Consider the following 69,208-nt stretch of genomic DNA (forward strand, 5'->3'; position numbering starts at 1 on the left):
GCACCCGGCGGCCGGGATTCCCGGCACGAGCGCCCGGGCACCGGTCGGCGAAATCGCTGCCGAAATGACCTTAGCTAGGCGCGATTCGGCGACCTCCGGTGACCGACGTTGCAGCCGTCGATACTGCGGTTAGCTCATTTTTCTGCGCGGTGCCTGTGTAATTGATTGAATATGAGCAAGCCGTTGTGGTATGAGCTCGTGCTTTTGCTCTACTTTTACAATTGGCTTTGACAGGACGGACTGAGACCAGCTTCGAGCTGCAGCTTTTGTTCGCCTTGATCCAACAGGTGTTGAGCTTCTTGTCATGGCATGCATGACGGCTGCTCAGCTTTGTGGCCCAAGTACGGTTAATCCAAACCGGTAATCAAACAGAGGAACAGAGTGCGTGACTTGCTAACTAGCGCCGGAAGCAAGTGTCAAACGTTCTTCCGATGATATCACGTACCATTTGTTTGAAGTTTCTAAAACTTAAATGCTTTATGTAAGATATTGTAGGCTTGTGTGTTCACTCTTTATTATCTATTCGTTTTACTTTAAAGGTAGGAAAATCATATGAACCTGATACCTGGACACATACCTAATCACATAATGAAAGACAACCGACTGCACAGGGGAAATCGGGCAGGGTAGAACAAGCCGAGACAAAACATATAAACCACGGAAGACACATTCCAATCATAAGTAAATTTTGATCACAATAAGGGCACCAGTCACTCATCAACGACGGCAACTCATCACCCATCAATGACGCTATTAACCATCAGTTACTGACCGTGTGCACGACAACAAACACAGCATCAACTGAGAGTTCCTCGCCCCGACCCACCCGCGACTCCCGCAGCCCAGCTCACCTTTCTCAACGCGTCCTCCATGACGAGAAACCTCTTGATGGTGTCGTACGCCGACTCTGTGGAGGGCTGCTCGGCTCCGGACCCTGCCGACCGCCGCTGAGGCGCCAGCTGAAGATGGCCGGCCGTGGCCTGTCGTCGCGAAGAGGTGCCGTACAGAGGCACCTCTGCCATGCCGCCGCGAGTGCCGGCGCCCACACCGGCCGCCGCTCGGCTGCTCAGCGTCGTGGTCGGCCGGGTGGTGGTGGTGGTCGTGGTGGTGGTGGTGGTGGTAGTGGATGGGGCAGAGGTGGAGGACACAGCCCGCGCGGCCGGCTGCGGCGCCCGCAGACCGTCTATTTGCTGCAGAAGGGTGTCCTCTGTGACGGGAGCGGTGCGCTCCTCAGCGGCGGGCGCCGGTCGCTTGTCGACGCTCTGCCACGCGTCTCCGCCGCTCGGGTAGTCGGCATACTCGGCCGACTCGCCGTACTGCGGCTCGTAGCGGCTCGAATCGAGCAGGTCCGGGTACTGGAGCAGGAAGTTGACCAGGTCTGAGCCGTCAGTGTCCTGTTCGACGTACTGAGAGCCGCCGGCCGGCAGCGGGTTTACCTGACCCGGCTGGCCCGCATACGGGGCACCCGCCTCGTCCAGGTACTGAGTACCAGGCTGGCCCAGGTACTGGACACCAGGCTGACCCAGGTACTGGACACCAGGCTGGCCCTGGTACTGAGTACCAGGCTGGGTCAGGTACTGTGTATTAGGCTGGCCCATGTACTGAGCTGGCTGGCTCAGGTATTCAGAGGCGGGCTGGCCGAGGTACTGAGCCCCGGGCTGGCCATAGTACTCAGCGGCTGGCTGACCCATGTATTGGGTTCCAGGCTGGCCAAGATACTGGGCCGGCTGTCCCATATACTGAGCCGGTGGCTGTCCCAGGTACTGCAGCTCATTCTGAGGCTGCTGAGGCCAGCTCGGCTGGGCCTGGTAGGGAGCTGAGGACAGCGGCACGCCACCAGCACCCAGGTACGGACCGGCCAGCGGCTCTAGCGGCGGGCCGGCTGCCGGGGCCGACCGGCGCACCGGCCTGGGAACCGCCAGCGGTACCGCCGGCCCGGAGGTACCGCCGGACGGGGCGGGCGGGTCGGACGGGGCGGGGACAGAGGCGGGGGAGGCGTCATTCGTCATCGGACCGATGGTGGGCGCGGCTGGCAGCGGGCTGGCAATGCCGACACAGCAGGCGACGGCAGCCAGAAGCAGCGGTGCGCTCTTCATGGCTGTAAAGGTGACATGGCGATCTTTTAGATCCGGGTGGTTTTTTGGCCGGAGACATGGTCAACGTAAGACAGTTTGAAACGTGGATAAGAATTGGTGGAGCGAAATTTGACCAGCAGACATAATTTCGGTGCGGCCCCGCGTGAAACCGTTTTTGTGTGTGGCCCCGCGTGAAATCGTTTGTCGAACATAAAGACATCCGAAAGGGTTTGATTTTGTCCAGGTCATGGGTCAATAGTGTTAGCATGGAACGACGAACGGCGGTTGTCTTCATCTCCACTGCCAAAACAAAGGCGCATCACAAAACTTCCGGAGTAAAACAGCTCAGATCATCTCTAGGCTTTTTTATATTGCCTCACAAATTGTAATGCCTTTCTGGTGATTTTGCAACAAACGTTAGGTATATCTGTGATACGCATGAGGAATGACACGTGCGATCTCCGAATTGTATTCACTGTAAGAAGTCTGAACTGCCCATTCTGATCAGATTGTCAGCTTCTATCTAAGTCCTTCAATTTTTATCTCTATTGCATCGGTAGCTTTTAGATCGAGTTACTGCTTAAATTGTTTTATTGCATTAATTATACAAAAACTTCATAGGTATTGACTTCCCCGTGCATAGGTACAAACAGTGACGCTGGGCTCACCTGATCTGTTTGTGTTTGTTTGCGCTCTCTGTGTTATCTGAACTGGCGACACTTTGGGCCGACGGGAGCTGACGAGCTATTTTGGCTGGATCGGTGTGGTCGCAGAATAGCGTCCTCAGACCGGGGCAGGCCCCCCTTATAGCATCGGCGGCAGCCACCCTCCCACGCGTCTATGAATGAAGCCCGTGTGTAACCAATGGCGGCGGCGCTCTCAGGCAGGTCAACAGTAACGCGCGCGCTCATTGGTCGGCGCCCTATCGACCTGACCGGGCCGGTTGCTAAGAGACGGTCTGGCGGCCGTTGGTACTGCTGGGTTCAGGAGAGGCGGCCGGCCGTACGGACCGGGCCGAGCCCTGTGCCCCACCCCCGCCGCCCCCGCCCCCCACCCCCGCCCGCACCGGAAGCTGCTTTTCGTCCGCCGCTCGGCCGGCGATGGAATCTGAGTGTGCCGGCCGGCCGGGCCGGGGGGCGGCCGCCCGTTCAATATCCGAGTCGCTGCCGCGGGGGTGGCTGCGCCGCAGTGATAGACCTGCCGGAGATGAGCCCAGCTGATTGGAATCGGCCAGAACGAATGGGCCATACATTCTCGTCATTTTCCCATATAATGGACATCCAATATTCGTCTGGCTCGGTCCTCGTCGTGTCTCGGCTTCAGTGGGTGTATGTGTCTAAAACGAGAGGCTTCGGCTCAGCTGACTTGTCTAGGTAGAATTAGTTTGAGAGTACTTTGATGAGCTAGCTTATCGACATGGCCTGCTATTTATACAAAGACTGATCAAAGGAGAACACGCTGAAATACACAAAGAGACGCATGCTTGGGAAGGTTATTTTCCAGCGTGGAACACAATTTGACTAATGGACCTTTAAACGTTTAAACTGTAAATGCCTAGCATTAACTCTACTCTTTGGTTTCATTCATTCAGGTGACAAGGTAAGAACATTTTTCAAGCACTTTTATTAAATATGTACGTAGCTTACCAGAAAAAAAACTTTCCAATTCTGTTGTATTTTTATAACAAAGCTGATAAAATGAGAGCATGAAACGAGCTTTGCTGCTCCAAATGCTGTTTCCAATTGATTGGGTACATATCAGTTAAACAAGGCTTAATTATAATCAAATGACGAAGCACTCTGGTGAACAGCATTATATGTAATATATTTAATGGAATAACCTTCTGTTCAAAATTGTTAAAATTGCTAAAAGTTACAAAAAAAAGCACTTGAATATATTTCGGAGGCGTTCCTTCATCGGTTCAAGTGATAAACATTTATCAACCGAAATATATTCAAGTGTTTTTTGTAACTTTTGGCAAATTTAGAATTTTGAACAGAAGGTTATTCCATTAAAAGGCTTACTTATATTTAACCCTCGCCGGCCGAGGGGGGGGGCGGGTGCCGCCCCCCCATAGGGTTTTTTTCGCGATAGCTCCGAACACGCTGGCGATAGAGAGCTGAAACTTGGCATACCTGACCTTTGATCCAAGCCGGATCTTTTGACACCAACCGCATTTTTGGGTCAGGTCAGGTCACTGACCTATGACGTCATAAGTGAACCTCTGCACGGTCTTCAGATGTCGCAACTTCGCAACGCCCTCACTGCCAGAGGAGATGTCACAGGGAAATGAAACTTGCAGGATCTAGTATCCATTATGAGTCCCACAACTTGTATATCTCGGATTTTTCCTAAAGGTCATATGAGGTCAGGTCATTTTCGTGACCTCACCATTATAAGTCAATGGGGAAAAATTCAAACTGCTATTCTGGCGCCGGGAACGATCTCCAACTATCTCAAGCACACAGAATCGTGATTTGATGCACTCCTTGCAAGGTTAGATGCGTCACTTTTGCAATGTTGACCTTGCGTGACGTCATTTATGACGTCATCAAGGTCAAATTAGTTTTTCGTCAATAACTCTTGATCAAATTGAGCTAGCGAGTCGGGAAAGGCACCAATGGACTCAGGAAGGACTGCCGAATCGAATGATATGCGACATGACCTCTTTCGACCAACTTCGTGACCTGGGGGTGCTGACCTGACCTTGACCTGAGGTCAACACCCCAAGTTGACCTGACCCGGACAAAAAGTATATCATTCGACGCGCCTGAGCGAGGCGAACACGATGCTGCCAAAATCGCCGCTCTGCGGCCGTTTTTTGCGAAGTTATTCACCAAAAACTGAACCGTACCCTGGGGCACTTGACCTGACCTCAGAGGTCACCGGTTGACCTAGGACCTTAAAATCGGGTACCAATCTCTGCGTCTCGTAACGGCGCACACGCTCGTTTTTTCCGCGACGCGCTAGCTCCACCAGGGGCGAAACGGCGAGGGGGGGGTCGTACCTGCCCCCCCCCCCTCGGCCGGCGCGTATGTAGAAAACCAATAGGTCCGGCGAGGGTTAATCTATAACAGGTATTGCCTATTCCTTCTTCTTCGAATGTACAAACGGAAGTTAGGACTAGAATTTGCGTTTGGCCCTTAATCGAATTAGATTGCCGAGCATCGAGCATGCTAATTCTCACAAGTTCTCCCAGGTCGGCAGCTGTTGCAGGTGATCCCGAAGCTTAAAAGTCCCGTCAATGACAAAAAGTCGAACTATGGCTTTGGTCATTTATTTTCGGCAAAGATGGTCTCAAATTTGCTGAAAAGGTTGAAGTATGTAACTACCTACAGGTAAGTTTCCTATACAACATTTTGCATTACCCGGGTGTAAATAGAGCTCACACGGGAGCTGAAGTAATGAATGAATGCCGAACTCAGATATTTTTAGGTCGAACAAAATCATCATCATCATCATCATGTATTCGTATGGCATCCGTTAAAACACGGCTTTTCAGCACAAGAGTCATTCCATATATGCACTGTCCTTAAGGCTAATGATCTAAGAGCCTACTAAAATACTAAGAATAAGCTATTTATACTCATTTTCTAAGAGATGCTATTAAAATCCAAGTTACCTACAAGCGTATTTTAACCCGCGCGGGGCTGGGGGGGTAAATTTTACCCCCCCTCGCGAATTTTTCCGATATCTCAAAAACGGCGGCGCGCAGCGCCGCCAAACTTTCAGTACCTTTCCTTACATCAATTTGACACCTTCCCTGAAAATTTGAGCGAAATCCGTCGGAAAATTTTTGAGAAATTGACGTTTTAGTGACGTCATGTTTGCCATTTTCGCCTCAAAAACGGCAAAAGTTCAAACGCCGCTAACATCTTCATTTTTAAAGGAATCAAGACGTAACAAAAAAGGTTATACGTAATTTTACTTTGTCTATCAAATGGCCATCTCGGTTTTTTGAAAATTTTGGATTTTGGCCTAAATTTTTTCAAAAAACTGATTTTTTTTGGGAAAATCATTATAAAATCCAAAATTTTGAGTCTATCAAAAAAACCGGAATATATGTCAGAGAAGTGGTCTATGTGCACCTACATACCAAATTTTAGGAGAATCGGTTCAAAAATGTGGGAGTTATTCAAAATTTTATGACGTCACGACACACAAAATTTTTGAAAAATGACTTTTTTGGAAGTTCTAGACCTCGTACGGAAACAAAAAATAGAACCATTCGATTTGCCGTGAAAAACTGCATCAGATAGACACCTTTTTAGGCCTTAACAACCAACTTCAAAATTTGACCTCACTTGACCTGACCTTGACCTGACCTCGACCTGAAATTCATCCAGAGGTGGTCCATATCACTTATTGAGTGTGCCTATTGAATTCTATGAGTAAAATGACCCATAAAACATGTGTCGCACATGCCCTTTTCTATATTTTGTTTTTTTGGTGATCTGACCTTACCTGACCTGACCTTGACCTTGACCTCTGAATGATATTGTATGCAACTAATATTGTCTTGGTAGCCTAAGAACACGTTTTGGGCGATCAGTCTCAGTCCATGACTCCATCCTTCGGCAACTACGGTGCAAGGCCGATACTGTAGAAACTTGCAATTTGTACCCTTGACCTGACCTTGACCTTGACCTCAAACTTTAAATTAAGTACATGTTTTTAGTAGTTCGTGATGAGAGCTTTCGATTGGCGTTTGAATTTTCCAAATCGGACCATTAGTTCGGGAGATAACAGGGGGGGTAAAATTTACCCCCCCCCCCCAGCCCCGCGCGTTCGGCTGGGGACCCCAGCCCCGCGCGGGTTAAAATAAGCGGCGACTATTCTATCTGGGTATGACCAGCCCGACATTTCCGCATCCCCGCGCGGAACGCTACGACCGTGCTGGCGTGGCGAACCTCGTTCGGCGTCTCGTTCCAGCTCGCTGCTGCCCGAAACCCGAAAGAACGTCTGGCGAGCTCCGTGCGGACCCGCGGAAGTTGCAGCATTCCCGCCATTGATCCTCGCGTTTCCCTCTCGGTTACACAATCGCGACGCTGCAGCAGGTCTCGCAAGTGCGATGGTGCATGGACAGAGTTGAGGAGGCGGTGCACCATGGCGAGGTCACGTTCTGTGATGAGTCGCTCTACTCTCGGCCACTCAAGCTCAGTAAGGTGAGGCGTGATATGCTGATGACGTCGGCAGCATTTAACTATTCGTGCACCATGAGTAATTATTTTTTGAACGCGTTTTCGCTGTGTAGCGTTGCATGCTGCCCACACTGCAGTTCACATACATTCAAAATGTATGTGACTATGTATGTGAACTATATATAAGCCAATAGATAGCAAAGAGCTTTATTAACTGCATCCTGTAAATACGAGTGTCTATAAAATAAGAGTACCTGTGAATACGAGTGTCAATAAATACGGCGCCAGAGTGCTGCAAAGGCACTCGTTGTTCGTAGCAGCCACAGGCGAAGAGAAGCCCGTGCATTCTGCCGTAGCGCTGCAGCAGCAGCAGCAGCAGAAGCCAGTTAAGAGCCCGCCGTCTCCGTGGCACAGCAGCAGTAGCATACATATGCAGACGACACATCACACAACAGAAGCCACCGCGTCGCCTGCCGGGACCGTGCTGTTTGCTATAAGCCAGCAGCAAAAGCAGAAGCGAGACCACATATCAGCAGCAGCCGCGCCGTCTGCTAGACAGCAGAAATAGCAGAAGTGGCAGCAGCAGAAACAACAAAAGTAGACAACACACAGTCACCGCGCCGTCTGCTGCCGCTCCGAGCACCATCTGGCTGCCCGGCCGGCCGTGACGGGACGGTAACGTTCCTCGTCCGTACTCCGTGACGGAAACGTTACCGGTGGCCGGGCACCGTTAGCGGCGGGCGACGGCGGCGGCGGCGAGCCGGCGGCGGGCCTCTGCGCTCCGCAGTCCCGGCCCGCGCTCAGAGACGAGCGCCCGAGTCCACAGAGCGAGTCCAGCGCCCGAGTCCAGCCCCCGGAGACAGTCCGAGTCCAACGCCAGAGTCCAGAGCCCGGGACCAGAGTCGGGGAAGAGAGGTAGCTGAGTGCGCCCCTCTGTCAGCGGCCCGTACGTCGACTGGCTCCAGCCGCAGAGACACTACCGCAGGTGAGACAGCGTTTGCAAAAAGACAACGAAAATGGCAGGAGCAAGATTATTTTTGTAAGTTCTTTTTTGGAGGTTCTACGTACCTATTTTCCATTACCAATTTTCCTGGTTTAGGCATTACTAATAGCAAGTATGAACATCGATGCAAATAACCTGCAATATAGGTACAGTGGCAATGCGTTATTTTCGTACATTCCTCGACAATCCATTATTACATTTGCCAAGGTTGCCGACCTATCCTAGCTCGTACCCTCTTTGCTCAGTCTCGAGCGGCCACTTGCATTGAGTGCCGGGTTGCGTGGGCCCTCCGATAGTCGGCACGCCTGGGAGTTTTGTCTTCCGGGTGGTAGCGGCGGCGAGACGTCTACGTCTGCATGCGGGACATTGCCGCTGTCTCGCTGTCCATTTCGAGTGGTTCACAGACAACTGCAGCCATGACTAGAATGGGAGCAGCTTTTACGTAATACAGTATGATGGAAGCTGCTGCCTTCCTCATGACAACCAAAACGAATACGGCGTATCTATTCGCCTGCCTGGCTACCTGCCTACGTTAATGACGGTTTTCAGTATTGCAAAATAGCAAAGCCCAAAGACGAAAGAGCCTTATGTTAATATTCTCCAATCCGCAAAGTACCTAAATATACATACTTACAAACAAGAATGGGAATTGCATGCATATGCGAACTTGCTCATGCATATGTAGGCTGGCGTGCAACAACTTAATCACATTTTCGAATTGCAGTACCTACATCCTGAAAGAATAATACCTGCTCCACCAGGCGTGGGATGTTTTAGTTGGTAATCAACTCAACGCACACGAATATTATATCTCATGTATAATGGAGGTACTTGGATAGTACCGTATTCAACCTGCATCCATTCCGTTCCGCGTCATCACTTCTCTATCTCGGCCACATTTTCTGAAATACGGAGCCGGATGCTGCAGTAGCCGTATGATTTAATCACATGGGGCACAATACCGTATCGACTAGCTGTGTGGCAAGTATCGCCGTAATTATCTCGCCAGCGGGTGGGCCGTCTAACGAATGGGACTCCCTGTTGATGATCGCTCAGAGCAAGACACGGGGTGCTCCGGAACCGTCAGTGAGTCGGAAAGACCGCGGGAGGGCTGTGGCTAGGGGACACCCCCACGGCCCGACCGGAAACGCAGAAAGGTTCTCTTGGGGTATTGTATCATGGTTTCATGAAGAGGGCTGTGGTGCTGGTTAACATTGTGAACTGATGATGTAGCGCTGTAACTCACTTGCTTTCCTAAGCCCGGCTGTGTGAATGGTTCAACTCACTCAGTGAGTTGAGTGAAGGCACTCACGAGTGCCTTCACTCAGGTCTTCTCTCAGCTCGCCTGTGGGGCAGTGGGGGTTGGTTCCGTTCCGTGTCACTGAGCCCCTCCCAGCTCCTCCGTGCGAGCTCGTTGTCTCTGCGCGTCAGGAGCTGAGCCGCTGCACGGGGCGACAAGTGCGGCCTGCAAACGGTCACGGTCCACTGCTCTGCACACACGGTCACGGGCGGCTGGCCCGGTCAGGTAGCGGTACGGCCTACCGGCGTGTGTGCTCATCTCGGCTCACATCTGACCCCTTCCCCTGCTTACAGTTAAACAGTTGATCTCGGTTCCATCTGATCGATCCATGGCTTACATACAGTTAACCATTTTATCAGCTCACAACTGATCCGGTCCACAGCTCACATCTGATCCGGTCCACAGCTCACAAGTGATCCGGTCCACGGCTCATATCTGCCCCGTTCCTCTGCTTGACCAGTTTATCAGTTCATAGCTGACCGTTCCCTGGCTCATATCTGACCGTTCCCCGGCTCTGACCAAATCCCAGCCCAGATCTGACTCGTTCCTCACTGCGGTCGTCCGTAGGGGTTATGTCGCACTGTGCATGGGAACGTGAAAATGTCCTTTTGATGAAATTCGCACGCCGGTACTTTTTTTGTTCATTTATTTGCACAGAAAACAAGGTGGTTTATCTGACTAAATCAATTTTACTACACCTTTTTGCACTCAAAATAGGCATCTTTTCATTCAATTTCGGCGAATTGCATTCAATTTTAGCGATCTCTCATTTGCTTCAAATAGAGAGATCGCTAAAATTGAATGCAATTCGCCGAAATTGAATGAAAAGATGCCTATTTTGAGTGCAAAAAGGTGTATATTCATGGCCGGGAAAAATCGTATTTGAGCTGATATGTTTTGAACCAGACATGGTTTCCAATATCTTTCCCTTCATTATGAATGTTAGAAAAGTTGAACTTTCTACTATTCAGTCTAAGCTGCGTGAAGCGCCGCTCATCCTGCTCACGACAAACGCGTCGTTACACGCCACGCTACCTCTAAAAACCACCGTGCTCCAGCTACTCCAGAAGGCGTGAAAACGGGCACGGCAGCGGCAGTCGGCAGTCGGCACACCTGACCCGGGTGCACGGCACTGTGAGCAGGCGGGGCGCACCATGTGCAGCCAACCGTGACCACACAGCGCCTACACTGGGCCGCCGGGTCAGTGGGCCAGCCGGCGTGGCGCCGCCGCCGACAGTCGCGGCAGCCGGCACAGAGCGCGACGCCCCGTCTCGGCCGGGCGCGTGGTGCCGGGTCTCGGGAAAGGCGTCATGTCAAGTCTCGGGAGGGCGTGGAGTGGAATCGCTGCTGAATGTTGGCGGGAGCCGGGGGCAGGAGAGGTGACATGGTAGACTGGCTGGAATGATGCAGGCCGGCAGCTGGGTACGGTGACATGGAGATGGCACCTATGACTTCGATAAAAAAAACTTATGACACAGTGAAAACTAAAAACACCATTGACACTAAGCAGATATTACCGACGCCGACACGACGCTATTGAAGCTGAGCAGTGAACAGTGATCGCTGAAGCATGTCTGCCCGCTGGGCTGCACCGCGGCTACCGCTGAGTGCTGGTGCTCCGACCGGTCCGTTCGATGGACTGTGACGCTGACGTTTTTCCGCTCCACGCTGGGCGTGACACCGTTACTCGGCGCGGCCGGTACGCGTACCGTCACCACAGACCGTCGAGCTACGAGTCGAAACTGACTGAACTGGGCCGCAATGTGTCGAACTTTGCCGAACTGTGCCAAAACACGCTATCAGCCATCGAACACCAGTCGCCCGCCCCGAAAACCTCTCATAAAACCACAGCGCGTTGTTCATAGGGCCGTCTGTTCGGCCACAGGGGCCACCTGTTGTCCGCTATGAACTGCCGGCCGTCTGGATTGGCCACCTGTTGTGGCGGCCACCGTCCCGTAACGGGCACAGGCCGCAGCTGATCCGGTCCGTGTGTTATGTTTGTTTGGTGTGTGCCGTGTTTGGGTTCCGTGTTTGATGACCATGGTGTCTGTTCTGTCGCAGGTTATGAACATGCTGCTGCATCTACTGTTGGGAGCGGTGCTGATCGCGGGAGGCACGGCTGACTTCGAGGAACAGAGCCAGTCGTACCGACAGGAACCAAGAGGTAAGAAATCGTAAAGGACCGGGACAACAGGGTAAGAAGTCTTACCTGTAGAGTAGAGTCTGACTTTGAGGAGCGGAGCAAGCCCATTACCATGATTTGATTCATGGTTCAAGGCACAAGCTATGGTTTTGCGATAAAACTCATAAAAACGGCAATCAAACAATAAGAACTGAAAAACATTTCAGTGGGGAGCGGCCCGATATAATAAATCATGTAGACGGAAACCAAATCTGCAACAGCCCTATAAAAACAGGATCATGAAATGAGAAATCGGACATATCATGGAGCATAGATAACAGTGGAACAGTAGTTCCACTGTTATCTATGAATGGAGCCATGATTACAACCGTGAGTCGAAATAGCGGTCCCAACAGACCAGCAACCACAATCATAGCAACCATCACAATCCAATTCCTTCATCGCATCACGAATGCCTTTGTATTGAAAAACCTGCTCGCTGCTGGTCATTTATTTTCTTGATATGGCTAAAGTGATTGAAATTCTTCTTTGCTGGGCGGTGAGCCTTTATCTTCAAAAGGTTCCACATATACATAGGTCTAATGAAACATATTTCTTTCAACACTGCGAGCTCAGACATCGCACGTGAAGCACACGTGCTCTGCTCCCGGAAGGTGCCGTTTTCATACCGCGTGGCGCGGTGAGCGATCCGTCTGGGGCCGCCCACGCGCCGTGAGGTCATTGCCAATCCGCCGCTGCCGCTACCGATGGATAGCTGCTAGAGGAGGTTGCCGACAAAACATCAATCAAACCTTGGGCTGCCGTGGGCTTTTGAAAAGCTCACACACTGATAGGGAGAGTTCTGGAGTCCTAACAGGCGTGAGACAAAGATGAGCGCCTAGCGACATCCGAGTAGGTATGTGGTGAAACTGGTAATTGAATCAACTCTAAAAGATTGTTGGTGAATCATGAGGTTCTGACTTCTGATTTTTTTCGTTTATTTACCAGCTCTCAGCTCTGATGCACTCAATACAGGAACAGAATATATCTATACCATCATCACCATCAACGATTGATAAATCAATAATCAAACAGTCTGTTTGGCTTCAGGTGACACTTCATAGCCGTTGGTCACAAATGTATAATTGTATAGGCATGCTCGTTATTAAACAATAGTCGATCAATCAACTAACAACGTTCTTATATGTATCAAACATGACGCATATGTGTGTACTGCATACCAAATCGATACCTGCAACATGCAATTTCTAACAAGTTTGTCCCGTTTCAGGTTTTGTGGAATCACTCACTGAAATGTTCGGAAATCTCGGAAACTTTCAGAGTGCGATCAATGGTGGCCTGGAACAGGTAAATAGATATCTTTTTTATTTTAATATGGGAGCTTACTTTTAGCACCTATGCTTAATGCTTGCTGCTGAGCTCGGCTTCAACTGAAAGAAACATTGCTGCATATTTGTTGAAGACCCGTATTACTATCTCAATCTTAGTTTCGGTAAAAAACAGTGCGTTTAAATGCAGTGTGTTTTACAGGGTTGGCAGGAAAATACCATCAACTCCCACGCAGGACCCACTGCCTCTGTTGACCAAGAGCAGTCAGTCCCTCACCCTCATGAACAGCTCCTCATGCAGTATGAAGAAACCTTCATGAGCGTTGAGCAGTTTCGTCTCGTGCTGATCCAGTGCCCCTCCTCCGCCCCGGTACAGGTGAGCGGCGGTCTCAGCGAGGCGTCTCGGTTCGCCTCTTTGGTCGGCGGTGACCTGGCCGAGGGCCTGGGCCCAGCACGCGGCTGGGCCGGAGGTCAGCTCCGCCAGAGCAGCGGCCTCATCGAGGGACTCATGAGGATGCTCGGAGTGGACTCGGACAAATTGGGAGTTATGGCGCTGAACGCGCTCATCTACCTGGCTGAGTGGGTGAGTTTGACGAACGGGAGTTGGGGAGTGGGTGAGTTTGACGAACGGGAAATGGGGAGTGGGTCAGTTTGACGAACGGGAGTTGGGGAGTGAGGGAGCTATATGGGGAGATGATGACAATGGGGTGAGTTATGTGACTGAAGGAGGGTGTCTGGTGATGAAGATTTGTCTTCTTGAGCGCTTTCAAGGAATAAGATTCCCTGACTCAAAGTTAAATGACGTAGGTATTGCGCTTGCGAACCTTTATCGTTTCTCGCGTTTCACGTTTTCATTGCGTTTTGCATCACAGTGTTTCTTCTCATTCCATTTCTAAAATGTCATCGCATCCATCTTCCATTCAGATTCATTCATCCAAATCCCGCCTTATGTTCAGATCAAAGTCTCGCGCAGTGTTCGTTTCCGCCTCGCCTCACTTCCGGTAGGTATATCACATAACAGCCTTAGGCACCAATAGCGATGCGTCGAAATTGACGCATCGCTCAGAGCTGGTATGCTGAGGCGCTGCGTCGTCTCGCTATGAAATTTGCCGCCGCATCGATCGCTGAATGTCTCCCCACCCACCAAAGGTCACACAATCAGCCCTTCGCGAGAGTGATGCAACGACAACCAATATCGCCTCCCATTGTCCAGCTCAGCGTCATTGAATCTCGCTGAAATTTATCCCAGAGGTCAAACGGAACCGGTTGAGGCCGCCTTCGGAAGACATTTTATTTTAGTTAAAAAAGAAGTAAGAATGAATGCTTATACACACGTATTTTCGCTATTGGGTGTGGTATTTATGTCGTTATAACCGGAATTCAGTTTGTCTAATATTTATAAGTCCAGACTTGACGTCTGTTGCTCCGGAAAGCATCATCAAAGGCCTCTCTAGGAGCTAATAATATCGTCACGCTCTGGCATAAGTCGTTACTTTTTTCATAATGTCCTCGCTGCCAGCCACGTTATATAACTGAAGTGGCCATTATCCGTCAGTATCGATACTCCTATTGCCGTTCCAGACTAGCAAAGAAAGCAAAACCATCAGACGCCGAGCTGCGACCGTCAAAATAGTCCCCATTAACCCTGTCGCTAGTGTGAGGAGCTTAGCCGGGCTCGGCGATCCAATCCCAAAAGGCACCAGCCCCAGAGCACTTACGCTTGAATCACAGTGGCGTAGGCTCTAATGAGATTTACTCTCCCGATGGAGTCTTAATGCATCCTTAGAGCGGTGCTAAAGCTTCTTACCAAGTGCCGGCCCACCAGCTGCTCGGGATAACGCTAATTCACGATCCCTAGGCCAACAGGGACAACCCTAAGGCAGAACCGTGGCCGGCGAAGGCTCCATAACTCATTTGATTGTCTGAATCGAGCTGATGTTCGATGTCTATTTATGGCTACTGATTAAGAAACTTGAATCCGTCATTAATTTGTCATGATCAGTTGTTTCATTTCCAGGGCAAAACAATTACCTACGGAATGGTTCCGTGATGGACGGCTATGGGTAGCTAACATTCTTCATTTAGAGATTGAAACGTAAATCACTAAATTTTCATTGGTCATCTCTTGGACTAGCAGGGTACAAGGCTGATGGGTCTGGAATTGCATTATCAGTGGAATTCAAAATGCATTTAGAACCAACAGTCATCACTCTCCTGCACACACGCGAACGCCGACCTTTGTGCTGGACTGTGGATGCGTCACCAGCGGCGAACAAGCGGCCCGAACAAGCGAGACACTGTATCAAACTCGTGGTATGCTGTACATACGCCACTACTTCTCCCACTTCATATAAGCACTGCTTTCGCTAACTTGGGTGTTAAGGTCTACTTAAAGGGACCCTCCCACCTTCAAAAAAGTTTATGAATTGGCATGAAAGTGATGTCGCTCGGTTCAGAAAGAGCGAAAACGAATATCTACCAAATTTCACCGAAAAATATTCACCGGTTTTCAAGATATTAGACTTTTACTTTTGTTTACTTTTTTGGGATCTCCGCTGTTTCTAGCGACTTTATTTTAGAAGTGCGGCGTTTGCGGCAGATGTTGCGCGCAAATAGCATATACCACCGCGTGCTACAAAACGTTTTAGTCAAACATTTAAAAATCGTTAGATATTTGCGCTGACGTCACACATTCAGAGGGGTATTCCTAAGCATTAGCCCCTCTGAATCAAAATGCTGCAATTTTGAAATTCAATATTTCCGATTTAAGGCATTTCTCGATGTTGTGAGTGCCGAAACCGGTAATTGTGAGCCAGGGACCCCATTTTGGCTATCTCAACTCAAATCTAATGTTAAGGTGGGAGGGTCCCTTTAACCGTTCGTTGCCACCCGGAAAACCTGGAAAGCTAGTTACGATGAGCCGGCGGAAGGCATGGAAGCTCGGTCGGTTGTCACCAATCCCTGCACCGAGTAACATAAGACGGTAGCTCATTAGCGCTAGTCAGGGGCCAGGAAGCCGGGCTGGGAATCCGAGAAGACACATGAGACTGATTGGAAGCACCGGAGAACGCGCAGATCTGGGGCGGGACGCACTCGCGGAACACATCTCTGTCGGAGGGACAGCCAGAGACATGATTGTACGAGTACTCGTACCTAGTACTAACCATGGCCGGCGCTACGGCGATTAGCAAACACTTATTTCTGCAAGCCACGCTTTCAGTTGAACGGGTACGGCTCAGAATGATAAACAAATACACAACTTAACCCTCGCATGTGTGCGGCGTTTGCCAGCTTCTAATGTGTAGGGGGGGGGGTCGGTTGGACCCCCCTTGCCGTTTGGCCCCTGATCGAGCTAGAGCTTCGCGGAAAAAACGAGCGTGTTGCCCGTGACGAGAGGAAGCCGATGATACCCAATTTTAAGGTCCTAGGTCATTGGTTGACCTTCCAGGTCAGGTCAATGACCCAAAGTCGGGAAAATCGGGACCTGTTAGAAAGTCGTAAAGTGTGGCTGCTAAGGGGTTTTTCGGGGTGCTGATCACGAATATCGTGATAGTTTTGATCACAGATGATGTCTTGAAGCATTTAGACCAGGTCGGGTCAGGTCAGGTCAGGTCAACCAGTAGGCGTGGTGACGGGTATTCGTAGTACGTGTCAACCACCTCTGACAGCTTCGTAACATGTTACGAAGTCACCAAAACTACTTCGTAAATGTTCAAATGGTTGCTAAATTCGAATTCAGCTCCAAAAACTAGCCTAGAAACATGTAAAACTCGAAAAAGTGACCTGAGGTCACCCGAGGTCACCAAAGGTCAATGACCTGACCTGACCTTCAGGTGACCTTGACACACACGGGAGTAACATCAAATCACATGTTGGAACGTTTGAAACCACGAAAAGCTTGCAAACACGCGGCTAGTGCGAGCCGACATACGCGAAATCGCGATTCCGGCCAAACATGGTCTCGGAAAAGAGGTCACAGGTCAAAGGTCATTTGGGTCAGGGTCATGAAATTTTCAGGGTAGGTGTAAAATTAATCAATGCGAGGGTACTGAAAGTTTCGTCGCGATCGGCCGCTTTTTACGCGAGTTATTTGCGAAAAACCATGGGGGGGGGTCCATCCGACCCCCCCCCTACACATGCGAGGGTTAAATGTGTTGGCAAATTACCATGGAAATCAGTTGCAAAAAAGCTATGCTTTTCGTCGTGCTTGTTGGTGTCGTGTCGACAATATCTCATAAAATTGGTGTGAAAACCTAGATGCAACCAGAGCCATGCCTTACCAGCTTCTTGGCGTTGTTTGGCAGTGGGTGATTATAATAGCCTGGATCAGATTGCTGGCCTTTGCAACAGCGACGACCGCGTACAACTATAAATGGCGCATTCGGTTTGATGTTACAGCCCACGCCCATTCCATTAGGCCCAAGGAGTTGCTTTGCGCAAATGTAAATGAGATGCCGTATTTTTAGGCAATGCGTCACTGGCAATCTCGCAGTTAAAAATATCGTCCGAATCCCAGGGGGAATGAAACACGGCGTAAACATTGAGTTGCGTCATCGTCTGTACCCGTTCAGACGGCATGTGTTGCCAGGCTCTGAGCGCCGCCTGCGGGGCAGAACAGCGACACAGCACAGCTTATAATCTTGTGCCTAGATGGCGCTAGTAGAAACGCCTGGTGGTTATGCTGTACCGCAGCGCTTTGCGTTGCTTGCGGCGCAGTTTGCCGCTAAGACGAGGCATTTACACTGTTTCAAAATGCAAATATTGTTGGCATCATATCTTGCAGGCTTCCGATTTCACTGAGAAGCACGCATCATCAGTTACGTTTGGAATATCGAAGCTGCATGGCCTATGGTTGTTAGTTGGTTTGGTCCGTACCTACCGACCAAGAGAATGAGAATGACAGATTTTCGTTCCAAAGAGACCTACTGATGTCGACGCGACGGATATCAATTGGCCCAAGATGCAATGGCTGACTACACATAGAGTAAAACCATTTTACTTGAAGCCAACCATTACAATTTACACATGAACACCTCATCTGGCCAATTTTAACCTGCGCCCGGTGGGGTCTGTCTGTTTATAACGCGACCTGGTGTGTGGGGGGGGGGGGCTCGTATTTTCCCCCCTCGTATCTCCGAAACTACTGGACGGATCCGCAAAATTCAAACGATGATTGAAAGTCTTATCAAATTTGTCGAAGGAAATCCATTTCTATGACCTTGGGGTCATCGATGACGTCACAGGTCAGGTCAAAGATAAAATATTTTGCCGTTCACGGGTCTTCTAGGGAATGCGCTACACCATCGAGTAAGACACATTTTATCGAAAATCAGCGATAGGGCGTCAGCTGCCTAGTACATACACATGTTGTTTTTAGAGGTCACTGATAATACCAGGTCAGGTCACAGGTCAGGTCACCAAGGGTCAGCACATAAGCCAGTGTTCGCCACGGGCCACAAAATCTCGGCCCAGCCCAGCCCAGGCCCATGGCCTGACAGCTCTCCCCGCGAAACCTTTTTTTGTCGAAAACGGCAGAACATGACGTCACTCTGACGTCATTTGCGGCCAACCTATCATATCCTTTGGAAAAGTTTTGCAAATGTGTAAAATTGATGCCCGGGAGGGTAATGAAAGTTTGTTGACGATCGGCGCAGCGGTTCTGGAGATATATGGAAAAGTCTGGAGGGGGGACAAAAATAGCCCCCCCCCCACCAGGGTGCAGTTTAAACGGCTGTTGAGGAGGTATGGAAAACAGATATGTACCTTTGAGCGTATCCTGATGTCATTAAATAGCAAACCCAGCCACACGCCACTTTAACGGCGCCTCTAAGCGTTGAAATGGCAGGGGAATCACGGGAAGGGAGGGCGCTGTTTCCGGCGCCGGAGTCCAACGACGCTCCATCATCCGCCGACCAATATTGGACGGTGACGGTGACGCCGGGCCCTGCCCCGCGCCGAGTGGGAGTAATTACACTCCCGACTGTAAACGGCTCGGCAACAGCCCCGCCGGCGGCCAACACCGCGTGCTGTTTTTCGGCTGCCAGCGGCAACAACAGTTCGACACTGCAGCTAATACCGAGCCAAGGAATGTAGACCTCGTGCGCCGAATTCGTAAACATCCATATTGGAAATGGTGCGCTCAATAGGTGCCGTGTTTGGTGGCATAGAAATATGGAAAGTGACGTTCGGAGCGGCGCCAAGGGAGGATTCTATTTACATAGATAATTAAAAAAGAAGTCTCCGGCAGCAGTCATTAGTACGGGCTAATGCACTTTTATGAGAGCAGGTTATTTCCCACGGGACTAACATTGGTTTTGCGGAAACTTTTCTAGCAGGCCTTTGTGGCGTGCGCTAAGGGGAAGACTATTGAATACAATATAACGCTCGGCTCTGGTTCGAACAAAATTTGTGTGAGCCAACAGCGTCTCACCTCTGATCTTTGGCCGCTGACCACGACCACAGATCTCTGTCTTTTCTCTAACCGCTGACCTCTGACCGCTGATCTCTAACCGCTGACCCTGACCCCTGACCATTGACAGCCAGTCTCTAACCGTCTGACCTCTAACCTCTGACCGTCTGACCACCACCCCACCCCCGCAGATCACCAACTCGGTGCTGGGAGAATCGAACACAGTGGAGAGTCGCTCCGGCGCCGCCCTGCTCGATTGGCTGATGGACGAAAACGTCGGCCACCTCTCCGCTATCGTCCAACGCGCCCAGCAGCCCTCCCTCCCCAAAACCATGATCGAGAGCCTAATCGACCGCACCGGTAACGACACGGCCTGCGTGCAGCTGCTCATCTGCAAAATGTCGCCGGTAGTGTGGGGCGCGCAGAGCGCAGTCAAACAGAGCTTCGCGGCGCGCTCGGTAGATGGCTCTCTGTTCGAGTCGTTCTACCAGTTTCTGCCGTCGATGACTGACTTTGAGCGGTACAGTGAGAGCTGCGAGGGACAGTTCCCCGCGTGTCCACTGATTAATGTATCAGATGAGGATGACTTTGGGAGCGCCATGTGAGACAGCAGGAGCTTGGCGGTCGCGGAGCGGCGGGGGAGCGTGAGGGGCGCACGGTCGTGAGACGGGGACCGTCTCTCGCTGTGCTGCATTGAGTTTTGCGGAAGGCGATTGGATATTGTTTCGCATTGCTTGGCATTAACGTGTCAGTTTCGATGAGTGTATTTAAGGGTGATGAGGACAGCGCTACTTGTAGTTGCAAAATGTTGTCTGACGGTTGTTCGAGTTACCAGTAGACAGGTCTCAAGCTAATCACATTGGGGACAAACTGCAGAGTGAACCGTCCCATTTTCCCGCGTTCATCGGTACTGCAATTATCATTTAGATTATGTCAAGGCTGTTATTATCTACAAAAATCCCCATCACGAAGGCCGTTTGTGCAATCTCACTTCGACGTGTATTGTTATTTATTATTGTTTTTTAATACACGTTATATTTGTTCATTGTCTTCCGTGACAGTTGGCGAGATGTCATGACGAGCTGGCATACAAAGCGAAAAAGCAGAAAAAATGCAAAAAATGGGGCGTGCTATTCGTAGCGGCATTACCCTTCGATCGCAAAGTGTAAGGACATACCTGGTTAAGTGCAATGCACATACTTAATACCTATATGTCAATTTCATTTTTAACCTGATAATGATATCGGGCGTGTCAACTACCCTAGCTTTGTCAGGCAACGGACACAAGTTGTACAAATCATGCCTTGATTGCATCCCATCTGCACGTTGCGATGACCGTTCTATCGTTACTTGGTATCCACTGGTTTTCGGCTCAGAAGGACGAAGTAGCGAAACCGGATCACGATGGAACTTTCCGGAGTGGCACCGTCACCCAGCAGAGCGAGAACTCTGAAGGAGGAGGGGGGGGGGGGGGGGGGGGGTCGCAAGGAAGGGTCAGAGAACATCACGTAGCAGGGTCCAATATCACGGAACAGTCATAGGCGCGGTGAGAATGGAACGAACCTATGGGCTTTAATGCGACTAACAAAGCAAAGAGTAGCGCGCTGGGCTGCAATAAGACAGAGAGCCAAAGACGTCGTTATAACTTATAATCATGATTATGAATGAAAACACAAGCATCTCATGACGAGCAAAACGCTCGGCCATATTCGTGAGGCGACAATCACACAACCATTGCATGACTAACCTGTTCTGAATGTCATCCAGGAACTTTTGTCCGGCCTCCTGGCCCTTGTCAGCTACCATGTTCTGGAACCCCGACCAAGTGCTGCAGTAGCCAACCATGTCGGCGACCGTGCCGTCCAGGTCACAGAAGGTCGACTCGTCCCTGAGAGGAAACAGGTCAATTCGGGTCACAAAAGGCCGACCTGTCCCTGAGAAGAGACAAGGTCATTTTTGGTCACAAAAGGTCGACTCGTCCCTGAGAAGAGTCAAAGTCAGGCTGTTATCTAGGTCACAAAGAGGACGATTACAGTTCAAGAAGTCATAGAGGGTCTCGACTCATCCTTAATGAGAGGTCATGATAAGACTACTAAACAGACTGTTTAAAGCTATAACAGGTCGACTATTCACTAAGACGAATCAGGTCAACTCAGGACACACGAGGTAGACTCGTCCCTGAGAAAATATGACAAGCTTAGACAGTTGCACAAGGTGACAAGGATGTTGTAAAGGTTACGGGTTGTTATATTGTCGGCAAAGGCATGTCCTTTATTACGACACCGACTCTCGGTATCACGAATAGTACCGTATGCCACGAAATAATACCGGTACTACATCAGATGGAGCATCATCAAACCGGGTTGAGCTCAACGGCTGCTGTTGCAGAATAATGTTCTTACTGCAAACGACATTATCAAATCATTATCATTTTCTGCCCTCCCTGTGAACGTGGTGCCAGGATTCGGCAAACTGGGTTTACTGTAGTTAAAGCTTACATGAATTCCGAAGTTTTTTGCCTACGCCATGCACCCAAATAGAGTGAGCTATGCCTCAAGTAAATAAACTCACAATGCATCGAAAACTATTAACGATTGCAGCGAGCTGCTTACTCCCAGTGGTGGGACATCCCCGGACAGGCCACCCATTGTCAATCAGCGGCAATGTGACCGCCCTCCCTCCCAGGACAGGCCACTCTGTGGCCAATCAGCGGCGATGTGACAGCCCTCCCAGGACAGGTCACCCACCTCCTGTGGTCTTCCAGCGGCGACGTGAACCTGCTGTCCGAGTATCCGTTGATGTAGGTGTCCACGCTGCCCTGCTGGATCCAGCCCGCCAGACCCGACACGTACGACTGGAGAGCGGAGATGGGAGCGGGGGGTCAGAAGACCGAGCGAGGCCAGGACCAAGTCAGACACCAGTTGTATGGACTCATTCTACATTAGTCCATGAAAGCACAGAATCTAGATAAGCTACAAACAAATGAACTTCAGGAAAGCTTAACATTACCTGCGATAAACATTAAAAAAAGAAAATCACCCAGCAGAGGCAACAAATGTATAAATTCCTCGTAGCACGACGTTCATCAAAGTTACTTTTTATTTACGACGGCAGACCTACTTGAATAAACCGTGTGACTGTAACGACAAGACAACGACAGCCGGCATAACTTCGGACCCACCTCAGCCAGGAGTTCCCTGACGTCCTCTCTCTCCCGGCCCTGCCAGACCGGCGCCGGCAGTCTATAGCCGACCAGAGCCAGGGCGCCGCCCGGTCTGAGCACCCGCGCCGACTCCGGTAGGAAGGTGCTCATGTCGAACCAATGGCACGCCTGGACGGCCATCACCAGGTCACAGCTGTGCGACGGCAGGGCGATAGCCTCTGCCGGGGATACACTGCGGGAGGGGTGGGTTTGAGCGGTGAACGCTGGGTCGGAACGGTCACGGTGGGGTTGGGTTATCGGTGTCGGAGGTTGGGCAATGTTCGCGTTGACGTTGCTAGTCTGCAGGCTGAGCGCTGATGTTATCAGGAGGTAGAGGTGAGTTTGACGGCGAGCAATCATGATATTTGTGCGAAAACATTCTGAAAGCTGAAAATCGTATTCAATCGCTGACCCAAAGCAAAGTTGCCCACATGATAATTGCCCATGCTGCGACTCATTCGTTTACTCGTATCTCTCGACTGCCGAACGAAGTGTATACTGTGTAGGTATTAGGTAACACTATTTAGGACCCGTCCCGGATCCACCCACAAATCACTCTCAGCTTACGACCGACAGCACAGGTCAAAGGGGAGTTCAGTTGCTACATGACAGGATCCGGCACGTCATACCTGTACGCGATGTTGACGGCCCCGGGGGCGGCCTCTGCCTTGGCCACCTGCGCCGGGCTGACGTCCGTGCCCAGCACGCGCTCAAAGTGCGGCGCCAGCAGCTGCGTGCCCTGGCCGGAGCCGCAGCCGACGTCCACGGCCTGCCGCAGCGGGCCGGGCACCTGAGGGGGCCGGAGGGTCAGCTGTGCGTCCGGTGGAGTGGTCCTGGCCCACGGATGCAGTGGTGGGACGTTTCTAAAACAAAGCAGGACGTCGCGCGGAGCCCGTGCGCCTTCAACCGCTCTAATCGTCCGCCTTATTCAACGATGCATCAGCATTTGACACTCGCAAAACCATCAGATGATCAGACATAAGTCATAAAGCTACAAAGTAACACATACCTACCTATGCTAAAAACTGAATCTATCATTTACTTTGAGCTCCCTCCAAAACAATCAACCACGATCAAGACAGAGGATTATGTAGAGACGGACGAACACAGCCGGTCGAGTGAGTGACCCACCTAGAACACCGGCTATCACTCGCTGTACACACCTTCTCTTTGATGTAGTCGCACACCAGCTGGACCAGCGTGGAAGGAGTGGCGGGCCGGTAGCGCACGTAGAGCTCCGCGTGGTTCGTACCCTCGAAAAACCGTGCAGCCATCGTGCTGCTGGTAGACAGATGGATGGGCGAGAGGGAGAGAAAAGGAGGGAGAGTGGGAGAGCGAGAGGGATAGAGCGGAAACAGAAAGAGAGGAGAACGTGTCAGAGACCGTATGATACACACGATGCAACAAAAAGGTATGATGCGAAAACACGATGAGCAACACCATTCAGCCGATCATTTTCCCGCTAACCGCTCGACATGAGCACCACCGCTCCAATCAACGGCATGATCGCAACAGATTCACACACATTACAAGTGACAGAAAGCCGCTCCATTTCACCCCACCAGTTCTCACCTTTCGCTTAGCGACTCTGATGTTCTCAGCACTGGAGCGGACTGGGCTCGCACAGGCCTGACCGGGAGACGGCGACGAACAGACGCCCAGACACCCTCCTCTACAGGCCGGCCGCCGACCGGCGCCGTCCTAACGGTTCATATACGACAGTCGCCACGTGGCGCGGCGAGACATAAAACAGCCACCAAAATAAACATGACCTCAGCGCATGGTAACGCTAATGGTTGAACAAGTGCTGTCACAAAGTGTCTGTGAGCCGTGAGGGGTGGACAGACACGTTTCTTTCGTAGAATGTCGCAAGTCTAGATCGACGTCCTGGCGTCCCCCGTCTCGAGGCATTTACATGCGTGTAGTCAGTCCACTAGCCACCCGTAAGTCATGAGTCATACTTCATGTTCAGCCAGTCTGACTCGACGCCTCGCCAGTCTGACTCCACGGCCCAACCGTCCGTTTGAATTCACGCTCCAATACCCGTACTGCGCCAGACGACGAGAGACGTTCAATTTGGCCAGCAAATGAGACATGCGTGGGCGCAGCACCTGTCGGACACCATCGCGGCTCCCATAAGCGTGTTACAGCCACGCCCGACAGTCTGAGTGGGCAGACGGCAGACAGACTGCTCAGCGGAGCCGGCGCTCGCCCACAGCCTGGCAACACGACACAGCCGGCGCCGGGAGCCGCGCGGGACTCCAAGTTTGCGGCCGCCCACAGTCCCGCAGGGCAGCTGTCCGCTCCAGGTCTGGCCATCCGGTCCGCGGCGGGGGCGGACGGGTCGTGCTTCAGCTAGCAACGGCCGCTTACCACACACGCCGAGCTCGCTCCGAGTCACCACCAGACCAAGAAAAATGAATAACTGAGCAGGCAAAGTCGCGCTTACACGTGGCTAACGGTTAAGTGAACGATAAATCATGCAATGGAAATGTCACGGGTCATCGGTATCGTCAAAATCACTAAAAATTTTAACGGCGAAATATAAGATGCTGGAAATCGTTCATTGCTTCCTGTGTATGCGTCGTACCTATGCGTTGGTACGAGACGCACATAGGGCCGCGGGTCGACTTGAGGCCGACTTGAGGTCAATGCAAATAGGTACGCCTACTGACGGTGCAGAAACCAGACACCGGTTGCACAGGTAAAACTTCAGCAAGGACCTGGTAGTTATACGGCGCAAATATAATCATACATAAAATGCAAATCAGATATTCATGTCTCACTGCGCTAAGCTAGTTTGAACTTTGACAAGCGGTATTCATCAGCATACGCTCGGACAAAACTACGGAGATACCAACTGCGCAGGTATTATGAAAAGAATTGATGCTACATTAATTACAGGGAAGCAGTAGAAAATGCGAAGAAAACACTTTGTTACATAAAGACCCTAATCCAAACTCAGGATATGCTACAAGATCGAACCCAGAAACGCTAGACATCTAGGGCCACTATCTGTGACTGCAACAACGTTTTTCTTCTTTCTTTTAGCATGTTACAACTTACAACTAAAACCAGCATTGAAAATTCATTTCACGATTATTTCGACTGGCGATTTACATCCACACTAGGGCTGAACAGCAATAACGTTTAGCGCAACGTCCAAATGACCAATTTTACTCCAAAGTTCAGCGTACCCAGCCCATCTGATTATTTTACGTCAAGGAAGCAAGTCTGTCGTTTGGGCACGTTAGGCGGGTGGTGGGCGCACAACTCACACCGGTTCTGGGAGACCGTCGGCAGGGGGCGTGATTGCATTACACTGGCGCCGAGGGTGTTGGACGGCACGATAATTGCACCTGGCTGGCGCGTCTCTCCGCTCTCAGAGCATCAGCGAAGTGGGTCACCATCCTCTTCAGACCATCCCACGCAGTCGAGAGCTGACAGCTCCGGGTACTGGGCGCGCACAGTCGCCGGGCTAGCTGCCAGCTCCGGATTTCGCAAAAAGTGGGGGCCGTGAAGGACGGGAGCCTGCCTCTGTGACAGTGTGAATACGAAACAAATGCAGCTGATGATGATATGTGTATTAAACGTGGGCAATTGTAACGTTCACGAGTATATGTGTTCTTGTTAAATGTGTTCAATAACATCTAAGGAGCGCCTACTAGAATTCGGTTGACGACAATTTGTGGGCATCCTCGATCTAAATATCATACGCTGCCTGAACGTTAGTCTCATTCAAAACCTCCTAGTGTTTTCATGTACACAATGAACACACCGCACAAATAAAACGTATTGCATTGAAGAGGTATATGCTTTATCAGTAATGATTTTTTAATACACTTACAGTCCCTCAGACATTTTGTGCCAGACGTACCGATCAGAACATCGGTACATCTCCCCGCCAGCTCAGGCAGGCCTAGCCTAAGTGGATAACCTATATCACAGCCCTGTCTATCGGTGCATCTTTGGCTACTCACCGCTCTGGTTACACTATCCTCACGGTCTGTCGTCGTTACCCCCAGATTCGGCTTCTCTATCGAGCAGTGTGAGCGCTGCAGCGTTAATGCAGTACCGGAGGCCGGTGGGAGGCGGCCCGTCGTTGAACAGGTGACCCAAGTGGGCGCCGCAGCGGCGGCAGAGCGTCTCCTCGCGCACCATACCGTAGCTGGTGTCGCGCCGAGTCATCACGTTGGTATCGCGCGGGAGTCCGTCAGCGCCGCTGCCGGCCGCCGCCGTGAACGAAGGCCACCCGGAGCCGGAGTCGAACTTGTCTCCGGCGCGGAACAGCGCCGCGCCGCAGCACACGCAGCCGTACTGGTCCGAGGCGGAGGAGGCAGCCGGCAGGCGACCCGAGAACGCCGGCTCCGTGTCCCCGAGACGCGTCACGGCGAACTGGTGGGGCGTGAGACGAGCCCGCCACTTGGCCTCAGTCAGCGGGGGTTCGGCGAAACTGTCTCCACCATCTCAGCTGCCGCAGCTGCGAGTGAGGTCCACAGGGAGCGGCGCTGACACACTGATTGGGCTGCCCGTGACACTGACACTAGCCGAGATCTGGAGAGGCGCTGCAGAGAGCAGCTGCCTAGGGCAGCGAGCACAGCCAGCCGGCCCGGTAGTCTCAGCATTGTCTGTAACAGAGTCAATCATCATAAACTTCTTCATTACAGTAGGAAAATTTGTAGTCCACTTGGCCTTAAGGGTTTTGATGTAATGAATAGGTAGGCATTCAGACCCAGAATAGTAACTGGTTTCAAAACTGTATTTGTAAAATTATTCAGCACTGGCACTAGCTTAGGTTGTAACTAACCAGTAGATCAAGATGTTTTACAACAAAATTGGACAAAGTCTTTCCACAAGGAATGATCATGACCTAATCATTTGAATAATTCAATTTCAAAATGAACTGCTCACTAAACGTTGAGTAAATTGTCACTTATGCGTCACATTTGTCTATGTGTTGATCTTAAGCTTTGTTTATAGTAAAAAGCCAATAAAACATTTATATGACGTCAATAAACTTCTTCGAAAATTAGATAATATTTTGATCAATATTGATGTTTGATGGGATTATAATTTGTTTTTTAACATAATAGCCTATTTTACAATGATTTTTTTAGAATGAATTCAAAAGGATGATTTTTGAACCATTTTATTTGCATAGACATCAAAGTCTCATGACGTCATATAAAAGGTATTTAAAATATTGAAGAGCTTTTCCTTGTCCTTGATTTTAGCTTCTCACTTTCAGCTAGAAAATTGAAATAATTGCAATACAGGGGATGTAGGGGTCTAAAAATTTTTATCTTTCACGCTGTTTGGTACTCTGTTCGAACAATTTTGCTGATAATCTGACACTATGCCTGGCAACAGATTTGACATGTTGGTGTATTTTTGCATTGTTTATATTAAGTCGCTCAGAAATCAGAATTGAAATCATCCCTTCACTCAGAGTCAGAGCGACATTCATTATATTACTAAACACTCATCCAAGAAGCATCATAAATCTGCTCTTATCAGACCCCAGTCAGATATGATTCTCGTGAATCAGGAATTTAATTATGTTAGTACTTGATGCCATTTCGGAGCCAGTGCCCCACAGGCTGGTGCGCGTAACAGGGGCAGTCCGCCACTGGACCTGCCAGCAGGCACATCATGTGAACATTGGTGGGCTGCTATTTCCTGTCTATGGCCAGCAGTTCATTGGCTGGCTGGTGCTTGTGCCTGGCTGTCAGGAAGTGACTTTGTCTGTGGACTGCGACCAGTGTCGGCTGCACTGTCAAAGATCAGTGAGACTGCTGTGCAGGCCAGTAAATGGGCCACATTGTGTGCAGCCCACCCTTCTGGTGTGTGCTGAAGAGGATGGCTCGGTGCCAGCGCCGCCGGGTGAGGACGGCAGCAGGGCGAGCGCCGCTCGCCGCCTCTGGCTCGGCTGTCTGCTGCTGCAGGCGCTGATCGCCGACAAACTTCGCGAGCACTTCCCCGGACGATCGGCACGCACGTTCGCCCTGCGCGACACAGTGCTGACACAACGCCTCCGCCTGACCCGCGCCGAGGCACAACGCCTCGAGCCCCGCCAGCTGTGGAGCCGCGTCGCCGCCGAGCTGCGCAGCACCGGCATCGACCTGGCGACCACCAAGGTGCTGGGGTTCCTCACAGGCCCCGCCCTGGACGGAGGTCACGTGTGGCAGGGCGGCGGCGGCCTGGCGCTGTGCTCAGCCGCCTGTCTCTTCAGCTGGCCGCGATCGGTGCCCGAGATCGTGCCGCGGTTCTGTGACGGCCGCGCGGCGCCGGAGTGGGCCGATACCTCCGGCCGCGGCACGCGCTGGGCCTGCCTGAGCACCACGCTGGGCGCCGCCGCGCACGAGCTCTGTCACGCGCTGGACCTAGGCCACGCTGAGCACGGTCTGATGGGCCGCGCCTACGACGAGCTGTGGCGGTACTGCGTGCTGAGTACGGAGGGCGCCACGGGAGGACTACGTCGGCCGCCACCGGAGCTGCCAACAGTGCCCGGTGTGCCGGCCGGCCACCGCTGCGACGCCGACTGCCACTCGCGTGCGGCGCCCTGCCCGCCGGCCACCAGCGACCTGACGTTCCTGGACGCCGCCAGCGCGGCGTTACTCTATCACCACGCCTGGTGCGGCGCTGCCGAGGGTGCCGACGGACCAGGAACTGTGCAGATCTCTCCGCAACTGGAGGTTGTGTCGTCTCGGCCGTTGCGCGTGGTAGTGTGCAGAACTGCGGACGAAGAGGCGAAGCTTGTGGGACTTTGGACGCTGAGTGGAGAGGACTACAGGCTGGACTTAGGTCCATGGTTTCACGGTGTTGTGGTGGACTTTCGTGACGCTAATTCGGCCATGATCGGCAGGAATACAAAACCAACTTCACCAGACGTTTCGGAAGAAAGACTTGAGAAACCTTCCGGCAATCTGTCAGACACAGGTGTGTGGAAACAGGATGTGACTACCGATATAGATCTTCCATCGGGACGTCAACAACGCCGGTCGTCTGGACAAGAGGTGGAGGACTTTCTGGGTCATAGTGTTGTAGAGGCTGCTCAAGAGTTTTTGATTCTCGTTGAAAATGATAATGGCGGTCTCGCAAAGCGTGTTTATCGGCTATAAACGGTTCTTTTCAGCCATCGTTACCTACTAGAGTAAAGGAAACTGTATTGTGTCTCTCGCTATAGGTACAGAGTGCTAGTCTGTGCAGAAAGTCTAGTCCGCTGCGTTTGTCTGAAGTCAAGCTGAGTCGTGTGAGGACTTCATATTCCATAGCGTTATGCTGCAACAAGGGAAACTCAATTTATGAATTGTGTTACTATGTTGGTATTAACCCGCGCCCCGCTGGGGGGGCAGAATCTGCCCCCCCTCCCGTTTTTCGCCAATAACTTCTAAACGCGTTACGCCAGCGACGTCAAACTTTCAGTACCTTATCATACATCAATTTGACACGTTCCCTGAAAATTTGAGCGAAATCCGTCGGAATTTTTTTGAGAAATTGACGTTTTAGTGACGTCATGTTCGCCATTTTCCCCTCAAAAACGGCAAAATTTCAAACGCCGCTAACATCTTCATTTTTAAAGGAATCAAGACGTAACAAAAAAGGTTATACGTGATTCCACTTTGTCTATCAAATGGCTATCTCGGTTTTTTGAAAATTTTGGATTTTGGCCCAAATTTTTTCAAAAAACTGACTTTTTTGGGAAAATAATTATAAAATCCAAAATTTTGAGCGTATCGAAAAAACCGGAATATATGTCAGAGAAGTGGTCTATGTGCACCTACATACCAATTTTTAGAAGAATCGGTTCAAAGATGTGGGAGTTATTCAAAATTTTATGACGTCACGACATACAAAAATGTTGAAAAATGATTTTTTTGGAAGTTCTAGACCTCGTACGGAAACAAAAATAGCACCATTCGATTCGCCGTGAAAAACTGCATCAGATAGACACCTTTTTAGGCCTTAAAAACCAACTTCAAAATTTGACCTCACTTGACCTGACCTTGACCTGACCTCGACTTGAAATTCATCCAGAGGTGGTCCATATCACTTATTGAGTGTGCCTATTGAATTCTATGAGTAAAATGACCCATAAAACATGTGTCGCACATGTCCTTTTCTATATTTTGTTTTTGGTGACCTGACCTGACCTGACCTGACCTTGACCTTGACCTTTGAATGACATTGTATGCAACGAATATTGGCTTGGTAGTCTAAGGACATGTTTTGGGCAATCAGGCTCAGTCCATTCTTCGGCAACTACGGTGCAAGGCCGATACTGTAGAAACTTGCATTTTGTACCCTTGACCTGACCTTGACCTGACCTCTGACCTACTTAAGCAAAAAATTTTGGGCTCTTAAGATCCGTCTTGTTGAGAGCTTTCGATTGCCGTTTTCCCCGTCTTTCTACGACCATCGGTTCGGAAGTTAGACAGGGGGGGCAGAATCTGCCCCCCCCCCCCCCCCCCAGCAGGGCGCGTATGGCTGAATAGCCCAGCGGGGCGCGGGTTAAGTTTTGAATAATCATGTCTTAGTTGCAAATCCCCTTCTAAATGAAATCACTCCGTTTCTATGGATTCCTTCACGTTTGTGTTATTAGCAATCGTATTACAATTTAGTCTAGTCATTGACGAACTGTCTGCTGTGCAATGTACCATGCGCATTTTTATATGTAGGTATATCCTAGCTCGCCTTCCTGTGGTAAGATTTCGCCGTATATCTACATTTATTCTTAGTGCGTGACGTAGGCACTTGACATGGGTCATGGGTGATGATGTATTGGAACGCAACGTTAGGGTGCAATATTTGTTCGTCATTGTATTGAGTGCATGCAGCTGACGGAGTTTGTCATTTGTTGTGGGCAGTGGCTATATGATCATATTTGCCTATATCTTTAAGAATCTTGACCCATTACCTACGTCGTTAAAGAAGCAACTTTCTTCACATATTGCAATTCACGGTTCACGTGGACAAATGTACATACCTATCAGCAGTCAGCAGTGTCAGCACTCTGGTCTTGCACGTCGGCCCTTGCAGCACCTACTGTCAGCACTCTACTGTCAAACAGTGGGCCGGGCACCCTGAAAGATGCCTCAGCGATTGTTGCCAAATGCGTTATAGGAATGTACATTGTGCAATTTGCAACATATTGTTCTTGGATATAAATATCGATAGCTAGACGGCTAAATACAAGAAGACCCTTTGTTACGCCTGCCTACACTGCCTAATCGAAGTAGCAATATACGATATTTATCGCCTTGCAATATACCTGTTTTTTGCTTCACCTGTATTTCCGATCTTTGCCAGCCTGTCCGATGACTGGAGAGACGAGAGGAAGATATACGAACAGGATAGAATATATGTTTTCTCGTGCCTCGTGCATGATGAACATTCATTAATGACGTCACGAATTACCGAGCTTTGTAGAAATGCTGCTACTTCATTTAGACTGGACCTTGATATTGTTTACGTATTCGTAAATTTCCTCTCACCTTATGCTGGCGGGGCATTAGTACGGTTAATTATCATTATTTTGATTAACTGTTGGTTTTGCATGTACTAAGGGAATCTGGAAATGAGCGAGTGTATTGTTGAGGGTCTAGCTTGGACATTCAGTCGCATAACAAGGGGCTCGGGACACCAGACAGATACGCCGTGCATTGTGTGCAAGCTGCATTGTGTGCAGGTAGCTTGCATCAATGCCAGTTTGAGTTGGAATGCAGCCTCCTTCTCAGTCCCGACATTTTATTCTCTGGGTGGTTTTAACCCATGGCCCATGCAGCGATAGCCTTTGGGACCTAGGCGCTCGGCTGCAGTTGCTTTCGCCACTCACCCTAGTCCAGATGCAAAGTTAATGGTCACAAGAAGCTTATTTATGTCCCACCAAACAAGCCTAGTCCAGAATTATTGTTAAATATATGTATATCATTTGAATAAAAGAAAAGGACTTAATAGAATCAATCTATTTCATCACCCGAGTGACTATAAGCTTTGCGTCTCGACCTGGGCAAGCAGTGAAAATATATGAGGCCCTGAGCAGGTTCTGAGAGTGAAAGGTTGGAAGGAGCCACTGAGCTAAGTGACTCAGAGAATAAAATGCAAGGACTTTAAAGAGGCCTCAACTCCAACTCTGATCTGTGCTGTCACTGCTGGTTTTGACCCTTATACACACTGTTTCTGACAGTGACAAGTGACAGCAGCTGTTTTGTTTCAGCTCTATTAGGAATCCAGAATGGATGGAATAACTACCATTATATTGTTCAGTCTGGCTATGCTGGTTGGCTGTTACCTGGCTGGACTAATACCACTTACTGTCACTCTCTCTGAGGTGAGATATTTAATTTCCATCAATGACAATGAGTAATTTGGTGCCCTTACTTAGTAGCTGCTCAAGCTTGATGATGATGTAAGGTGAAGAAGAGGCAAGAAATCCCAATGGGCAATTCTTGTTGCTCTGCATATTAACTTTTGTCCTTGTGACTTGCCCTGAAAGATAGCATTCCAGCAGAGAAAAAGAACCCAATGGTGCATGGTAACAAACATAAAACAGTCGCAGTGACCCTGACTTATGTTTATTGTTTTGCTTTTCAGACAAAGCTTCAGTATGTGACCCTTGTAGGAGCTGGGCTTCTGGTGGGCACAGCACTAGCAGTCATCATACCAGAGGGAGTCAACACCATCATCCAGGGGGGCCACAAAGGTAAAAAATAATCCAGCATTGCCTGGGTGATTCTCTTTTGCACCATGTTCTCACACAGTACTGCATTACTGCCACAATCCTGCACAACATCGCTCAAAATCCGTTCTGCCCCGCGGTAATTCCGCACTTTGTCTCCACCGGCTCGTTGCCACTTCTTTAGCAATGTATAATTGATCTGACTGATAAACGAACTCAAAGTCTCCACGTTAACCACGTCATATTTCGATTTTCGAATATCTTGACCTTCATCCACAGTGCCAAACCCAGAACTTAAGAAATTTCCGGATTTTCAGTCGAATTAAGCGAAGTTTGACGTTCTTGCAAAATAGCCGGACGTCGCTCCTCTAACTCATTGTTTTCAGCTGGCAGTGATCACTCCAATCGACCGCAGACCATCTCGGCAGGATTCTCATATCGATCACCGTAATGACTCGAACCCGGAGTCTCGTCACCGGAAATCCTGCTTGCTACTTAGTTATAAACGTTCCCGATATTTTCGCGTTGAAATGGCCCTGTTCGCAAACAGTTTCAATCGTGTTGATTGCCCCACAAATGATCAAGATCAGTGATGGCGTCCCTCCCGCTAGTTTGCCCTCAGCCAGCCGACCCCGGTCTCATTCCTGACCTCTGACCCTGCGCCGTGTGTCTGACCTGTTCCAGCCGCGGCGGCACCCACCGCCGGGTCGGGCCACAGTCACACCCACGGCGAGGGCGGCGGCGCGGAGGAGCTGCACTCTCTGGTCGGCCTGGCGCTGGTGTCTGGGTTTATCCTGATGCTGCTGGTGGACCAGTGCACACATCGGCACAGCGGCGACCAGGCGGCAGGTCGGTGGGCAGGAGTAGGTATAGCTGTGCATAGTGGGCATGTTGGACAATATACTGGACACATCATTTGAAATCGGACATATCAGTGGGCATTAGACTTGTCAGTGGGCGTTAGACTTGTATTTTATTCGTATCAGTGGGCGTTAGACTTGTATTTTATTCGTACAATACCTATCAAGATGAGATGCTGGGACAGACCCCATCAGAGCGTTTGTCAGATAAGAAATGTCTTTTTCATGTGTCACTGTGCATGCACGCTTAGATTACTGATCTATTATCATTCCAAGCCGGCAGCCAGGCATGGTGGATGCCTGGGCCGTGCGTTGTGTTTTCAGGTGCGAGCGTCGCACAGGTGCTCTACAGTCTACCGTACACTCTGCTAACGCGTGACTGTCCTCAGCTGGTGCGGGACGTCCACGGCAAAACATACCTGTTTACCTTCAATGTGACCCATTCTGACATAAATTACTGTGATCTTTAACAATCGCCCGTACAGTTATAGGATGCACAAAAAAAAAATGGTACGATAAAAGCAAATCACTTCGGCAGGATATTAAGCATGGTATAAGTAAAACAGACTGGACTCACCCATCTGCAGCTCACCCCATACCCCGGTCTAGCTTTTAAGTTTCAACACCTGCTCCTCCACCCCAATATAACGCCCCCCCCCCCCTTCCTGTGCGCAGACCCTGAGGGCCGCGGTCCGTCTCGGCCCGGGCCCAACATGACGGCCACTGTCGGCCTGGTGGTGCACGCGGCCGCCGACGGCGTGGCTCTGGGCGCCGCCGTCGCCTCCAAACGAACCGACGTCGAGCTGATCGTGTTCGTTGCTATCATGCTGCATAAGGTCTGTGATGGGGATTGTCGGTGAATGGTAAAGAATTGGAGAGGTGGAGGCGAAAGTTGTTAAGTCCGTGGTTCTGTAAGGGCAATGCAGGATATTATTAGGTCATGAGGAAACCTTCCCTGAATGTGTAATGAGTGTGTCAACAGCTATAGTGGGTACGGTTGGGACGTGTTCAATGATTCAAAGGGTGGTATGTGGCCTCATTGTTGCCGCGGTGGCGGCGGGGCGTGGTGGAACTCGCTTTCCCTCACAGACCAGTGATTACATGCTACGGAACCATGCTACAGACCGATGAGCGGTATGAAAATATGCGTCCGGGAAATCGTATGTCAATGATCTTATCTAAATGCATCAAATTGTAAGCGGTCGCGTTTCCCGTAACGTGAGCGTTGACAGATTATTATATCTCTTTCCTTCTGTTTAGGCTCTGAACCCGTTATTGGAAGAAAAAAAGGAAACCGATTTGAGGATTCCAAAGTAATGAAGCAGTACGTTACCAATGCTGGTATCGACTAACAGCACGAGTTATAGTGGGTGACCGTTGGTTTATTTATTCACTGCTGGCATGCCCCTGGCTCGCCAACACCTGTCCCTAACCCCCCCCCCCTCCCTTGTTCCGTTGTATCGCCCCCTGACCACCATCTCCCCTGCCTCCCCCAGGCGCCGGCCGCGTTCGGCCTGGTGACGTTTCTGCTGCACGAGGGCCTCGAGCGCGCCCGCGTGCGCCGCCATCTGCTGGTGTTCTCTGTGGCTGCGCCGCTGATGGCGCTGCTCACCTTCTTTGGAATAGGACAGGTGGGATTGACAGACTGAGGGCGAGGAGGGTTGGCTGGGGGCTGGCAGGGCAGAAGTGGTTACTGCGATCGACTGGCGGTTATTGATTTATCGATTTCTGACTGCTGGTTTGATGTCGCTGCACGGGAAATTTGTACACCTGCCTACATGTTTCGTAGGGCTTTTTGTGAGCGGAATGCTAGTCGACACATCGCACACTAGTTTTCTGCTCTGAGCGCCCAACCTCCTGTACCGAGCTCCGACTGACGCCCCCCCCCCCCCCCCGTCTGCAGGGCGGCGGCGAGGCGCTGGCCGACACCAGTGCCACCGGTCTGTGTCTGCTGTTCAGCGCCGGTACCTTCCTGTACGTCTCCACCGTGCACGTTCTGCCGGAGGTGGTCTCTCGCGGTGACCGAAAACACTTCTCGCTGACCGAGATGGGCTGTCTGGTGGGCGGCTGCCTGCTGCCGGTGCTGCTGTCGCTCAACCATCACCACTAGCGCCGCCTGGTGGGTATAGCGTGAATTGGGCCGGCCGGAGGACGGAGTGGTGGCCGCTGGGCCCGATGGAGATGGCAGTGGTTCGCATGGTGCTCAGACGGTAGAGGACGCGCCGGCGCTGTCGGAGCCGTGTCGTGCTGGGCACCTGGGCAGCACACCGGTCAGTCGGTGACCTGGAAGGACTGGAGCTCGTCTCCGTCAGTCTAGAGGTACTGCTGATGGCCTTTGCCAGATCGAAGGATGTGATCTGCTCGTCCGTCTAGAGGGGCTGCGGCTGCGCTGTGTCGGGTGTAGAGTGGCGCCAGAAGACTGCTCCCGAACATCTGTCTTAGGATCGTCATCTGCACCTTACGGACCTCAACCCGGCCTGCCGACCGGCTGTTAAGCGTGATATGGAAAGAGGGACTGATCCGTTGTTATTGTTGTTGCCTACTAATGGTACACGCTCACTGCACTATAGGGAGGGGTACACGGCCGACAGCCCGTAGGTGACATTTTAACAAACAATGTCAGGGGATGATGACGTGGGAAAGTTTCAGCTGAATTGCGTGTGGTGAGGTGGATCTCAGTGATCAAAGCTGCAGTGTGCAGGTGTGTCGGGTGAAGGCGCTGGTGACAGAAAACACTTGTTCCTGCGCGGTGTGGGGCTGTGGCGGCGTGTCCCATGAAGGTTCAGCTCTCATCGGCCGTACATTATCACCGGGCCTTTCAGAACTAACCACCCAGTCTTACCAAGCGAATCCCATGTCAGAACAGGAATGAACTGCAGCTACTGGAGTGAACCGCTCACCGTGCTGTGTTTGAACCGTGTGGCTGTGGGACCTGCGGTACTGGGATGGTACGGCTGCCCAAAGAGCGAGTGAATGCCAAAGTGGTGTGGTGCGGTGCCTCCGCTGAGCGAGGCAGATTACGATAGACTAACATCGACCATTCCAAAGGGAAGTGAATGTTAGCTGGGACTGGCGAATATGTATTAAATAGGTGAGTTAGTATTTATTTTAGGGTGGACATAAGTCCGCCAAATGGTTCATAGTGGGAAAATATGCTAGTTCTTTGGGTACACACGAATTTCTTGTCACAAAGCATGACCGTGTCATCGTATGTTTTTAACTCTGAAAAGGTCCCGGTGTTTGAATGTATTGTCTGGCTTCCGAAGGGTGTGGGGGTGAGAAGCCAGGAAATCGCTACCTATCGGATGAGTGACGAAAACCGAAACTGTGTGGATTGGGAGAGCGGGGAAGCCGTTATAATGAGCACGACTGTCTATTGGTGGGGCGGTCTTGCGACAGGGACCGTCGGAGCGCTGCAATTTTATACTGAACGTGGGTGTTGAAAGTGGAAACAGCGCCGCCCATTTTATCGTACGTCATGTGGAAGCTCTGTGGGTGCTGGTCACAAAAAAATACATTGTTACTGATCGGATCGATGATTTGAGACAAGAGCGACAGTGTAAGATGCATGGATGCCTCTATCCTCCCCTCCCAGCAAGCTTATAAGTTGCAACCATCCACGCCATGTCCCCCTCGACCATCTCTTCCGCTCTTTAGCAGACTTTTAACATGTTCTGCCCGACCTTCTCAGCTAGCTACCAGATCAAACCCTAAGCTGTAGCACGTCTCCGATGCACATCCGGCTCTGTCCTACGCTGTTACGCAGTCACTGTATTGTACACTGTAGGGCGAGCGGGGGATAAGGAGGGCGCCCTCAGGCCATGTATCACTGGAGCCCGGTCCCAGCGCGCCGCGTTTGTACCTCGCGCGCCGTCAATGTCGACGGCGGCTATCACTGTCCGTGGCCGACGTCACCGTTTGCCGCAGCTGGCTGGTCCGTGACGATGCGTAGAACGACGACCGTCACACTCACGCGTCACTACTCTCCCGGCGCTCCGAAGTTCACTCTGCGGCTTGGAAAATCACCGCGCACTCAGCGAGCGAGCTAGTGGGCCGCGACGCGAGACGAAAAGCAACAGTCATACAAAAACGACCACGTGCACGCCGGGGGCTGCCTAAAAGAGCCTCACCCGGCCAGCCAAGTCCACAGCGCTCGGCTTTCGCGTCCATTTCGGTCCCAGCGCCGAGCGGGCGGCGTACTATTGTCATTGTACGGGCGGGGCGGCCGTCGGCCCACACGCGCCCCTGTCGGCAGAGGCTCGTTCACTCGCTGTACACCACCGGCACGTAGTGTGCCGAGTCATCCATGTCCGACATATGGGCCATTGTATCCATGGTCTGTCGGTTCTGGTTGTTCCGGCCGCTGAAACGAAACGAGATAAACGTTACCAAGGAAAATCAACGGTACTTGTATTTTCTTAACGGCCGCACGGCGACTTATCGTTATTATATGATCACAAAATCTATGGATACGATTAAGCATAATATGTTTACGGCTAATAAATATACATCAACGAAACACCTTGCTGAGCCGACACGCCGTAAACCGTAAGCCCAACCAAGTGACTGGACAATGCCGTCACTATCGCCCCCTGACTCATAAGTAGCTATTCAGGAGTAAACACAGTTCGTAGTTCTCGTCGGCATCCCGTGTGCGAATACTTTCGGTGATTACTTACTTGGCTTTGGCGTGAGTGAGTATATGCGACTTGAGGTTGGTCGACTGGGCGAACTTTTTGCTGCAGCCGTCGAATGGACAGACGTAAGGCCGGTCGCCCGTGTGGATCCGCACGTGGGTTCGAAGGTTGAAGTCCAGCGAGAACCGCTTCCCGCACCCTTCGAACGTACACTGCGGTAGAGATGGAAAAATCGCGCGTCATATCACAACACTTTGGGAGAAAGGCAAGCAGTGTAGACGTAGGATTAAAGTGATGACTAAGTCAAATCCAAACAACGGAGCAAACAAACAGTCGCGAGCTTGGACAGTCAAAGGCATTAGCACCTGTATTGTATTGTATTGTATTGTATTTACATTTAAGAGCGATCCACATACAAAGTGCGTGGCGATTACCAGCGCTAGAGAAAAGAACTCGATATTAAACAAGGCAACCATGAAGCAAGTAATAAGACAGGCGCCGATCACTTTTAAATCGATCTTTGGAAAAGACAAACGGACAACTGAGGGGAGAGTCAGGAGCCATGAGCGGGCCGGCAAAGGGTGAGCAATCACTGCGTAGGCCGGCGACGGTCGGAGGAAAAGTAGCCACTTAAGTGGGGAGGGAGCAGACGGGAAAGTAGTCCCCGCAGAGGACAGCGAACATCGGCGGCCGTTGGGACGCACCTGGAACGGCTTCTCGCCGGTATGCACCAGCTGGTGCCGCTTCAGCTTGGAGCTCTCCACGAACGCCTTGCCGCACTCGGCGCACACGTGCACGCGCGGCCCGTGCGTATGCAGGTGCTTCCGCATGGCAGAGTTGTCGCGGAACATCTTGGAGCACCCCTGGGACAGGCATCAGCCGATCAGTATTGGAACACTCCTAACTATTGCATAAACGGACACTATACCTACAGTTTTTACATTGAAAAATAGCCAAGCCGAGGTCCGAGGTCGGAAAACGGTCTCTAGCATGGAGAGAAACACACAAGTCACTTGGACGGACAAACCATTTCACAAACCGACACAATTGACAACTAGCTACAATCACAAGCAGCATTTATCGGATTTGTCCTGCAGCTGCGGCGTACCTTGTTTTCTACGCCGTTTTGTGGAAATTGATTAGGGCAATAAAGGGATTGATTGGTTTGTCCATTACTCTAAAAAATGAAAAATTAGAATACAAGAAACTGAAACAAGTATGGGCGAGCTAATCATCTGTCATAAAAAACTCCGAAGAGCTGCCAGCAGTCTGAGCCCACCTTGTGAGGACAGGCGATGGTGCGTGGGGCATCATCGGTCTGCTTTTTGGGCTTGATGCGGGCAAACTCTGCCAGCTGCTTGGGGTCGGAGAGGTCCAGGCCAGGGATGCCCTCAGCGGGGATCTTCTTGCCCATCATGTACTCAGTGTAGTCTGGGTCAGGCTCTGGTGTGCTGGCATCATCCACCGACAGAGGATCCCGGGAGCACTCATCTGCAGAAACACAAAAATAGTCAGAGGTCAGGATGTCCTATCATTTAATCATCCAAAGAGTAGGACATAGATGCCTCTAAAACTGAATAACAATAGCAAAACTATCTGATTCAATTGAGCTCACAGCCTATTGTGTTGCCTGTTGAAGGCTGCCACTGGTAAGCCCTCATCCAGGCATGAGTTGTATCAGAGTCGTGTCATGCTTTGATACCCCATCATTGAAAATAAAAGGTGTGTAGTTCAATCCGAAACCTTACATTCATTGGCTTATGCATGATCAAGACCGTAAAAGTTTAACAAAAGGACTTGACATCAGTGAGCGACATCTGGCACTCCGCACACAACAACCAACTACTACTTTACACATTGGCGATAGATGGCAGCGCCTTCGCGCCAAGGTCAATACCTCAATGCGCATGCGCATAAGTGGAGTGCAGAAGACAGTACTGGCTTGGTGATAACAACTTTAATCTATCGTCACAAGTCTATCGAAGTCTTAAAATTTAAGTATAAATGATTTCAACAAATGATGAAAAATAACTGATGGTTTTGAAACAACCAAAGATATTTTTATCCATTTACACCAATCGGGACACTGGTGTTCTGGTAAGTACCCGTACTTACATGTTACCGAGCTTGACCACCTCTAGTAAGCACGCAAATATTTCAGGAAATCGGCGTGCGATGACACAATATGCTGGACAGAACGTTCAAATAACGCAGCAGAGCTACTAGAAAAAATATGGGAATATCACGCTGAGCCCTAAATGAATAAGGAATCATTTTTATTCGGCAGCAGTTCACGAAGCCATCATGGCGGACGAGCTGTACATGGTGGCCGCCATGATGGCTAGACGCCATATTGCCTTAAAATATGGCTGCGCCCATGGTGACCGATGAATGGCCGACCAAAATATAAACAAACCAGAGAACTTCGAAATAACTCACTTTTTACTACTTGAATGGCCAATGCGACCAGAGAACAATATAACATGATGGTTAATGACATCGCCAACAGCATGAGAACAAAGAGAACGTCGGAAACGTACCATCATCAGCGCCTGAAGACCACATTGTTACGCTGAACTCTCCTTCTAATGTCTTGATCTGAACTTGTTTTTGCTCCCATTTTTTGGAAGAGCCTTCAGCATACGCATAATCATTTTTGCATCGGGTAGCCTTGAGGGTTGTTTGCCGGCGGCGAGCACTAACACTTCTCTTTGAAAAATTGGTTGTGCCGTAGTCCAGGTCCAATTCAGCCTCAGTGGGAACCTGTATGTCGTAATTAAGGTCCTCAGCGCCATCACCTACAATTTCTTCATGTGTCTGAAGAAAAATATCTTCACCACCTGGCTCGTGCAGGGAGGGACGAGCAATTAGTTGAATGCTCTCAACGGAATCCACTGGCATTTCAACCGGAATCGACTCGATCTCCACTTCCTTTAGTTCAGGCTTGATCTCCATGCCACCAAGCACGTCCGACGACGCCATGACTATTGGAACAAAATGCATATAACAATTATATCATGCAACTATCGCGCACAACACTCCATTCAGCACCACAGCCCAGAACACACACCACCGCTCCCACACCGCAGCGCGCTCACTCGCCGGCGCCTTGTGACAGTGCTGCCAGATGGGGAAGGCTGTAATCCTCCAGATCAGTTACAAAAATCCTCTAGATTCCTCCAAATCCTATTGGTAGATATAGAAAGGCGGTCTTGGAGTCTGCGGGGGCTATACCCCCAAAAAAGTTTCACCAAATTCTAAAAACTCATCGGATTTCGAATCCTTTCGCACTGCTGTGCAGTTTAAAAGATACTTTTTCTTATTAAAGTTTAGTTTTCGTTTTATCCTCCAAAAAGAAACGAAAATTTTCGTCGATTTCGGGCGCTGCAGGGGAACCGGGGGCATTTGCCACCAAATGTCCCCCTTAGATCCGCCAGTAGTTTGGTACCCTCGTAGATATAGCTACAAGTACAGACAGACATTCTGCAGTCTCACGGTGATAAAGGACGTGATATATCCTAACGGGTAGGGTGACGCTGGGCAGGAAAATGCCTTTTTAGTCTTGAATGTGTTATATTTTTCCATGAAATTGAATATAATAATCGGGCGACAAATCCTCCAGATTTTCCTCCAGAATCAAAAATCCTCCAAAAGCGAAATTTGTCCGCAAATAGAGTTCAAAATCCTCCAGATTTGCGGAAATCCTCCAAATCTGGCAGCACTGCCTTGTGATTGGGGAATCGCAGAACATTGGCGCCGGAGGAGAAGCATACGACATCTAGCGGCAGTAGTTGAAGCTGTAGTAGTGGCTAATTTTACAGCAGTGGCAGGCCTGCATCAGAATTCGGTGATGATTTCCTATAGATGTCAGTAGAAGCACGAGTAAAAGCCTGTTGGAAGTCGTTCGGCTGTTTGTGAGTAGGTAAGATCGGTAAGATAAGCTTTTGCGAAAAAAAATCAAAATGCGTGGACACTGGACCGATCTGAACGGACTGAAATTCACCACAGCCAGATACGTTTATCCTTTGGGCACGTAGGAACACCTCAGTAGTGGCGGAACACCTTCAATTAAGGGGGGGGGGGGCACTGCCGACTTTTGGTCCCATTCTTTCCATACAACGCCCATAGGGCTAATGTTAAAACTCCCAAATCAAATAGGGGCACGGACGGTGCCCCGGTGCCCTCCCCGTTCCGCCGCCTATGGATCACCTCACAATTTGTGTTTTATCAGGTTAGGTACCACCGTTAGGTTAGGTTAGTTACGGTACCACCGGTACCATCGAGCCATGCCATAAATTCGTCAGGCCACCCGCACCGACCAGGACCCAAATGTGGGGATGAAAATCGGGACCTGTTAGAACGTCGTCAAGTGTGGCTGCTAAGGGTTTTTTTCGGGGTGCTGATCACGAGTATCATGTTAATTTTGATCACAGACGTTGCCTTCATGCATTTAGGCCAGGTCGGGCCAGGCCAGGCCAGGTCAGTAGGGGTCCTGGCAGGTATTCGTTGTAGGTGTCAACCACCTCTGACAGCTTCGTACATGTTATGAAGGTAGGGGAAAGTGGGGTAAAACGGGCACCTTAACTTTGGAGCCATTTTTCGGCCGGTTAAAAACATCATAGAAACGGGAAGCTGAGTGAAAACCTTTTTAACACATTTTACTTCCATTTGCCAGAAGAAAGATTTAGAGCTGATTCAACAAAAAAGCCACAGCTATTTTTGCAAAACCTTACAAAAACCCGTCTTACCCCACCACATGGGGTAAGGCGGTCACATGGGTAGGGCAAGACGGCCAGCTTCTTTCACCGACCAGCGCAGCTCGCAACAAATGCCCGAGATTAGCCGCATTGATAGGGTAGCCTGGGGCAAGACGCCCCAGATAATTTATTTTGCTACATAACTTTTATTCCACATAACCTGGAAGGCCAAATTTGTGCTCAATGCGTTCTTTGGACATTTTACTTTAATTTCCACCCCTCAAATTCATTCACTTATGATCGGACTCCCAGCTAGGAAGTGGTTTGTGAAGCAACTGCAAATAGGGCGTTTTGCCCCAACCCCAGGGCAAAACGCCCCACGGCCTGGGGCAAGAAGCCCCATACTCTAGATTAAAGATTAAACATGCTAGTTGACTAAATCTTATATGAAAGGTCCGTTGGACCTTGGGAGGCATGGCACTGAAGTTAGCACCTTCCATCCTATCAGGTGTTCAGCTACGACACTATTGTATGAGCAGGTTTTTCACCTGCCTCATAAGGCCAAATAACAAATTATTGCAATGCAAATGTTAACAAAATACTTCCATTGCCATCCAGTTGCTGAGAAAAGTACATATAAATGCATAGAAACATACCGTTCGCCAGCTACCGAACGTTAGGAAGTGGGTAGTCCGAACAACACATGAGGTAAAACGCCCCATGGGGCTTTTTGCCCCGCGACCTACTGGGGCGTTTTACCCCATCACGTAGTTCGGTCAGAGAACAACGCCTTGCACTCCAGGAAGACATAATTTAACACGAACCAACCCGGCATTGTAAGCGTTAGACAATAGTTGTTCAAAATACATAAAAGTCGTTAACCTGATGTGGACGATAAAAGAACGCCATGATGCATAATCTGATAACAAAACATAAAAATCACTCCAAAAACACATTTTTGGCTATATCTCCCTAAAGAGTCATCACAATTTATTTCCAGTCTGCTCATATAATGATCGTATAGTGCACGTTTTATAGAAGGGAGGATGTTTCCCCAGAACCTTGCCAGTTCCGAGAAACATCGGTGAGGCGTTTTACCTCGGCGGGGCGACTTGCCCCGGTCTACCCTACAGTCGCTCGTTGGTCTCAAAAGCTTCGGAAATGGCAGTAAACGAGATTCGTGCAGAAGACGTATGCTCGTATATAGGCCCTAGTTCAGAAACCTTGTAGAGCCGTTTTTCACATTCATTATTCGAGAATAAACTGTGCCGAAGGAATATTGCGAACATGTCTGTGGGTATCGAAATCGAACATATTCTTACCAAAATGCTTCTTTTTTTCCTACAGCAACACAAATATTTTCACCATTACAGACACATTGGATCCATAGTTGCCCGTCTTACCCCAAACTCAATGTCAGAAGTTCAGCATTATTTTCTTCACATGACCTCCGCTCCAATGAATTGGTCATGTGCACGGGAAGTGTACCGGCAAAACTGTTGCCCAAGGCCCTATACTGTTGCCATGTGCGCACAGCCAGTATTGGGCTCTTTTTCATAATTGTCGCGCTGACGAAAACTGTCGTCATGTGCGTCCGCCGGTCTATTTTAGGTTCGTTACATAACTGCCATTGGCAGGTGTGTGTTTTCCAGTCGTCTGCTCCCTCGTTGTCCCCTGTAAGTGACTCGATACACGCCACAACTGTCTGGTATCTGTCGCCCGTCTCTACACCCAAACCGGTGTCACGGAGGCCGCCGTCGCCAATGAGGGATAGAGCACCACCGTGCAGCGTGATGGCCGTAACTTTCCACGGCGCAGTCCTTTGAGACCAGGAATAAACGAGCAGCAGACACGCGTTCCCGCGCCGCCTCTGTCCAATACGAGTCGGTGCACTGTCATGGCCAGGAAACAGACCATAAATACCGTATTGAATAAGACGCGGCGACGATAATGGCGCCCGTCATTGATGGTGCGCTGGCGTATCGAAAACGCCCGCCGTCATTGTTCCCGGTTTTTACATAGATACCGGTGGCTGGCTGGGCCCTCGTCAGTCGTTTAGGAGGGCAGGCGAGAGCAGCACGCCTTCCGAGAGCACCTCCGCTATACCCTACTCGTCTACCGCAGCATCAGCGGCACTGACATCACAACCATCACCATCGTCATCATCACCAGTGCCGGGAGAGACTCTGCACCAGCAGGAACCTCTGACTATGTCGAGCGCCGGCGCTCTACGGCAGGCCGGTCTGCCGTGGTCATCAAAACTTCCGGAGACTCCTGAGAACCTGACATCACAAGACCCACTGCGAGTGGTCGCCTTCGATGACCCTCCCTACGTGAGCGTCCATCACCGTCCTGATGGCTCAGTCAGCTTCAGCGGCTACCTGTTCCAGCTGTGGCAGATCATTGCTGACGAGCTGGATCTCAGCTATCAACTAGTGGCCATTCCACAAGACAGCGGCTACGGCAGCATGGACGAGAACGGCACCTGGACAGGTATGGTGGGCGAGCTGACTTACGGACGCGCCGACCTGGCGCTCACCTGGCTCAACGGCCGGCCGGACCGCGCCTCTGTGGTTGACCTGATCGACGCCGTGCCCGTGGAGCGCGAGAGGTACACGTTCTACCTGCGACAGGGCGCGCGGCTGGTGCCGAAGGTGACGCCGACCATGCTGAGCTCCATCTTCCGGCCGCTGCATCTGCACGTGTGGCTGCTGCTGCTGGCTGCGCTACTGGTGCTCGCCGCTGCGCTGCGCCTGTCTTCGCGGTACGATGGCGAGTCCTCTGGGCCGACTGTGGAGGACCGGAGGGCGCGGGAGCACCTCGGCTGGGGCTCCTGTCTGTTCTCTGTGTTCATGTCAATGGTGGGCCAGGGTTGGAGCGTCACGCCGCGCTCCAACTCGGGCCGTGTCGTCACCAGTGTGACTTGGATGCTGGGCATGTTGATCAACATCAGCTACACGGCCAACCTGATCTCTCACCTCGCCGTCACCACGGTGGACCGACCCATCAGCAGTCTGCAGGAGTTCGCCGAGCAGCCCGACTGGCTGCTAGCCGTGGAAGCCGGCACCGGCATCATCAACGACTGGAAGAGCAGTGACAGCGCCCTGGAGCAGGGCCTCTTCCGCCGGGTGATCAGCGGCGAGGGTCTCCTGCGTCTGGACGGCACGCGGGAGAGCGCCAGCAGGGCCATACAGCCGCGCGTGCTGGCCTACATCGACCTGCACCGCCTGACATACGCGCTGGGCTCGGAGGCGTGCGCTGTGGTGCCGCTGCTGGACCGCATGCCGTCCTACCGCAGCACCTACCTGGCCATGGCCAAGGGCAGGCCGCGCCTGAAGCGGGCCATCAACCGGGTGATGCTGAGAATGGACCAGAGCGGCACCCTGGACAGGCTGAAGAGCATGTGGCTGAGGGCGGGCCGCGGCACGTGCCAGCCGTCGGGAGGGGTCAAAGCGCTGGCGTTTGGTGATATGCTTCCAGTGCTGTTGTTGATACCCATCGCGGTTTTCTTCAGTGCAGTCATTGTTGTCTTGGAGGTGATATGGCACAAACGGTATGTTTTCAACTGCTCATCACCAAAACCGCTAAGAAATAATTTCATTTGGTATAAATGAACCGATGGTAGAATGAACAAGATAATAAATGTTACCATAACAGAGATTGAGTATGGAATATAGATGGTGGGCTCAGGTTAAAACTGCAATATTGAATACCAATAAAATAAAAGCATTAACCCTCGCACGACCAGGCCATTTCTCATAACACGAACGACCAGGGGGGGGGGGTGTTACGACCCCCCCCCTGGCGTTTCGAAACGGAAGGTCGTAGAGCTTAGCGGAAAAAACCAACGGATTGCTCTCAACAAGATCTCGCGATTGGTGGTATATTTTTTGGTCCTAGGTCAACATTTGACCTACTTATGACCGGTCAAAGGTCAAATTTTCCGAAAAAAATCAAACTTTTTCAACTTTCCGCGGCGATTGCGGCAAAACGGTGGGAGATATCGACTTGAAACCTTCACTATCGTGTTCCTTGATCAATTCTCTATCGTTTGGTATGTATTTCGTTTCCCTAGCTCTAAAAATGGCGCGTTGGGGGCGCCGGAAGTCGGCAAGGTCACAGTCGGCGGCAGAAATTCGAAAAATCAAAATTTAAATTTTTGAAATCTGATTGTATTTTTGGATTTGGGAGGTCCATTTGCTCCCTATAGAAGCTAATATTGCTGCATATTCCCATTGAGGTGACAAGAATTAGCAAAATAGTGGTTCGGGCGCTTTTTAAAAATAGTACCGGACGCTGTTCCTCTTGTGACGTCATAGCTCCGTGACCTGACCTGACCCGGTCAATTTTCTTGCACCACACGATAGCCAATGCTTGCCCCAACATGCATGGGAAGTTTCATCATGATCCATCAAACAATGTGGGTATCACCGGCAGAAAACCTAGGGATTCGGCGCACACGTTTGGTAACTGTCGGCCGGAGGCTGTACCTCTTATGACGTCATAACTCCGTGACCTGACACGACCCGATCAATTTTTTTCGGCAAAAGATGCGCAAAGGTTGCCCCAGAGGGTATTGAAAATTTCAGCCCGCTACGACAAGCCGTTTAGCGTGCACTTCGAAAAACCTCAGGGGGGGGGGGGGTTGATACAACCCCCCCCCCCCTAGGCGTTCTAGGGTTAAGCACATTCGCATTCTAGGCAGTTTATTTGTTCCTCAATTCCCATACCGGTATCCACGTTCGCATCGGCTTTCAGTCCAAGTGTTCTCGGCATTATGTAAAGCCTCAGGAATACAATTCACAGTACATAAGGTCACATGTAATTGAACTTCCGCCAACGCATCGAACGTCCGGTGACCCAGGTCGCATATGAGTTATGGGTGACCTTTACCCCATTCATTAGGTGCAACTTACATAAAGAAAACATTTGGAATCCCTCGGAACAACGATCAAATAATGTGGCGATGCGGATATGAAACACTTCATATGTAGCCGTAGGTATGCATTTCCAATCCATAAAGCGTGAAACTGTAGCTTTTAGCGGTTAATGTGAAACTTTTTGCAGGCAGTCTGAGCTGTCACACAAGTCAAATTTCGCATGCGACCGCAGTGCCATTATGGCTATCGCTATCAGCTGGCGTGCTCTCGGAGGCAAACGTGACAGGCCACTGGCACAAGTTGGAGCTCGACCTCATCACGTGCCGTGTTTATTGTGAAACTTCCCGACAGGTGCTGTGCGCCGCTGAGAAATGTGCGCGACTTCCACGGCCCAAGTTAGCGCCCTCCGCTACCGCTGCCTAAAACACGGCCGCGGTACATTGGCATTGCCGTCAACAGACACTTTAAAACGATATTCTGCTCAAAGATTCAGACTCCCAGCTGGTTATTTCATAAAGTCACGAAGCGTAGCATTAACCTAGCTAAAATCATTGTGCTTCGATGAGAAAAAAGCGAGGCACTGCCGCCAAGAGAAATATGTAGGTACGATCAGAAAAGACCATCGCATGTTTTACTCCGTTTGCTGTTTTACGTGAGTAGATTCATGAAACAAATTATTTAAAACCATCCAAAAAGTTAGTAGAGATGTTACACAAGTTTAACAGCTGTATGGAGGTGCATCAAATTACATAAGGTAAGGATATTTGCCCCAACCTAGGCGCCTAGGCGTAGGCATCTATCTACCTCTTTCCTTCTCTCAATTTCTCCCAGTTTCCCTTCTACCCTTGCCTTTTCCATAGCTTGTGGGCAGTAGTGCCAGCGACCTCGATGCTCGTATTCGGAGCGCTAACCCAGTTTCCCTGCCTCGTAAAGGCTGCCGTAAATTCAGCGGCGCCGCAGTAACGGAGCCACGAGGACCGCGACCGGCGGAAATTAGAGATTAAAGATTAGACTGCCGGCCAGCCGCAAGCCAGCCCAAATCCTCCGGTATCGCCCCGAGTTTTTATTCGGCCGAGACGGGTGGGATGTTTCGCCCCTCGCGTCCAGCTCCTATGCAGCCTGCTGCTTCTTAGCGTATTCATGAGCCGAGCAGCAGAGAGCAACAGATGGGAAACAAGCTCATCAACTGCATGAGCCACCTGTCCCTCGTCGCTGATGTGTTCAGAATAAAAGCATGCAGTCAAAAATGTATGGAAAGGAGACTGGGAGAACGTGAATAAAGGACTGCCGACTGGGCATTGGAAATGGCCAATGGGCGAATCTTGTACAGATCATCATGCATTTCTGAGTTACAATAATGTCCAAAGAAAAAACTGCTTCTAGGGTAACATTTGTTAACATCTCGCTCGATAACGGTAAATCACGTCACGTCAGGTAGACAGAAATGGCCACACATCGCGATGTGTGACCATTTCTGTCTAATGTACCGTCAACGTATCTACCTAGAAATACTCGTATGTTGCAATTTGCTGGAATATCATTAACATATCTTGCATTGTCGCATGTAAGGGCCCCGACCGATGTATGCAGACGAGTGGCATGCCTGCACATCAGCCTTCCCCCTATCCCTCCTTCCTCCTTCCCTCTTCCCTCCTCGCTCCTCCCTCCTCGCTCCTCCCTCCTTCCCTCCCTTCTCTCTCTCTCTCTCTCTCTCTCTCTCTCTCTCTCTCTCTCTCTCTCTCTCTCTCTCTCTCTCTCTCTCTCTCTCTCTCTCTCTCTCTCTCTCTCTCTCTCTCTCTCTCTCTGTCTCTGTCTCTCTCTCTCTCTCTTTCTCTCTCTTTCTCTCTCTCTCTCTCTCTCTCTCTCTCTCTCTCTCTCTCTCTCTCTCTCTCTCTCTCTCTCTCTCTCTCTCCCGACTAGAAGTAAGCACAACCAAGAGGAGAGGATATTGCAAGAAGAGAGCGAAGAGTAAGAAGCGCGGATAGACGGGACGATGAGGCGGCGGATGGCCGGTGGCCGCGGGCAGAAAAATAGCCGCCAGCCGGGGCTGTGTGGATGGCCCGGCCTGTTATTGCGCCGCCCCCGGCCGGCCGCGCTGCGGACCTGTTTGTTGACCCTCGCCGGATGATCCGGCTCAAGCCTGGTTATACAAACGGCGAGCAACACCATTTATATATCGGCTCATATTGTCGCCGGTCGCCGGCGCAGCGGGGCGGTTCGCACAGAGATTGGCAAAAGGAGAGGAGGGCTCTCTGCAGAACTTGCCTCGGTTGTTACCTCGGTTATATGGCCTTGTTTGTTACAACGGAAAGTTTGGTGAGAGCATCTCAGCAGCGTAGGTACTTACCAGTATGAATTTATGTTCTTTCTCCTTGCCTTACCAATGGCTCATATTTTTCTCGCCCTTCAGAATGAGTCATTTAGTCATTTCGACGCCTCTGGAAATTTCATAGAAAGTGTAGATTGTCATACTTATATCTTACTTTTATTTAGGTAGGTTCTTACAATTTACATGTTTTTCTACACTTGCCATTCAGCCATTCACAACCGATTATACCTATTGTACCTATAGTTGGCATGTGTAGACATTACATATATCCATTCGACAATTTTTTTCTCAAAGTTTTGTTCTTATTGTGCCCTTAGGAATTGCAAAGCCTTTATTCGTTATTGAAAGCATGCTTTTGGCGTAATCTCTACTCTCTGACCTATGTATTGTAAAGGTCATCGATTGCACTGATATCCTAGAATTAACTTCTAACTTTCTGAGCTTATTTCGTCGAAATTGTCTAACACAAATCAAATTAAACAATCATAGTGCATCAAATCAGTCAAGCCATGGCTCGTAATCCACGAATAGGCTAGGAAATAATCCCCCACACCATTAAACCTATACAGGACCGTAGATAGACATAAAACAACACAGGCGAAAACAAACCATTCCCGGCGGAAAATGGCGGCCGGCCACCGGCATTAGCTCCGCATTTCCATTTATGTCAGTGTTTTACGGCGCTGAAATCGAGCTGTCGTCGATATGGCCTGGGGGCTAGTTGTGGCCGCGGCGCGACGCCAAAGGCGGCCGTCAACAGCGCGTCGCTTTTGTCGCGATCGCCGTCCGGCGTGCGTCGAAATTGCAGGGTATCGTCGGACTGATTCTGGGGGTGGCTCGTGATCGGTGGAGACACGATGCATATCGAACAGGATTCACAGCGTGTTGAATGAGGGAATAGTCGGCGAAAAGGAGACGGAAAATAAGCGCGTTTCACGGTGATTTTGAGCAGCTCCGTCAAAGCAGATAGTTCTGCATGCACTGAATAAGAAACGTGATTTAAGTGGAGCCCGCTGGACATCATCAAAGAATTAACATTTCAGGAACAAGTTATTGACAGTATACCTACAGGTGTAGGTAAAACGCACTAAAAATCAGGACCATGCTGCAAGAAACGTAGCGTGGGAGACATTTCGCCATAAAGATGCGCCTACAGATAAGCAGCATTTACAACACATGCATACATGCATATTGCATGCAAATTGCATGGTGCATGCAAACGCTCGTTTCCCGCACATCAAACAACAATATCTCCATATCATGCCTGTTTGACCATCTCCCGACATGTGACCAAGCAGCTTCCCATGACGGCCCACCCTGTCCCAGCCTTCCCCTCCCCTATCCTCATTCCTCCACCCCTCTCCCCAGTGATATGTCGTCAGCTGGCCTGGCTCCTATCAGCGCCCCAGGAGCCTGTGACACCCAGCGTCCCTGTTCGCGGTCCCACCAGCGCACCACGCTCTCCCAGTCAGTAATCATTAGCGAGAGCTCGGTGCCGAGCCGCTAACCAGATGAATACACCGCAGCCGTACGGTCGCCGCCGCCAAAGCGCGATTCAATTATCCTTTATCGGCTCCGGCCTCGTGGCCGGGCCGTGTCGGGCCGTTTGACGGCCCCCAGCGGCCATGTGCGGACGGTAGGAGGAGGCTGTACTATAGCCGGCGCAGACAAATGCCGCCGATGGGTGCTGATCGCACCGCGGCTACGTTGCCAATTCCGGCGCAGAGGCGTACGGCGGCGCAGCGGCGGCGAGCGGCGGCGCGCCGGTGGCCATTCGGGCGCGGTCTCAGACAGAAGTGTCGATAGCCGGTTGGAATGGGGCTGTTCAGCTGGTTGATTGGGTCCTGTGATGGACGATTTGGAGAGTGGCGAGGAGCGACCGACCGGCTCGGCGCCGCCACAAACGGACTCGGCGACCGCCCCCGTGCTCCACGCTGCTGGCGGGGTGGGTGGACCGTGTAGATGATAGTGAGTGGTGGCCGGTGGGCCCATCCAACGTGGTCCTGCATTGTTGGCAGAGTGGTAAGGTAAGCCCAAACAGTTCTATCATCTCCGTGCCGTGTTGCCGGGAAAGTAGTAGACCAAAGTATATTTGTAGTATACTCGTATAGGTGGAACAAAATGGCTTTGAAGTTTGATGACCAGTTTTACCAAAACCTAGCTCGCTGCGCACCACTTAGGGATATAGCCTGAGATATTGGAAGATGCTCTCTTAGATGGTCCCACGGGACCAGAAAGGCCATCTTCCAGTGATACGAAGACGAAAAACTGCATCGCGTAAGCAAAGTTTTAGACTGAGTCACAGATAACAGTAGTACTGGATTGGAAACAGGATTCCGGTGGCTGCAGTAAGAGGCCGAAAACAGAACCGAATATTTCGTGCCCATATTTCGATATCTCCTCTCACAGGCAACAAAAATATTGGTTTATGTGAATGAAACTTATAAAGAAGCAATCGACTAGCCGTGCTCGTGTTTATTGCTGCATTTTTGCATAATGGCAACTTATTTACTTAACCCTCGCATGTGTGCGGCGTTTGCCAGCTTCTAATGTGTAGGGGGGGGGGGGTCGGTTGGACCCCCCCCCCCTTGCCGTTTGGCCCCTGATCGAGCTAGAGCTTCGCGGAAAAAACGAGCGTGTTGCCCGTGACGAGAGGAAGCCGATGATACCCAATTTTAAGGTCCTAGGTCATTGGTTGACCTTCCAGGTCAGGTCAATGACCCAAAGTCGGGAAAATCGGGACCTGTTAGAAAGTCGTAAAGTGTGGCTGCTAAGGGGTTTTTCGGGGTGCTGATCACGAATATCGTGTTAGTTTTGATCACAGATGATGTCTTGAAGCATTTAGACCAGGTCGGGTCAGGTCAGGTCAGGTCAACCAGTAGGCGTCGTGACGGGTATTCGTAGTACGTGTCAACCGCCTCTGACAGCTTCGTAACATGTTACGAAGTCACCAAAACTACTTCGTAAATGTTCAAATGGTTGCTAAATTCGAATTCAGCTCCAAAAACTAGCCTAGAAACATGTAAAACTCGAAAAAGTGACCCGAGGTCACCCGAGGTCACCAAAGGTCAATGACCTGACCTGACCTTCAGGTGACCTTGACACACACGGGAGTAACATCAAATCACATGTTTGAACGTTTGAAACCACGAAAAGCTTGCAAACACGCGGCTAGTGCGAGCCGACATACGCGAAATCGCGATTCCGGCCAAACATGGTCTCGGAAAAGAGGTCACAGGTCAAAGGTCATTTGGGTCAGGGTCATGAAATTTTCAGGGTAGGTGTAAAATTGATCAATGCGAGGGTACTGAAAGTTTCGTCGCGATCGGCCGCTTTTTACGCGAGTTATTCGCGAAAAACCATGGGGGGGGGTCCATCCGACCCTCCCCCCCCTACACATGCGAGGGTTAACGTTGCTGGTTACACTTTCCTCACCGTTGTGAGGGAACGTATGCCACTGATTTGATTATAATGATTTCTCACTCTCATCCACAAAAAGTACTTGTACATACATGGGAGTTTGATCTCTTTATTTACATGCTAATCGATACCAGTCCTGTCACAACGAACCATCCAAACGTCACGATTCAAACCAACGTCACAAAACACCCCTTCAAGTGTCACTTCGCTTCGCCTGCCCTCCCAATTTCATCAGCGACCTTACTTCCCCGCCTTACATCTTCTTGACCCTGCTGAGCTTTGGCCTCTTGTCGCTCCACGATCGGGTTGCACCAGTGGCTGGGGTGTCTGCTTCCTGACTTTCGATGGACAGCACTGTCTTGAGTGTCTGTCTCACTTATCAGTTACCATGTTTCCACACTTTCCAGCAAATAGATTGAAAACCGTCGCATACATCTCTGGAAGGAGGCTCCTAAGGACGTCGTGGCTGGCTATCATTGCAAACGACTTCCGGTCAGTTCGACATCTCGGTTTACGACTATCTTCGTCACTTCTGCGTCACTTCTTGGTTGATCGCAGACCAGCAGCTGGTTCCTGTTAGCTTCCGTCTTCGGCAGTTGCCTCCAAATCTGGCAGATCCTCACGGTGAGGTCGATGTCTTCCTCGTCTTTCTCCAGTCGTACCTCCAGCGGCGTAGCCCCATGATCGATCAGCAGGCTGGCGGAGGCAGGGCGGAGGCACCGTACTTGTTACGCCTGGTGGCCGAGCGCAGAGCCGAGCGTGCCAAGGCGCCGGAGCTGTGTCCCAGGGAGGCCTTGGCGCTATCATCCAGGTCCTCCATTTCAGTGGATTTCGCCACCGCGGCCACTAGCTCCTGGATGACAAGAGCACCATCCTGCTGTCACTCCTGCTGTGATGGTGCCATTCGGGCGGAGGCGTCGGCGGGGCTGAAACGTGACCAGTGATCCTGAGTACCGCCTCATTCTCCAGGAACTGTCGGACACTCGACCAGTTGTAGTTGCCACCTGATAGCTGATATTGTCATTCGTGAAGAACGCATCGGTCTGGCCCTTCATAACCTGCTTCTGGTGTGAGTGGCGTGCGGATGCCATGGCTAGTTTCGCTGGCCGCTCGTGCACAGGGGGCATCGCGTAATCCACGCTGGTCAATACTGACAGGGCTGCGCCGCTCTTGAGCCGACGGCGCTGTCTCTGCATGCCGGTGCGAAATGACCGATCTTCTTCGAAATCTTCCTTTCTGAAATGCAGCTCACACACAGCGGAATAGTCCTGATCCCACTCAGCCCGGTCACGGTGACCCATGGCGCCAACCCACTGAGCCCGTAGAGATGTTCGGTGAGAAAAGCGAATAGGTGGCATGTGAGACATCTCCTGTTCTAATCTTTTGTTCCTCTTGGTTCGTTGGGTTGTAGCCAGAACGGCAGGTTTTTACCGCTCATTCCCCTCCTCCATTGTTGATGTACCTATACGTATGTAAGGCTTTGCACCACAATTTTTTTTCAAAAGAAAACACCACGCATTATGCCCTCTAAATGATCAAATTAAAAGTGAAATACTTTAATTTTTTAAGCAAATGAAAGTAACTTTGGTAGCTTCGATTTTAAATGTAAACGACAAAATACAAGAAAAGACGATTTCTTGCAATACACAACCTATATATTAGAGTATATATTATATAGAGTATATATATATATATATATATATATATATATATATAATATATATATATATATATACTCTATATAATATATATATATATATATATATATATATATATATATATATATATATATATATATATATATATATATATATATATATATATATATATATATATATATATATATATATATATATATATATATATAATATATATATATATATAGTAGGCATCGGGTGAAATCCGGCATTTCATGAAATGTCTAGGCATTACATGGAATGCCGGCAAAAAACTGAAATCTTCGTAGAAATACGGGCGTTACAGCGAATGCCTGAAAATTTTAGGCTTTTCATGAAGTGCCAGGCGGAGGCCAGGCACTCCCTGAATTGTGGTCAAACCAATTGAGTACATTTGTTGCCTAGGCATTACATGAAATGCCCGACTGACGACGGCCCGGTACTTTCTGAAACGATTACCGCAGCTATGTGGTTTCCCGCGCTTCCCGCCCAAAGTGGACCGTGGGCCGCTCGATCCTGCTAACATCCACGCAGTGATCACTGATGCAAGGAATGATGTGTATCAGCTGAGTACGCGCGCCGGGGTCATAAAAAGGGCTGGTTTCCGCGCTCAGCTTTGCGGGAAACCGATGCAAACGAGGTTGGGGTGGTCGGAACAGATCGCACTCTTGGCCTGAGAGAGGCGTTCCGAGAGCAGTCACTTTTTGGAGGGCAAGGGATGAAACAGTGTGTATGCCGGGCCAGCGCCAAACAGTGCAACACCAAAAGGTGCAAGTGCCGTAAGGCTGGAATGATGTGTACGAATCGGTTCCACGCAGCGCTCCCATGTGTCAACAAATAATAAAACAGTTCTGGAACCTTTTGTTTGAAAATGCGGTCTCTATAGGAGAGTTTCCAGACGATATTTATTTTTTTTACTGCCTATGGACCAACACAGCAGACCCCACACTTCAGAGAAAGCCGATAACTGCACAGTGTAATATTTGTGTACTAGCTAACAATAAAGTAGGTACGCTGCGCTGCAGACGAGACGATCCGTGAAATATCTCGTAGTGTTAGCCCATTTTACACCAATACGATAACGTCCCTCCCCCTCCCGCCCGCCGGCGTGTATATGCACACAACCGTCCGCGTACGAAAAGTTTTGTTACAGAGAGTGCCGGTCGTCTTTTGGGCAATCCATGTAATGCCTAGGCAACGAGTGTACTCAGTTAATTTTGACCATATTTCAGGGAGTGCCTGGCCTCCGCCTGGCATTTCATGAAATGCCTAAAATTTTCAGGCATTCGCTGTAACGCGCCTATTTCTACGAAGATTTCAGTTTTTGCCGGCATTCCATGGAATGCCTAGGCATTTCATGAAATGCCGGATTTCACCCGATGCCTACGACATATATATATATATAGAGTATATATTATATAGAGTATATATTATATAGAGTATATATTAGAGTTCAGTGTACACAACACACAAATTATCCACCCAGCAGCACGCGAGAATCTCATTTTGGCGCCGCCGCATAAAAGCATTCGGCCTCTTACTGCAACTGCCAATATTCTGTTTCCAATCCAGTACTACTGTTATCTGTGACTGAGTAATGACTGCATATTCAAATACTGCTATGCATCATATCGAAGCAGTGACGTTTCTAGGACAATACCGGCTCAGTTAGCCCCGGTCTACCCTATCCTGCAGACTGCAAGGAGCCCTTCATTCACAATTCTAGGTCAGTCCCTCGGCCATTTTGTGAGCCTCAGGAAAAGTTGCCGTCGACTCGGGAGAATAAAGCTTTACGGAGCCGTTTCGACCATCGCCGTGACAGTCACGGCGGCATAAGTTGGCCTTTCCGTGCCTCCCCATGGCGCGGCTTTTCATTGAGGTGCCCTGATGGGGAGCTATGGATCGCTGGCCAGCAACAGGGAGCGTTGGGGGGGGGGGGGCACACAGATAGACACAAAGACACATAGAAATGCGCAGACATAGACACAGACACAGCTTATCGACCAGAACAACAGTAGCCCAAATCAAGTTTTTTTTTCTTTTTGAATAGCTTGAGCTTCATCTGTGACCATTGTTATTATTTTTATGTTTTATTTTTGCTCGACCCAGTGAGACAATGCATTCTCAGATAGACCAAAGCTCCAATTTTAGGGGCGTTCATATTTCCAGAGCCAAGCTCGAACTAACTTCAGGTATTTACTTGTAGCGAAACTTCGAAAGTCTTGGTAATTTTTCCCGTTTCATGTTAAGAATAGATCGAGATCCCCGCTTACGAATAACCGTTTATGCCTATATCAAGCAGGAAACTCGGCGACTTATCGTCATCGCTGTGTTTTGTGACGTCACGCCTGAACAACTCATCTTCGTCAGCGACGTTTCTCACCAAGTTGGCGCGTTCTGTGCCAGTCCAATCTCCGGCTCCGACCCCTCCCCGGCAGCCGGAGCGACAATCCGGCCCGGCTCTGTTCAGGCCGATCAGTTCAGCTCTCATTAGCGACTGGAGAGCCAATCATCGGCCGCGCCGGCGGCAGTGACGTCACGGCGGTGGAGCGCTGACTCCACCCGGCGGCGCGTTTGATGTTTACAATGGGCCCTTTCGCTGCTGTCCGAGACGACGAGAGGCAGAAAGGCTCGCAGAAATAGGGTGAGGACACATTTTCTTGTCGCCACTGACAGTCAACTAATCAATTTTCATTGTTAGCGTGCTGCTAATGAGGTCCCTTGCTCGCTGCAAATGGTATTCAGCCCATTCTTTGTGACATGTGACCCATTAATTCGCCTCTGCCGACTACAAATCAGTGGCGGCTACATGGAACCGAGCTCTTTAGCACTTCTGGATTACATCAGATGGGTTAACTAATTCCATCATTAAATGCAATACAGGCAGGATATTAGCCTCTAGCACACGAAACGCGCATACTTGCGGTTTCATAATGAGTTTCATGCATGAATGCATGCACGTCCGGCTGTATTGTCCACTCAAACATCCAGCTCGCGTGTGCGCGCGCTCGTGCGTACGCCGTGCGTGCCTGTGTGCGTGTATGCCTGTGTGCTCTGTCCTTGTTTGTGCCTGTAAATGAATTAATTATCGCTTCGCCCTGCGTCCCGCGCTGTTTGGAACCGGGCGATTTTCCGTCTGGAACTTGGGGCGGCTTCTCGTATGGCGGGCGTCTGTCGCCAGTTGGACCCTGTGTCAACAGTCAGGGCGGGGCGGCGGCGGCGGCGGCGGCGGCCCCTGCGTCTGGGCGCCGCCTGTTGACCGAACCGAGAGCCCGGGCCTGATTAATTGAGAGACTGCCGGGCGCCGGACTCGCGTCTCGCGGATGGAGAATGGCAGCCATGCCGATACGGGCTCGGCCCCTGTCCTATCTGTGTGACCAGATGGACTGGACGGGGAGGGAGGGGAGATGGGGTCTGAATCACGCCACGGGGAGGTGTGCACGGCTCGGCGGGAGGGAATAGAAACAGCGGCGCTCTGAGCCCAGAGCAGTGCGCGCTGCACCACAGGGCCACTCGTGTAAGTTATGCATGGCAGGCGAGCGGCCCACTCGGTCCAGGAAGTCGGGAAATCCGCAGCGCAGTGGTTAAATGTGTATCGCGTCTGAAACCGTAATACCTGTGCTGTCAGGGTGACAAAGGGGTGCATGTGTCCAGCCAAACATGCCTGTTTGACTGTTGTTTGCTCACTTGTGTGACCATTCTCGGCACATCAAAGGGTCTGCTGTAGCTAAAAAACGCCATTGACTCGCGTGACATTCCACTAAATCCGTGCTCGCATGCAATATTGAACCGCCCGAATCCCGAGTCCCGATTACTTGGTGCTTGATACCTGGCAATCGTTACAGCCTACATACAGCTGTTCTATGGGACATCAGCTCAGTCATTGTTACACTCAGAATAATCACTCGGTCCGTTCCCAGTATATCGATACATCCTCCCCTCTTACATCCCCTTCCCAGTCCAATCCCCCGCTCACCCCTCTCGACCCCTGCCCACGCCCCTCTAGCTCCTCTGTCCTCTCCCCTCCCTCGGCGCTCTCCCCTGCTGGACCCAACCCTCTCCCGTGTGCGGGGCGGTGTCAATACACCTGCGCTCCGCCCCGCCCCTTCGTCGCTGCCGTCACCGCCACCGACGCGCGGAGTCTCTCGGCCGTCCGCCGGCGCGCTGTTCAGTCTGGTCTCCGAGCTACTGTGGGGCGGAGCGGCGGGGAGCTCCGGGAGCGGACGACGGCGCGAGGAGATCTCGCAGGAGACAGCGTGCGACTAAGTGGACTCAGGAGACGTGAACTGGGAGACAATGCTGTGAGGAGACGCCTGTGCCGGCTGTATCTCCCGGAACGGTTAGCTCGCAGTGGCGGTGCGGTGATTGCGCGTCGCTCGAGCACTAGGAAAGACAAACAAAACCGGCAGATCCCCTGAGAGGTTCGGCGGTAAGTTGTGCGAAACCCGTGCTGGCTGAGCGGGAGGAGGTGTCGGTGGAACGGACAGCGCTGAGTGACTGAAGGAGAAGGGACTGATCTGAGAGAGACGGAGAGACAGAGACTGGTAATACGCCCAGGTAGCCCCGGGACTGACTGGGACGGGACGTCATGGCACCGCCGGACGGCTGGTGGTGCCGGCCGCTGCTGCTACTGCTGGTGGTCGGCTGCCTCTCTTTGGCACGAGGTAAGTGAGTGCACTCCAACTGCACTGAAATCACGACTAGCTGAGCTTCCTAACTGTCCGTGGTGGCACTGGAATTTAGCAATCCATTCCCCACAGTAATAATACATAGATACATAGCCATGGCATGGTATTCTTTCCGGTGCCAACCGGCAACACGGAGTTCTATTTCAGAAGTCTTTGAAAAGTCAGCTGCTAGTGTTGTAATAAAGCGAGATTTGTGGCGCAGTTTGCCACACAAGTAACTCGCCTGCCACAGTCATGTTAACAATATCCCTAATGAAATGGAGCAAGTTTGCGAGATGACGAGAGTTGCCGACGACGTCAATTCAACGGACATTGTTGCATGGCGCTCTCCCGAGCACCATGTTCAGCATTTGTTTTCAACATTTATGCAATTGATTTGCTTGAAAGGCGAATCATGCGGACTGTGGAATGCCATTTTAGCATTTATATTCCCTTATAGTGCCAAATATTCAATCGGGTAACAGGTGTCAACGATTTAATTAACCAACGCCATCAACAAATGCAATGTTTATTGATGATCGTATCCCTAGTAAACGCAGGATGCTCCTCTTCTGCACAGCTTTAAACATTGGATCTTAGTGCAATCCATGGAAAGAACCGCTCCCACGTGGACTGAGTTTGTCCCTCCGTCCCGCACGAGCCACCGGAAGTCACACACATTACGCCGTTGGCACCGGACATCGGTGAGGGCGTATCAAACGACGCTTCTGACAGTAAGCTTGCGCAGTGCGCACTGAGACTTAAATTTGATTTTAAGCGAGATTTCACAATAACCAAACCAGCTTACCGGGCAACTTTGTGCTAGTATTTGTAGGTAAAAAGTAATGCGTTACCGTTCATACCTTAACTTTTTTCTTATTTTAGGCGAGATGTTTGTATTGCAAAGCAGGCTTACAGCAACTGGCTGATCCAGAAACACTGAAAACCAAAACGATTCTCTATTCCCTTTGATCATGGTGTGTCATGCTCCTATAACTCTGCCGTTTTCCTGGCGGAATGCCCTTAAGATACTTAAATGATTCCTCAAATGATTCCTTTTAAGCATATCAGGGGTTTTGGTCTAAAACAACACCCTGATCATTTTCTTCGAACATACCCAAACTATACCCTCATTCTTTAAATACCTCCCTTGAATTCTTCTAATATACCCTAGTGTACAGTCTCTGCCGCTATTGTCAGATACCGTACCTGTGCCGCTCGGCGCCTCCGGCGGTGACCGGTCGGCGGGCCGGGACTGGCCGGCCGGGCGGGCGAGGAGGACGGGCAGTTGCTCCCTGGACGTGTTGCTGACCACTAACCCGCGCCCCGCTGGGCTATTCAGCCATACGCTCCCTGCTGGGGATAGAACCTTAACCCTCGTTTGGATGTGTTACGATATATAAAGGGAAATCGGACGAGGGAGCTGAGAGTAATGAGACAGTTTCTGAGCAAGTTCTACGACGAATATACCTAGGGCATTATTATTTTCCCTTCTGGGTTTATGTGGGGTCTAATGCAAGAATACATTGAGATCAGTGATGGAAATCACAGAATAATACGGGAGTGTTACGTGGTATAATGCGAGTATAGTTTGCAAAATATTCCCCTTATACGCTTAGAAGGAGTACTAGAGGTTTCGATGTAAGGGTATTTTGGTAGGTTAAAAGGAGTGTACAGTAGGTCTATTAAAAAAGTCCCCAGCACCAGTGGGCGCTGCCTTCGCTGAGCCGAACCCCGTCTGCCTGTCCCATATCGCGCCGGGCTCAGGTCAGGTAGGGTCAGCGGGACCGCTCGGTCCGGCCCGCGGGCGGTGGACGGGCGGCCGGTAACGCTTTCCGCCAGCCAGCTGTAGAATCCAACAAACGGGACGGCTACCGCTCAGCGCAGCGAAACCGGTGTTTAAGAATGGCAGTAGATGTTCATGGCCACAATGATTATATAGATAGTCATTGTTAGCCCGTGCCCCACAGGAATGCCTAGACTCTAACGCCCTGTTGGAGGGGAAATGGGGATTGAGCATCATTCTTATAACTCAGCTTTGGGCATTTAAGTGGCATTCGAAGTAGCGTCAAAAGTAGCAAAAAGATGAAGAAAAATACTTCAGCCAATTTAAGATCGGGTCAGAACCAGAGGTCATGTCACCAGAGGTCATTGGTGGTAAAATTTTGCTTGGACAGGGTGCGTTGCGCATTGGGTTTCCAATTTCAATGGAAACATCAACAGACTCGGAAGCTCGCAACGCTAGCGTGGAGCCGAATTCATATTAACCGCCGCAACAATGCAGCAGCGCAGCGCAGCGCAGCGTGCTGCAGCGTGGGGCCGTGAAACACCGCCCAGGCCCCCTGTCTCCCCCTAATTCCTGTCATCCTTCCAACTCTGAAATCGACCGAGCCTAACCTAACACAACAATCAGCTCGTTTACCGCTATGTCTGAATAATATTGTCGGATTTAATTAAGGTGAACGGCTTAGCACGTAAATAACAGCAACTGCCACCATCGGTATTATGAGAAAACCAATTGCTTTTCCACAAACACTTACAAGTTTTTAGCTTAAAACTTACTCGAAATTAATTTTACCAGCCTCGTGTTTCTCTTATCAAAACGCTTCGAATGAATCAAAAGTTAATCTTTAAAGGTCATTTGAAAAATTTGGCCTATGTTCAAAGACCTGACCTGACCAGAAATCGTCATGATGCATAGCAGGATATTAGATCCGTATCGTGGAGCTTTACAAACACTTCAGATGATTTCATAACTTAAGCATGTCTATCAAAAATGATTATTACATGGCTCATATGTAGGCTGGGTGTGTGATCATGCTTACGGGTATGTTGAACGCAACTGATAATTTTCTGTTGGCCACAATTTCTATATAATTTATCCTCCCGGATTTCATATTTTTATTAATGACACCTTCACGATGTCGAGAAAAAAAACGCTTAGGAGACTAACAGCCTGAGATACATTCAGTATAAGGAAGGGTCAAGGGTGCTAGATTCCTTCCGTCCTCGCTATCCTCAGGAAAAAAAAAAACAATCCGCATCGCCCCTATTCTCCATGCTTCCCTCTCTGGACTGGAGGTCACCCCACCAGCCAACCTGTAGTTGATGTCGGATCAATTCCAGGCAGAAATGTGCATGGATCCGAGTGATGGATCTATGCTCTCAGTGGATCTCGAGGCAGATTGCAGGTTCGGATCTATGATCCCACAGAATCCGGCGTGAAAAAAGTATCCTGGATCTATGATCTCACAGGATCTGACGATAAACCAAGAACATGGATCTTTGAACTGAGTGGATCCCACCATGCATAACATTTGGAACCAGGTTTCCAAGTGTTTCTATGTCAATAAGTGCCATAAAACTATGGATTATGACGTGTTATCACATTAGATCACTAAATAAGAACGTTTGTGAGTTGCAACGAGTGATCTTTGGGATTCTGTGTTGACCAAAAATAAATGAGGATCTGTGATCCCACTGGATCTCAAGCAAAAATACTAGACTCGGACCTATGATCCATACGGATCTCTCGATAAATTAAAGAGCTGGATATATGATCCCCACGGATCCGAGATCAGGATCCGTGTGATCAGATCCCAGATCCATTTTCTCGGATCCATGCACATGTCTGATTCCAGGACAAATAATCCTCTTCGTGGTGACGGTTTGGGAGACGGCTGGACCGTCCCGACAGGGCAATCGTCCCATGGGAACAGTCTCGCTTCCGCAGATCACTGTCGCTGGCTCGCACAAACTACACCAGAGCATAGTTATGTCATAGCTCTGCATGGGCCTTTTCAGACCGAAAAAGATGGCTTCCAACAAAACAAACAATTTTCTCATTTAGTATTGTATCTCATCAAACACCACATGTTTTCAGAGTGTTTATTATGCGTTCCGTCCAAAAAAGCGCAGTTCAATTTTCTCCCATTGACTTGAACGATCTCAAAATTGACCCGGCCTTTCTGTCAACAATGTCAAACATGCAAAGTAAACGTTTCAAATACATACACTGTAAAAAAAGTTTAGCACCATAGAGGTACTTTTCAATTGACTAATTTTCAGTACCCTAGCGGTGCTAAGCTAAGCATTTTATTCGTACTTAACTGAGATCTAGTTTAGTATCAAGGTGCTAATATAAGTACCCATATTTGTTTAGCATCCGTGTACTAAATGTAGTACCCTACACCTGCTAGACCAATTTTCAGTACCCTAGCGGAGCTAAACTTTAAAAGGTGCTAAGAATAGCATGCAGTTAGTACCTTCCGTACTCACATATGAACCGTTTTAGCGCTATTGTTACCCCACGACAAGTAGAATAATGCTAACGAAAGCATTGGGGCTGAAAGTAGAATATCTATACTAGTTAAAGCTGCTGCATGAAAAGTTCGCAAAAACTGCTTTCTTTAGCAGCACATACTTTCACTAGTTACTGCAAAAAGGACTAATCAATTACCAAAAAGGAAATTGTGTAAGGCCGAAAAGACGTGCAAAAAAGGTTATATCCTAGATAAGTGATAACTACAAGTCTCAATGATTGTGTTTTGCATTCTGCAATATTCCCGTGTAAGTGCATCTTTCAAGCACCCAACACATTATAAAATTAAAAATAATAATGAAACATTTATTAACACTTCATATCATCTGCATGAAAAACAAATGTAAATATATACACAAACAAACGCACGGGAAATAACGAAAGGTCGCTCATATACCTGCACACTCGCAGTGACCGACGATTAACGCGAGATCGACTGGGGGAGGCGGGGGGGGGGGGTCGTTGAACCGACGTTCCGTTCATGGCCATAAGTTCGACCTCATCCACGACCAGACGGCGTTTAGTGATAGACGGAACCGGAGACCCCGTGTTGTTGTCGTAGTTGTCCTAGTCGACGGAAGAACTGACCAGGCCCCATGCCTGCAGCAAAAAAAAAAAAAAACTGGATCAGTTCCAAGATTTTTTTCTGTTGGGAGCTATTTTCGCAAACAACACAACTTTCCTTCAAACCAAAAAGCGCGATTTGCCAAAGTCGGAATATGAAGCACTTAAACAATGCAAGATAATGTCAAAAGATACAACGTGTCAGACTCACCAAAGTCGATCAACGTCGGTGTTGGCATGTGTCGGTGGCAAATGCTCATGTACCACCCGGCCCCGGAGCACTTCACTTCACTTCACTGCACTGCTGCACTGCACTTCCCTCCATCTCACTGCCTCCCGGAGCAGGGGCACGCACTCCCATGCCACGCACGACGGATTCCACCGATAATAGCTGATTTAAGCTATCATTCCAGAGCTATCACTCGGTGGCATGTGCCCGGAGCACTTCACTTCACTTCATTTCACTTCATATACCGGAGCACGTGCACACACTCCCACCACGACCAACGGACTCCACTAAAATGGCGCAACACGTGGCCGGAAACAGCTGGCACGCGCATGCGCATATCGCTCTGCGCCGTCAAAACGTGCTAAAGGGCTGATGATAAGACTCCCAGCCCAGAGATTTGTAAAGCAGGGCTTAGCTACTTTCTTTGGCGCCAATTTCAAATTTGTTTCCTCTGTAAGCATGTCCGGTTCTATTGTGATGCTAACGTAAGCACCATATTCAGCATTACCAACTTCTAAAACACTTAAAATGGTTCTAATTAGAAATTCAGCTTGAAAGAGCACTCACTGATGGACTGGGTACTAGCAGAAGTAGACGTTAAGCTCAGTAGAAGAATAGGTGATCTAAACTTATAATATTTGATGGGAATGTTAGCTATCATTAGCACAGTATTAGCACCATGCTTCTTTGTAAATACGTCGTAGGGTTCTTTTGACGCTAAAAGGTGCTACGAATAGCAGCCGTTAGTACCCCAAATGCTAAACTTTTTTACAGTGTAGATATATGTGTTGCCCATTGAAATCGCTGAAAGTTCTAAAGCGATCGGTTAGACGGTGCATTTAGATTGATGAGCACAGGAACTTTCCTTGAGGTAGGTGTTATGGCCTTGAATTGAAAGACTTGGGCGGGAAAATGGGTCATTTGGAATCTTAAAATGCTAGATTTTAACAATAATTGCAAACACTATCCCGGCCAAATAGTGAGTGAGAAGGGAGCGATCCCCAACCCCATGTTTAGCTCCTATACCTAATTGAGCTAGCTGCTAGAGCCTCGCGGAAAAAAACGAGCGTTTGCTTCGTTACGTGACGCAGCGACTGGTACCCCATTTTAAAATATCAGTGACCTCTTAGGGCAGGTCAAGGGCCCCAAGGCATTCGATCGTTTTTTTTAAATAACCACAAAAATTGTCGCATTATCGTCCTTTCGATACAATCGTGTTTTCTGTTCTCAGACGCGTCGATTTACATGCTTTTTTGTTTAGGTGAAGCAATTTAGGATGTTTACCTGAGATCAATGTCATGTTAGGGCAACACAGGTCACGAAGCTGTTGAAAGGACATGTTGTATAACATTTGATTCGGCAAGTCTTGCAAAGTCCATTGATGGCTGTCCCGACTGGCTAACTCATTTTGATCGGGAGTTATTGACGAAGCACTCCTATCACCATAGTGACGTCATAAATGACGTCACGCAAGGTGAACAATGCAAAAGTGAAGCATTAGACCTTGCCAGAATGTATGAAGTCACGATTTGAAGTGCTTGAGAGTTGAGGTATAATTATAGATCATTTCCGACGCCAAGATTAACAGTTTCCATATTTCCCCATTATGCTTATATGACACTAAGTGCATTGCGGATTTGCATCATTTTATAACCGACAACCGTGCAGAGGCTTACTTAAGACGCCATGGTTAAGTGACCTGACCTGAAAACGTGGTTGATGTCAAATGATCCGGCTTGAATCAAATGCAAGGCATATGAAATGTCAGCCTTCTATCATCAGTGTGCTTTGAGCTACCGCAAAAAAATACATGGTGGCGGCATTCACCCTTCTTCTCGGCCGGCGAGGGTTAAACCTCGCTTCGAATTATTGCAGATAATGATGCGACCGAAAACAAAGCATTTATCTGTGTCTAGAACGGCCGCAGACTTGTTGGACAAGATCTCCAGTCTTGATTTGCTAGATGGGAATAAAATACTCGGTATGTGATACATAATGTATATATACCCCTCGATTTGCCCTCGCGCTAAGTCTATTTTAATCATCACTGTCGCTTTTTTATCCGATATGATGTCGCCGCTAAACGGGTTGTTTTGTTTGCTTGCTTGCGTTGAATGGTCATTACGGATTATTGAAGGATTGTGATAAAATAGGAATGGGGCGAGGGAGGATATGCACTGCGTCTGCAGGTGTTTAATTTAGATCACAAAGGCATCATTTCCGGCATAGTGCAGAGTCACTATCTTCCCCCTCCTCTGCACTGCGGCATCTCTGCGCCCCACACACGGCGTCCTCACTCCACGGCCGGCCGCCGCCAACTGACCCACTCGCCGGGCGCCGCGACCTGACCCGTGTCGCTGCCGCGGCCTGCGCAATAGAGTCGGGGCTGGCATCCAGGGGTTCGGCCGGCCGGCCGCCTCTGGAGCGGGGGACTTTTTTAGTAGACCTACTGTACTGTGGGTATCGCAGGGAATAGAACAGGAATCATATTCCTTTCCTCTTCGGTACTTACTAGGGTATATTAGAAGAATTCAAGGGAGCTATTTAAAGAACAAGGGTATAGTTTGGGTATATTCGAAGAAATGATCAGGGTGTTGTTTTAGACCAAAACCCCTAATATGCTCAAAAGGAATCAAAAAGGTTCTCAGTGTAGGGTATATTAGAAGAATTTCAGAGTGATATTCAAAGAAAGTGTATTTGGGGTATATTCGGAGAAATGATCAGGGTGTTGTTTTAGACCAATTCCCCTAATATGCTTAAAAGGAATCAAAACAGCTCTCAGTGAAGGCGGTCTTGGACGCTGCGGACGAGGGGTGGTGGGCATAACCCTAAAAAGTTTTTTTTTCAAATTCCGAAAACTCATCGGATCTCGATTCCGTACGCACCGCTGTGCAGTTTCAAACCAACTTCCTAAAAAAACAGTTGTTTATTTTTCGGTCTATTGTTGAAAAATTCGCAAAATTTCGTCGATTTCGGGCGTTGTGGAGAGGGAGGGGCTGGCTGTCAAATGCTCCCCCCCACCCACTAAATACGCCAGTGCTTACAAGTACGGTGCCTTTAAAATCGTTCACAGAAATCCCTCTTTAATTCGATTAAATTTGAATATGTTAACCCTCGCCCGCACATGCCATTTTCCCATCCTAGAACGCACATGGGGGGGGGGGGGTGGTTGCCACGCCCCCCGCGCCATTTCGTTCCTGTTGGAGATAGAGCTTAGCGGTAAAGACCAAAAAGATTCTTTGGGAAGAGACGAATCCAATGATACCCAGTTTTACCTTCTCAGGTCAGTCATTGACCTTCCAGGTCAGGTCAAACTAAAAAATGCTGCTGTTTTGGGTCACCGCTGGATATCAAGTGCGCTGCTTATCAAATACCGATGACGATGCTGTTTTCTGGTGCCAAGCCAGCTAGAACCTCTTTGTCACACTACCCGACCAGAATTTTGCTGCTGAGGTCATTTCAGGTCAAGTTAGGTCAAGGTTCAATTATATGTTTGTATGTCTGTGTGTGTCTGTGTGTATACTGATGTGTGCACCGATTGTTTTTGGGTCCATATTACATGAAATCATGATCTGAGAAGCTTTTACCAAAAATGCAATCAAAAAACTTCACAAAAAGTAAATTCAGTTTGCCTAAAACGCAATTATCT

General features: G+C 49.9%; 8 protein-coding genes across 11 annotated transcripts; 4 read left to right on the plus strand and 4 right to left on the minus strand.

The window, feature by feature from the left end:
• Positions 1-851: 851 nt before the first annotated feature.
• On the minus strand, positions 852-2,854 carry LOC122376132 (calcium-binding protein P-like; the record flags this gene model as incomplete). Its single annotated transcript, XM_043355835.1, has 2 exons — positions 2,744-2,854; positions 852-2,098 (listed from the first exon to the last, which is right to left on the minus strand). A coding segment is annotated over exon 2 (1,245 nt), but the record flags the coding sequence as incomplete, so codon positions are not given.
• Positions 2,855-7,992: 5,138 nt separating this feature from the next.
• On the plus strand, positions 7,993-20,444 carry LOC122376127. Its single transcript, XM_043355826.1, has 5 exons — positions 7,993-8,201; positions 11,581-11,683; positions 12,933-13,009; positions 13,367-13,573; positions 19,591-20,444. Exons 2-5 carry the CDS (start codon positions 11,584-11,586, stop codon positions 20,002-20,004), a joined length of 798 nt encoding a protein of 265 aa, XP_043211761.1. The 5' UTR covers positions 7,993-8,201; positions 11,581-11,583; the 3' UTR covers positions 20,005-20,444.
• On the minus strand, positions 20,380-25,269 carry LOC122376126 (putative methyltransferase DDB_G0268948). Its single transcript, XM_043355825.1, has 7 exons — positions 24,174-25,269; positions 23,765-23,879; positions 23,231-23,391; positions 22,581-22,794; positions 22,147-22,253; positions 21,147-21,287; positions 20,380-20,848 (listed from the first exon to the last, which is right to left on the minus strand). Exons 2-7 carry the CDS (start codon positions 23,873-23,875, stop codon positions 20,746-20,748), a joined length of 837 nt encoding a protein of 278 aa, XP_043211760.1. The 5' UTR covers positions 23,876-23,879; positions 24,174-25,269; the 3' UTR covers positions 20,380-20,745.
• A 1,331-nt stretch (positions 25,270-26,600) lies between these two features.
• On the minus strand, positions 26,601-27,263 carry LOC122376133 (peptide methionine sulfoxide reductase MsrB-like). Its single transcript, XM_043355836.1, has 2 exons — positions 27,144-27,263; positions 26,601-26,996 (listed from the first exon to the last, which is right to left on the minus strand). The coding sequence occupies exons 1-2, from the start codon at positions 27,261-27,263 to the stop codon at positions 26,601-26,603; spliced, it is 516 nt and encodes a 171-aa protein (XP_043211771.1).
• Positions 27,264-27,875: 612 nt separating this feature from the next.
• On the plus strand, positions 27,876-29,904 carry LOC122376128. The gene is made up of 2 exons (XM_043355827.1): positions 27,876-27,919; positions 28,051-29,904. Exon 2 carries the CDS (start codon positions 28,160-28,162, stop codon positions 29,720-29,722), a length of 1,563 nt encoding a protein of 520 aa, XP_043211762.1. The 5' UTR covers positions 27,876-27,919; positions 28,051-28,159; the 3' UTR covers positions 29,723-29,904.
• A 1,208-nt stretch (positions 29,905-31,112) lies between these two features.
• LOC122376129 (zinc transporter ZIP9-like) lies at positions 31,113-37,671 on the plus strand. Of its 3 annotated transcripts, none has more exons than XM_043355828.1 (7): positions 31,113-31,304; positions 32,818-32,931; positions 33,195-33,303; positions 33,964-34,128; positions 34,815-34,975; positions 35,636-35,770; positions 36,043-37,671. In XM_043355828.1, exons 2-7 carry the CDS (start codon positions 32,836-32,838, stop codon positions 36,247-36,249), a joined length of 873 nt encoding a protein of 290 aa, XP_043211763.1. In that variant the 5' UTR covers positions 31,113-31,304; positions 32,818-32,835; the 3' UTR covers positions 36,250-37,671. The 3 variants fall into 3 exon arrangements, with proteins under 3 accessions (XP_043211763.1, XP_043211764.1, XP_043211765.1); XM_043355829.1 differs by lacking the exon at positions 31,113-31,304 and adding an exon at positions 32,051-32,115; XM_043355830.1 differs by lacking the exon at positions 31,113-31,304 and adding an exon at positions 32,062-32,120.
• A 226-nt stretch (positions 37,672-37,897) lies between these two features.
• On the minus strand, positions 37,898-41,892 carry LOC122376130 (transcriptional repressor protein YY1-like). Of its 2 annotated transcripts, none has more exons than XM_043355831.1 (5): positions 41,317-41,892; positions 40,056-40,267; positions 39,481-39,639; positions 38,819-38,988; positions 37,898-38,502 (listed from the first exon to the last, which is right to left on the minus strand). In XM_043355831.1, the coding sequence occupies exons 1-5, from the start codon at positions 41,777-41,779 to the stop codon at positions 38,403-38,405; spliced, it is 1,104 nt and encodes a 367-aa protein (XP_043211766.1). In that variant the 5' UTR covers positions 41,780-41,892; the 3' UTR covers positions 37,898-38,402. The 2 variants fall into 2 exon arrangements, with proteins under 2 accessions (XP_043211766.1, XP_043211767.1); XM_043355832.1 differs by lacking the exon at positions 41,317-41,892 and adding an exon at positions 40,525-40,617.
• Positions 41,893-45,461: 3,569 nt separating this feature from the next.
• LOC122376131 (glutamate receptor 4-like) lies at positions 45,462-47,116 on the plus strand. Its single transcript, XM_043355834.1, has one exon. The coding sequence runs from the start codon at positions 45,684-45,686 to the stop codon at positions 47,085-47,087; it is 1,404 nt and encodes a 467-aa protein (XP_043211769.1). The 5' UTR covers positions 45,462-45,683; the 3' UTR covers positions 47,088-47,116.
• Positions 47,117-69,208: the final 22,092 nt, after the last annotated feature.

The sequence above is a fragment of the Amphibalanus amphitrite genome, unplaced genomic scaffold, assembly GCF_019059575.1.
Source record: "Amphibalanus amphitrite isolate SeventyFive unplaced genomic scaffold, NRLGWU_Aamphi_draft 002026F_arrow, whole genome shotgun sequence".
Classification (NCBI taxonomy): Eukaryota; Metazoa; Arthropoda; class Thecostraca; order Balanomorpha; family Balanidae; genus Amphibalanus; species Amphibalanus amphitrite.

Coding starts and splice junctions, on each gene's coding strand:
- LOC122376127 (XM_043355826.1), top strand. CDS start 11,584: ATGAACATGCTGCTGCATCTACTGTTGGGAGCGGTGCTGATCGCGGGA. Junction 13,010..13,366: donor TCAATGGTGGCCTGGAACAG/GTAAATAGATAT, acceptor GCCCCGGTACAG/GTGAGCGGCGGTCTCAGCGA. Junction 13,574..19,590: donor TCATCTACCTGGCTGAGTGG/GTGAGTTTGACG, acceptor CCACCCCCGCAG/ATCACCAACTCGGTGCTGGG.
- LOC122376128 (XM_043355827.1), top strand. CDS start 28,160: ATGTTAGTACTTGATGCCATTTCGGAGCCAGTGCCCCACAGGCTGGTG.
- LOC122376126 (XM_043355825.1), bottom strand. CDS start 23,875: ATGGCTGCACGGTTTTTCGAGGGTACGAACCACGCGGAGCTCTACGTG. Junction 22,795..23,230: donor GCCGTCAACATCGCGTACAG/GTATGACGTGCC, acceptor CCCCTCCCGCAG/TGTATCCCCGGCAGAGGCTA. Junction 21,288..22,146: donor CCGCTGGAAGACCACAGGAG/GTGGGTGACCTG, acceptor GTTTCCTCTCAG/GGACGAGTCGACCTTCTGTG.
- LOC122376131 (XM_043355834.1), top strand. CDS start 45,684: ATGTCGAGCGCCGGCGCTCTACGGCAGGCCGGTCTGCCGTGGTCATCA.
- LOC122376130 (XM_043355831.1), bottom strand. CDS start 41,779: ATGCATTTTGTTCCAATAGTCATGGCGTCGTCGGACGTGCTTGGTGGC. Junction 40,268..41,316: donor GTCTTCAGGCGCTGATGATG/GTACGTTTCCGA, acceptor GTGTTTCTGCAG/ATGAGTGCTCCCGGGATCCT. Junction 39,640..40,055: donor CCATCGCCTGTCCTCACAAG/GTGGGCTCAGAC, acceptor TGCCTGTCCCAG/GGGTGCTCCAAGATGTTCCG.
- LOC122376133 (XM_043355836.1), bottom strand. CDS start 27,263: ATGAAGAAGTTTATGATGATTGACTCTGTTACAGACAATGCTGAGACT. Junction 26,997..27,143: donor CTCTCCAGATCTCGGCTAGT/GTCAGTGTCACG, acceptor ACGCCCCACCAG/TTCGCCGTGACGCGTCTCGG.
- LOC122376129 (XM_043355828.1), top strand. CDS start 32,836: ATGGATGGAATAACTACCATTATATTGTTCAGTCTGGCTATGCTGGTT. Junction 33,304..33,963: donor CATCCAGGGGGGCCACAAAG/GTAAAAAATAAT, acceptor GACCTGTTCCAG/CCGCGGCGGCACCCACCGCC. Junction 35,771..36,042: donor CCTTCTTTGGAATAGGACAG/GTGGGATTGACA, acceptor CCCCGTCTGCAG/GGCGGCGGCGAGGCGCTGGC.